This window comes from Schistocerca gregaria, chromosome 2 (genome assembly GCF_023897955.1).
Source record: "Schistocerca gregaria isolate iqSchGreg1 chromosome 2, iqSchGreg1.2, whole genome shotgun sequence".
NCBI lineage: Eukaryota > Metazoa > Arthropoda > Insecta > Orthoptera > Acrididae > Schistocerca > Schistocerca gregaria.
The window spans coordinates 1,010,281,659-1,010,353,747 of record NC_064921.1 but is presented as its reverse complement, the minus strand read 5'-3'; positions in this window follow the sequence as shown (position 1 = coordinate 1,010,353,747).

The following is a 72,089-nucleotide window of genomic DNA, read 5'->3' as shown; positions in this document are numbered from 1 at the left end:
ACCAGATCGGACAGTGGGGAGAGTCACATGGGGCACACAACAGCTGCCATCAGTCAATGTAAATCCGCGGCCACCTGCAGGGATATCACTCACGAATTATTACTGCGACAAATGAAGCAAATAAAGGAGTGAGCTCCTTGCCGCCGTTGATAAGTAGCTGCAGCAGCAAGTCGTATACTCCCAGCTCACTCATTTGTTACATATTTTAATTCTTAATTTCGTTGCGTGTTTTTGGTACTTGTATTGTTTGATTCATAAATTTCTGGCGTATTATAATTTTTGCGAGTTGTAGCATCGAGTTTTAGTACCTGAATAGTGTAAAATCGCGTAGTCTCCTTCCGCCGCCGAACAATGTCAGCAGTGAGCAAGTAGCTGCATTACTGCATTTACTATGCAATCTTGTATTTTAATAACCGTTTAAATTTTGTGTTGACCTGTTTGCGCTCTCCATAAATAGCTCAGACGTTCTTTGCACAACAGTTTTTAGCATGGATAGGGACTGCAACTGCTGTGTTCGGATGCAGGCTGAATTGGCATCCCTTCGCTCCCAGCTTCAGGCTGTGTTGGCTTCAGTCACACAGCTTGAGGCTGTTGCCAATGGGCACCACTGTGGGGGTCCGGATGGGGGTTTGTCGGGGACGGCCAGCTTGTCCCACGCATTCCCCGATCGGACTAAGACTGTGGTTGCCCGGGATACTGCCCACATTGAGGCTGATCCCTCACCTGTGGTAGAGTGGGAGGTCGTCTCAAGGTGTGGCAGGGGGCGAAAGACATTCCGGTGGGCTGAACGGAAGGCCTGTCTAGTTCGTCTGACGAACCGGTTTCAGGCTCTGTCTCAGGCTGATACTGATCTTCGGCCTGACATGGCTGCTTGTCCTATTCCAGAGGTTGCTCCTCAGTCTGCAAGATCTGGGCGGTCGCAGAGGGTGGGCTTACTGGTAGTTGGGAGCTCCAACGTCAGGCGCATAATGGGGCCCCTTAGGGATATGGCAGCAAGAGGGGTGAAGAAAACCAATGTGCTCTCCGTGTGCATACCGGGTGGAGTCATTCCAGTTGTGGAAAGGGTCCTTCTGGATGTCATGAAGGGTACAGGGTGCACCCATCTGCAGGTGGTCTATCACGTCGGCGCCAATGATGTTTGTCGCTATGGATCGGAGGAAATCCTCTCTGGCTTCCAGCGGCTATCTCATTTGGTGAAGACTGCCAGTCTCGCTAGCGGGATAAAAACAGAGCTTACCATCTGCAGCATCGTCGAAAGGACTGACTGCGGACCTTTGGTACAGAGCCGAGTGGAGGGTCTGAATCAGAGGCTGAGACGGTTCTGCGACCATGTGGGCTGCAGATTCCTCGACTTGCGCCATAGGGTGGTGGCGTTTCGGGTTCCGCTGGATGGGTCAGGAGTCCACTACACGCAACAGGCGGCTATACGGGTAGCAGGAGTTGTGTGGCGTGGACTGGGCGGTTTTTTAGGTTAGATGGCCTTGGACAAGTACAGAAAGGGCAACAGCCTCAACGGGTGCGGGGCAAAGTCAGGACATGCGGGGACCAAGCAGCAATCCGTATTGTAATTGTAAACTGTCGAACCTGCGTTGGTAAAGTACCGGAACTTCAAGCGCTGATAGAAAGCACCGAAGCTGAAATCGTTATAGGTACAGAAAGCTGGCTGAAGCCAGAGATAAATTCTGCCGAAATTTTTTACAAAGGTACAGACGGTGTTTAGAAAGGATAGATTTCATGCAACCTGTGGTGGAGTGTTCGTCGCTGTTAATAGTAGTTTATCCTGTAGTGAAGTAGAAGTGGATAGTTCCTGTGAATTATTATGGGTGGAGGTTACACTCAACAACCGAACTAGATTAATAATTGGCTCCTTTTAGCGACCTCCTGACTCAGCAGCATTAGTGGCAGAACAGCTGCGAGAAAATTTGGAATACATTTCACAGAAATTTTCTCAGCATGTTATAGTCTTAGGTGGAGATTTCAATTTACCAGATATAGACTGGGACACCCAGATGTTTAGGACAGGTGGTAGGGACAGAGCATCGAGTGACATTATACTGAGTGCACTATGCGGAAATTACCTCGAGCAATTAAACAGAGAACCGACTCGTGGAGATAACATCTTGGACCTACTGATAACAAACAGACCCGAACTTTTCGACTCTGTATGTGCAGAACAGGGAACCAGTGATCATAAGGCCGTTGCAGCATCCCTGAATATGGAAGTTAATAGGAATATAAATAAAGGGAGGAAGGTTTATCTGTTTAGCAAGAGTAATAGAAGGCAGATTTCAGACTACCGAACAGATCAAAACGAAAATTTCTGTTCCGACACTGACAATGTTGAGTGTTTATGGAAAAAGTTCAAGGCAATCGTAAAATGCGTTTTAGACAGGTACGTGCCGAGTAAAACTGTGAGGGACGGGAAAAACCCACATTGGTACAACAACAAAGTTAGGAAAGTACTGCAAAAGCAAAGAGAGCTTCACTCCAAGTTTAAACGCAGCAAAAACCTCTCAGACAAACAGAAGCTAAACGATGTCAAAGTTAGCGTAAGGATGGCTATGCGTGAAGCGTTCACTGAATTCGAAAGTAAAATTCTATGTACCGACTTGACAAAAAAACCTAGGAAGCTCTGGTCTTACGTTAAATCAGTAATTGGCACGAAACAGCATATCCAGACACTCCGGGATGATGATGGCATTGAAACAGAGGATGTCACGCGTAAAGCTGAAATACTTAACTTCTTTTTCCAAAGCTGTTTCACAGAGGCAGACCGCACTGCAGTTCCTTCTCTAAATCCTCGCACAAACGAAAAAATAGCTGACATCGAAATAAGTGTCCATGAAATAGAAAAGCAACTGGAATACTCAACAGAGGAAAGTTCACTGGACCTGAAGCGATACCAATTCGATTCTACAAAGAGTACGCGAAAGAACTTGCCCCCTTCTAACAGCGGTGTGCCGCAAGTCTCTAGAGGAACGGAAGGTTCCAAATGATTGGAAAAGAGCACAGGTAGTTCCAGTCTTCAAGAAGGGTCGTCGAGCAGATGCACAAAACTATAGACCTATATCTCTGACGTCGATCTGTTGTAGAATTTTAGAACATGTTTTTTTGCACGAGTATCATGTCGTTTTTGGAAATCCAGAATCTGCTCTGTAGGAATCAACATGGATTCCGGAAACAGCGATCGTGTGAGACCCAACTCGCTTTATTTGTTCATGAGACCCAGAAAATATTAGATACAGGCTCCCAGGTAGATGCTATTTTCCTAGACTTCCGGAAGGCGTTCGATACAGTTCCGCACTGTCGCCTGATAAACAAAGTAAGGGCCTACGGAATATCAGACCAGATGTGTGGCTGGATTGAAGAGTTTTTGGCAAACAGAACACAGCTTGTTGTTATCAATTTAGAGACGTCTACAGACGTTAAAGTAACCTCTGGTGTGCCACAGGGAAGTGTTATGGCACCATTGCTTTTCACAATATATATAATTGACCTAGTAGATAGTGTCGGAAGTTCCACACGGCTTTTCTCGGATGATGCTGTAGTATACAGAGAAGTTGCATCATTAGAAAATTGTAGTGAAATGCAGGAAGATCTGCAGCGGATAAGCACTTGGTGCAGGGAGTGGCAACTGACCCTTAACATAGGCAAATGTAATGTATTGCGAATACATAGAAAGAAGGATCCTTTGTTGTATGATTATATGATAGCGGAAGAAACACTGGTAGCAATTACTTCTGTAAAATATCTGGGAGTATGCGTGCGGAACGATTTGAAGTGGAATAATCATATAAAATTACTTGTTGGTAAGGCGGGTACCAGGTTGAGTTTCGTTGGGAGAGTCCTTAGAAAATGTAGTCTATCAACAAAGGAGGTGGCTTACAAAACACTCGTTCGACCTATACTTGAGTATTGCTCATCAGTGTGGGATCCATATCAGATCGGGTTGACGGGGGAGATAGAGAAGATCCAAAGAAGAGCGGCGCGTTTCGTCACAGGGTTATTTGGTAACCGTGATAGCGTTACAGAGATGTTTAGCAAACTCAAGTGGCAAACTCTGTACGAGAGGCGCTCTGCATCGCGGTGTAGCTTGCTGCCCAGGTTTCGAGAGGGTGCGTTTCTGGATGAGGTATCGAAAATATTGCTACCCCCTCCTTTACCTCCCGAGGACATCACGAATGTAAAATTAGAGAGATTAGAGCGCGCACGGAGGCTTTCAGACAGTCGTTCTTCCCGCGAACCATACGAGACTGGAACAGGAAAGAGAGGTAATGACAGTGGCACGTAAAGTGTCCTGCGCCACACACCGTTGGGTGGCTTGCGGAGTATAAATGTAGATGTAGATGTAGAATGTACACGTACCACATAATTTTACAAGCTTAGTGTATGCCTCTACATTCGTATTAATTTGTGATCTGTTACACAATAAAAGGTGTCTCTGAAGTGTGGGATTCTCGGTTATCTTGTACTTTTTGCCCTTTACAATTGCGTCTATGCTCGGAGTAATTGTTCTTGTGAATTGTAGGCGCAGCGTGCAGTTTAAATTTCGATCAGACAATGCGTTTCTCTGGCGTGTCTTGTTACATTTCATTGCAGAGAACAGTTGTTCACGAACATACGTGGAATCGAACACTGATGTTATTGTAGCCGCCAGTTTGTGCAAACGAGGAAATCTATCCTGAGGGTAGTGTCTGTAGAATTCTAAAATGTTTTTCGTGTTCTGAAATTTGTCTCTGTATTCTGTCACACTGCAGGTCAATAATTTCTAGTTGCAGCTCAGGAGGAATGTCTTCCCCATTCGCTGAATATGGAGAGGAGAACAGATCCAAATCACTGTCTAGTGCTGTCAGATATTGAAAGCGTTGATCAAATTCTTCGTTAAGGGCAACTAAACTATGTGAATAACGTTCGCAGTCTTTGTGAACATCTTGCATGGATGATAATTTAGGAAAATAAGGTAGATTTCCTGTTTTCAGCTGACTCACCCAAACTGTCAATTTCATTTTAAAAGCTCGTATTCGATCTATGAAGTGAGTAATTAGCAGATCTTTACCTTGTAGTGAAATGTTCAAAGCATTCAGATGGCTAGTTAAATCTGCTAAGAACCCGAGTACACACTTCCATGAAGGCTCTTTCAGTTCAGGAACACACATGTTATTTATTTCTATGAACATATTTATCTCATCTAATAGGCAAAAAAAATCTATTTAATAATTCGCCACGACTAAGCTAGCAGACCTCGCTTTAATAAGGCAGGCTACCATACTGGCTTTCTACATCCTCAAGAAACCTTTTAAATTGCCTGTGTTGTAGCCTATGCTTCCTTATATAATTGGTTGTACGAACAACAACACTCATCACATTTTTAGAGTTTTCCTGGTGGATCCCACAGTGAACGCCCCTTATTTCATTCGGCACCGTCAGTTTTTGCATTTTCTCTTTCAACAGAGCAACGAAACCTGATTTTTTCCCTGTCATCGCTGGCGCACCGCCTGTAGACACTGAAACTAAAGAATTCCGCGACAATCCTATATTTTCAACACTTTCTTCAACACTACTTAAAATATCACCTCTGGTTGTAGTGTTCTTCATGGCTACTACATCGAGGAGCTCCTCCCTCACCTGAAGATCCCTATTAACATCTCTAATAAATATGGCAAGCTGCGCTGTCCCGGTGATATGAACACTTTCGTCCAGAACTAGAGAATACGCCATAAAATCTTTACAGATATTAGCAAGCTGGCTCTGGACGTCGTCTGCCATGTCCTGTATGCGACGCATAATGGTCATGTTAGATAATGGCTCAATCCGAAAATGTTAAACTTGAAATGGACACAAATGTTCCGCTGCAACTACCAAACATTCTTTTATTAAATCGCCATCACTGAAGGGACACAGGGATTTTGCTAAAAGCAAAGCAATTTTGTAACTCACTGTGAGAGCTGCCTCAGTTGATTTTTCTTCGTCGTCGAGATCTTCTTCGGATAGCTTCCTTTTAAGTTTAATAACTTCCTGTGCACGATCTGGTCCATCACATTTTCCACTTGCGTAGTCTTTCGCGTGGTACGACATATAATGTAGCTGCAAATTAAATTTCCTAAAAGAATTCAACGTTTTGTGACATACTAAACATTGAGCAACACCAACTTTTTCTGTAAACAGATACAATTCCTCCCAATGGGGGTTGAACTGCTAAATCATGGTTGGGGTTACACAACGGCGACTTGACATGATTCTTAAGCAGCGAAGTGACTGTTAGAGCTGATCGTAGTAATTTAAACGTTACACAGTCGGCGCGAGTTCAATAGACATGACCGAGCGAGGTGGCCCAGTGGTTAGCACACTGGACTCGCATTCGGGAGGACCGCGGTTCAATCCCACGTCCGGCCATCCTGATTTAGGTTTTCCGTGATTTTCCTACATCACTTCAGGCAAATGCCGAGATGGTTCCTTTGAAATGGCACGGCCGATTTCCTTCCCCATCCTTCCCTAATCCGAGCTTGTGCTCCGTCTCTAATGACCACGTTGTCGACGGGACGTTTAACACTAATTTCCTCCTCCTCAATAGGCACGCTGCGGCGCTATTCAAAGGTGCGCGCGCATTTCCCCTCCCTCCCTACTCCGCGACCTTGTACGCACGTGCGCTCAAAACTGGCCAGTTGTTAAGCCCTGCTATATACCCTAACGAAAACGCACGTACTGTGTCTATAACACGCAGGTATTCAAAAACATATCTACCGAAGCACTCAGGTGAAACTAAATAATTTGCCACTGATAAGGAACTTTTAATATGTCACAAAATCGGTTTACTTTTCGACACAAACGAAAACGCGACAACTGTGGCTATTAAATATTAAATTTACACGCAGAAACACAAGAAACTGAACTATTAAAGCACACAGATGATATAATAAAATTCGCTCCTCGTTAGGAACTCGTAAATGAAAAATTCGGTTACTTCCCTGTTGCCGGCCGCTGGTGGACGAGCGGTTCTGGCGCTTCAGTCTGGAGCCGCGCGACCGCTACGGTCGCAGATTCGAATCCTGCTTCTGGCATGGATGTGTGTGATGTCCTTAGGTTAGTTAGGTTTAAGTATTTCTACGTTCTAGGGGCCTGATGACCTCAGATGTTAAGTCCCATAGTGTTCAGAGCCATTTTTTGTACTTCCCTGTTGCTGCTTCTGTCTCGGTCGGATACTAATGCCTGAAAAGTTTCATTTTTATAACATGCAAAAGAAACATCAGTTCTCAGTTCTTGAATAATTGAATTCTTTGTAGAGCACTTGCCTGCGAAAGGCAAAAGGGTCCCAAGTTCGAGTCTCCGTCGGGCACACAGTTTTAATTTGTCAGGAAGTTCCATATCAGTGCACACTTCGCTGCAGAGGGAAAATTTTACGCCATGTGGAGTGGCCGTGAGGTTTGAGGCGTCATGTCCGGACTGCGCGGCCCCTCCCGCCGGAGGTTCGAGTCCTCACTCGGGCATGGGTGTGTGTCGTTCTTAGCATAAGTTAGTTTAAGTTAGTTGAAGTAGTGTGTAAGTCTAGAGACCGATGACCTAAGCAGTTCGGACACTTAGGAATTCCCACACATTTGAACATTTTGAAAATTTCACTCTGGAAACTAGGTCTGCAAGGTTCGCTGGAGAGCTTCTGTGAAGTTTGGAAGGTAGGAGACAACGTACAGGTGGAATGAAAGCTGTGAGGTGGGGTTATGAGTCGCACTTGGGTAGCTCAGTTGGTAGAGCACTTACCAGCGAAAGGAAAATAGTTCCGCGTTCGAGTCTCGGTCCGGCAAACAGTTTTGATCTGCCGGTAAGTTTCATATCAGAGCACACACTGCTGCAGAGCGAAAATTTGATTGTGTTAAGTGAATACTACTACATAGTATAGGAGAGGCTAGCATCTCTCAGTTTACAGCATTTACAGCACGGCGAAGTTAAAAATACCGTACGATCCTATAGCCAGTTTCAGAAAACTATGTATTAGCTACCTATGAGTCTCCATTATACACGCCTTAAGTACAAGGTCCGAATTCTAGTCACAATGTGAACGCAACCTAGTTATGCCAATCTAACCTCGCCTAAATAAACAAGCTTAGCTTCTCACGACAGCAAGTAAACATAAAAGATTTGTTATCACGGCGCAAATACAGCCCTTGACATTCGAAGTATCGGTTACTGTAAAATCTTGCCTTTAGCCAAAGTGAGACTATTTAAGAATAGCTTCGATATCCAACACAGTATAGTGATTTTCCGAAGATCTTATTCTTATTTTATGCTCTAGTAAAGATGTCCCATCATGCTCTATTCAGTGTAGTGTTTTTTATGCAGCTACTCACTTGCAAGGAGGCCCTCGTGGCTTTAGTAAGGCAAGTGCAAAATAGAAAGTCTAAAAAAAAACAACTGATAAGTACTCCAGAAAAGTAGGTAGCGGTTTGTACAAACCTGATGTTCCAATACTTTCGAAATAGTTTCAAATGCAGAACTTTAAATTCAGTTGTATGAAATCACCTGGAAAGGAGAGATTCACTTTCTGACTACCTTTCTAAAAATAAAAAATAAAACCTCTCTGAGAACTAAGTAATAGTAAGCTATTAACTCTCGGCGAATAATGAAGCATTCAAAGCTATGAATACATTCGAGACGACTGAATTAACTACCAACATCGTACACTGGAAATTAATGATAATGGAAATTTAGTATAAAAGGAATTTTATACATGATCACAGACCATATGGAAGACAGAGAAATTGTTTTAGATACAAAATTAACTTTAAAAATTGTTATGTATATAGTTCGGCAACCCATCAAAAAAATGTATGTAACATATTTACCTTCCTGTTATTACTAAATGCACCTTTGGTCTTCACTTACTGGACTGCAGTGTTCTGCATTTTGAAGGTTGTAAATATTCATTTGGGACATTTCATTATCCATCAGTGAATTATTTATGTATCTCAAAAATTAATTTGGTTTTAGTAGTGGAAATGTGCTGCAAAATGGAAAACGTGAACGTCACAGGTTGTGTGCTATTGGTTCCTTCACAATTCATCATACATCAGAATATGCGTGTATACACAGCGAAGTGTGTTTGTTTTCGATGAGATATAGTGTGACAAACATTATGGAATGGTATTCAAATTACTGGCAGACTGGAATCGAGGTTCCACCAAACGTGCAAATAAAATTAAATGCAGTTTCAAAGGATAGGAAAGTACACTATCTTTAGTGTACAGCACATACTAACAAATGAATTACAGAAAAACTACCAAATTTATGTACTAGTAATACGTTTATTACCAAACGTGAAATTTTAATTGAGAATAAACGAATGTAATTGTTAGAGTGTTGATGCAAAATCTTCTCCTCCTGTAACAGATGCAGCTCCGCACAAATGCTAAAAGGAGTCAGAGATATTACCGCTGGTATATAAAAAGTCTGTGAATTTATCATAAAAGGTTACAGTTAGCGACAAATAAAACTACGTCTGTTGCCATCGCTGGCAGATTTTTTATGCAAAAGCCTGAAATAATTTATCACACCGCAGTGTTGAATGTTTCACCACCTCAACACTTCTGCAGTGCATGAATATTTATCCGTAACGGCCTCTCTGTAGGTTGTTTACGTTTATGTACCATCTTTCCATGGTGAAGCTTTAATACAGCTCTAAATTAATATGTAAGTATATTCTTTACATCTCGCTGACAACCCCACGGATATCTACGGCGCCGTAAAAAAGGAAGCGCAGTTCGGCTGGAGATATTCTCTTATGAATGTTTGCAATAGAACTTTATTCTAATAGGCTATATATGTTAATAATTTCTACTCACTGGAATTGGAATTTCAGATATATATTGTTAACATTGCCGTCATACTTTCTGTACACTTAGTGACAACGCTGCACTTTTAGTCTCAGAGTTCGTTGTATTGAAAAGTAGCAAACTATTGTTTGCGTTAATGACGCTGTTCACAGATATTTAATTTTGTATTCCATTAACTGTCTACAGTTTATACAAGTTACATGTGCAACCCAATAGCTCTCTCACTATGCTATGTTTCTGAAATATCATAGCAATTAGGTTTGTAAAGTAATCCCGATAATCTTGTAAGGAAACCGACTGGTATTGTTGTTACTTTGGTTGCGCCGACACCATAGTTGATAACAGCGCAATGTCTCGTTCACATGCTAATGGATAGTGGTTCGCGTACTCTTCAAGGACAGAAATTTAATCTCTCTGAAGTGCCACGATAGATTACAGGGTGGTCCATTGATCGTGATTGGGCCAAATATCTCACGAAATAAGCGTAAAACGAAAAAACTACAAAGAACGAGACTTGTATAGCTTGAAGGGGGAAACCAGACGGCACTGCCATAGGTCAAACGGATATCAACTGCGTATTTTTTTTTTTTTTTTTAAATTGGAACCCCAGTTTTTATTACATATTCATGTAGTACGTATAGAAATATGAATATTTTAGTTGGTCGACTTTTTTCGCTTTGTGATAGATGGTTCTGTAATAGTCACAAACTATTAAGTACACTCCTGGAAATGGAAAAAAGAACACATTGACACCGGTGTGTCAGACCCACCATGCTTGCTCCGGACACTGCGAGAGGGCTGTACAAGCAATGATCACACGCACGGCACAGCGGACACACCAGGAACCGCGGTGTTGGCCGTCGAATGGCGCTAGCTGCGCAGCATTTTGTTGTAACCGCAGAAAAGCCAAGTCTAAATGCAGTTGTTCTCAGACGATACACCAGAAATCATACGGGGAGATAGAGTTAACAGGGGACGCCAGGCGTGTCAGAGGGGTCACAAAAGATAACGACGCAGCCAGATAGCTGAGGCGGCGGTCCAAGCGGCCAGGCAGCTGCGCGTGATAAGCAAGGAAGCAGACTCAGCTATTAAGATCAACAGGGCGCTCTGGGCAGGTCCCTTAATAAACAATAACTTGCAGTATCAACACTCTTGGCTAGAGGGAGAAGTCTGGGAGCGGAGAGAGAAAGAAAGAGGGCCCTAGGTGGGGACCGCACTACGTCATGAGGAGCCAATGAAGGGCTCAGGACGCAGTGCGTGACCATATAGGGAGAGGCCCCTCTACCCCTCCACCCAGCTTCTGAAGAAAAGTACTGAAGTTAATACTAAAACAATCCCTAATAAGGAAAAGTTGCACTCGACGCTACGTCATGCCAAGCGCTGGCGGGGTCGAAGGGGAAGAGCTAACAAAACTCGGAGGCACGCCGCTCCGGGGATCTCTCTCTCTCGGGTTTAGGCAGCGACGGTAGTCAGCGTGAGTAGCAGCCGACTTGGGCTGAGGGCGGGCTGCAGGCAGACAGTTGGAGATAGTCGCCGATGAGCGTTTAGGCAGCGACCGCGGGACTCTGACGTAGGGTGCTAGTGTGGGCAGCAAAGTGCTGGAAAGTTCTATCAGGCAGCCAGAACGGTGGAAGTCAGTCACCGTCTCTGTAATGGGCTTGGCTATTCTGTAGGTACAATCACTACGCAGTTAGGGTGATCTGTATTCTTTATGAATAAATTAGAACTTTTATAACGTCCATACGAGTTTACTTCAACCAACATCCTAGCCTTGTACCTTCACACCAGGGAATTTAACATCTTAGCCAGATCAAAAGTCTCCCTCTCAATTAGGTCAACCGGCTAATTCCCGTCTACGAACCGTGTCGCTCAATCCCTCGCAAAACCCACGCTTGGGATGCGACATGATTAAAAGTTTTGGTGTCAGATGTGAGGTACCACAAAGGCATATAGGCAAAAAGGAGATAGGAGCCAGTAGATTTTGCTACAGCGACTGTGGCAATTAGCAGGAAGTTGTGGCGACTCGCAACTTTCAGCATTAGTAGCCCCACTACGACAGAGTCCAGAGAAGTAGTCCTCGCGGGTGCAGGGCAACGCAGGATAGCGGCAGCACGACGCGGAGCGACGAGGCACAGAGGTGCCTAAGCAGCCAGCGTTCGAGACCGGGGGTCCGGGCCGAGCAGCGGCAGCAGCCGTAGCAGCGGCAGCCGAGGCGAGCGACGGGGTCGGCACAGCCCAGCAGAGCGGCAGCCGACGCATCGCGGCAGCGCGGAACAGCGCGGGCATAGAGAGCGCAGAGACAGCGCGGAGCAGCGCGGCACAACGCGGGACAACGCGGATCAGCGGAACAGACGGCGCACCACAAGAGAAGCGGTACATATAAAATTATATTAAGAATTTTGTATCTTGTATTGTAAAGTGCTAACATAGTTAAGTTGGTAAGATGGCCCAAACTAACGAAGTTCCGTCATCCTCCAGTAGCGGTAAGATATCAGTGAAAGAAGCCTTGTGTATAGTTCCAAAAGTGTTCGAAGGAAATAAGAGAGATCTTAGGGAGTTTATTGAAAATGTAGACGCTGCATTTGAACTTGTGAAACCGGAGGAACACGAAACGTTACTGAAGTTTGTTAAAGCCAAAATAACCGGAGAGGCCAGATCGAGGCTGCAAGTAAGGAAACGCACGGGGACATGGCAGGAAGTAAAACATGTTCTAGAGGAAAATTATGCGAGTAAGCGTACCATTGACTACTACGCGTGCAAGATATTTCAATCGAGACAGGGACAAGGAGAGCCAATTGCGACATGGGCAAGCCGAATAGATGAAATGCAAAGGGATTTCAGGGAAGCAGTAAGCAGAGTTACGGCTAGGGAGAACTTAAAGGGCGCAATCGAACTGGTTGATTTACTAGGAAGAGCATGCTTTATACAAGGGTTAAGCAATGATAGAATACAGACGATAGTAAGAAGTAGAGGCGATGAAATCACGCTAGCAGCGGCCGTGGAACTAGCATTGCAAGAAGAAAGTACAATACTGTCAATGAAAGAGCGGGGACTAGCCCCAAGAGTAACTTTCAACCGGGGAAAGGAAACGGTGAAGAATACCAGAGATATTAGAGATTTGAAATGTTTCAATTGTGGATTGAGAGGGCACATGGCAAGCAAGTGTAGAAAGAATAGGCCAGAGGGAAGAGTGCGGATAATGACGGGCAAAGAGTTTACGAATTTTTGTTACGGGTGCGACAAGCCAGGACATACAGACGCGGAATGCCGGGTAAGATTAAGAAAAATTCAGCCGATAGATACAAGAGACTTTAGAGGAAATCATAGGGAAGCTGATGGAGGGTTACGAGAGTGGAGGTGCCCACAATGTAATCTACCAGGGAACTGTGGAGTTCCGTGTACGAGGGTAAAAGACGTTGCTTGTTTCAAGTGTAAGCGGCCGGGACATTACGCGAAAGATTGTCACGCAGGGCCCTGGCACGCATGGAGAAAAGGCAGGGTGCCAGTATCGAGCAAAGACGGTAAAGTGGTGCAGGGAAACTAAGAGGCGGCAAGGCCGCACAGTCGGGCCTTGTTGCGATAGGTAAACCCTCAGTTAGGGTAATCGACTGTGCAACAGAAAATGACGTTTTGGTTTTATACTGCATAGAATTAAAAAGATATTTGAAGTTGCTAATAGACACTGGAGCACAGTTGTGTCTGCTCAAGAGAACGAGTATTCCGATAAATAGTACACTTGCAATTAATGAAGCGGAAAGGCTTCGGCTAAAAGGTGTAATCAGTGAGGCCGTCAGCACAATAGGTACGGTACAGGTACACTTAAGTGTGGACGGTTCTGAGCAAGTAGGGCAAAAATTTCACGTGTACGGGAGAGGATTAGATATTCCGTACGACGGACTGATAGGCAGAAATTTCTTGACAGAGCATAGAGTTAAGTTAGACTATGCAGGTAAAATAGTGAGACTAAAAGGGCGAGATATACCCTTAGTAGTAGAGAAAGAGCCAAAGGGACATGAGAACGAACAAGATTCAGAAGTAGGCGAGGAAATAGGGCCCCGAGAGGAAAAAATAATGTTATTAAAGGTGGAAGGAAATGTAAAAAGGGGAATCGAAAAGGAAATGATTATTCCTAGGCAGGAGATTGCACAAGGGGTACATGTACCTGAAGCGTTAGTAAAAGTGCGAAATGGGAAATGCATAGTAAGTGCATTAAACTTGTCAGGAGACAGAGTGCAGTTAGGAAACGTCAGGTTAATGACGGATGAATTAGAAAAATTAGGGAAAATACGCGAAGTAAAATGTTGTACTAATGTCATAGGAAAGACAGAAAGTCGTACTAGTGTGTTGCGAAGGCAATTAAGAATGGATCATTTGAACGCTGAAGAGAAAAGCGCTCTAGCAGAGGTTTGCGCGGAATACGGAGATGTATTTCATCTACCAGGGGACAACCTGTCCTATACTTCCGCAGTGAAGCACACAATACCGATTGCACCGGAACACCCGGGAAAGGTAGTAAACGCTAGACCGTACAGGATCCCGGAAGCGCAAAAGGAAGTGCTAAGGGAGCAAATAGAGCAGATGCTAAGAGATGACATAATTGTCGAGAGTAAGAGCGCTTGGAACGCACCGTTACTGTTAGTTCCAAAGAAGCTAGACGCTAGTGGCAAACAGAAATGGAGAATCGTAGTGGACTACAGACGATTAAATGATATCACTGTAGGCGATGCATTTCCACTACCGAATATCTCCGAGATACTGGATCAGTTAGGGCAAGCTAAGTACTTCTCGACGCTTGACCTCGCAAGCGGGTACCATCAAATATTGACGGACGAGAAGGACAGAGAGAAAACGGCATTTAGCTCAAACTATCAGCATTACGAATACAAACGAATGCCGATGGGACTGAAGGGAGCCCCAGGATGTTTTCAGAGACTGATGAATACAGTCTTGGCAGGTTTACAAGGAGTGAAATGCTTTCTATATCTAGACGACATAGTATGCTATGGGAAAAACCTGCAGGAGCATAACGAAAAGCTCCGGGAAATATTTGACAGGTTGCGAGAGCACAATTTGAAGCTGCAACCAGACAAGTGTGAATTCCTGAGGAAGGAAGTAATCTTCCTAGGTCATTGCATCACTGACAAAGGAATATCACCAGATATGGCGAAGGTGGAGAAGGTGAAGTTCTTCCCACAGCCAAAGACAACTAAGGAACTAAAAGGGTTTTTCGGATTGATAGGTTACTACCGCCGTTTCATTGCTAACTTCAGCAAGATTGCGAAACCTCTCCATGAGCTCTTAAAAAAGGGAGTGGAGTACCGATGGAGCGAACGTCAGAACAATGCGTTCGAAGAACTAAAAGAGAAATTAATAAACCCTCCGTTACTTCAGTACCCTGACTTTACGAAACCGTTCATCATTACAACGGATGCGAGTAACGCAGCCTTGGGTGCAGTGTTATCGCAAGGTAAGAAGATTGGCGAAGACTTGCCCATCGCATATGCATCCAGAGCATTGAACAAAGCCGAACTAAATTATAGCACAACGGAAAAAGAGTTGTTGGCTATAGTATACGCAGTAAAACAGTTCAGACCATATGTATATGGCAGAAAGTTCACTGTAGTGACAGACCATAAGCCACTAACGTGGATATTTAGTGTCAAAGATCCGAGTTCGAGACTCCTGAAGTGGAGACCGAAACTCGAGGAGTATGATTATGAAGTAATATACAAGCCAGGAAAGTTAAATAGTAATGCGGATGCGCTGAGTAGAATAAGGCATGAAGGGAAGGAAGAGATAGATGTGAAGCAGAAGGTGGAGACAGAGATCTCGGCAGCAAAAGCAAATGGGGAAGAAAGTTCCGTAAACGTGCGGCAAGCACAAGTGTCGAGTGAAATAGAACAGGAAACGGATAGTGGTGAGGAAATTAGTCCCGAAGAAAAAGAAAATATACTAAAGGAAATGCATGACAATCCCTTGGGAGGTCACCAAGGAATGCACAGGACACTCGAAAGAATTAAAGCATACAAGCAGTGGCGCGGAATGAAGCGTGACATTGAAAATTACATTAGGAAATGCCCATCGTGTCAAAAGAATAAAAACACGCAAATGAAAACTAGGATGCCCTTAGAAATTACAGACACAGCAGAAACAGTATTCGGAAAGTGTGCGATGGATATAGTGGGTCCACTAGATGTATCTAATACAGGAAAAAGGTACATGTTAACATTCCAAGACGATCTGAGTAAATTTACCTTAGCAATCCCAATTGACAAACAAGATGCCGAAACAGTAGCTGAGGCATTTGTGGAAAACGTAGTATTAAGGTATGGAATCCCATCAGTATTATTAACAGATCAAGGGTCTAACTTTCTGAGTGATGTATTTAAAAGTGTATGTAAATTGTTGAAGGTAAAGCGTATAAATACTACAGCGTACCACCCTGAATCAAATGGTGCACTAGAAAGAAGTCATAGAACTATTGTAGAGTATCTCAGACACTTTGTAACAGGAGATCAAAGTTCTTGGGACAAATGGGTACCGTATGCAATTTTTGTGTTCAACACTACACCACACAGCAGCACAGGATACACACCATTTGAATTACTATACGGAAGAAAGGTTAACATACCAGGAGTACTGCAGCAAGAAACACAGCAGGTAAGTTACAATTATGAAATGTATGTAAATAAACTAAGAGCGAGAATGCAGGAAGCCCACAGAGTGGCCAGAGACTCGATTATAAGAAGTAAGAAAATCAGTAAGGAACAGTATGACATGAAACAAAATCCAAAAAACTTCAAGGTAGGAGATAAAGTATTACTGCACGATGAGTCGGTGAGACGGGGTAGATCTCGGAAATTAGATTCACAATGGAGAGGTCCATTTGAAGTAGTAAAAGTGGAAGGTCCTAACGTAGTAATAAAAGTTAAAAGAAATAAGGAAACAAAAGTACATGCCAACAGGCTGAAACAATTCTTTTAAATTTCAGGTATGGCACTCAAGTGGCAGGTCGTGAAATTCGTCATAGTGATAACAGCATACTACATCACTGCATCAGAGCATGCAACAAATGAGTACCAAGTGACGCCATTTCCGAGTTCATCAGGACTATATTACGATAATAGAGGACAGGTAGAAATATACAGTACCACATGGAGAATAGTCACATACGTAAATCTAGATATAATAACAGAAAGGTTTCAGAATGCAGAGAGGTATGGTAGGGCAGCGGTACAAAGGTGCCGAGAAACACTAACACAATTAAATGTAGGATTAATAGAATGCAGGGTACTAGACCAACAAGTAACCCATCATGTGGAAAAAATCACAGGATTGCAACTTTTAGTACAGCAGCTAACGAAACACGAGACCAGAAGGAAGAGAGGAGTATTCAACTTCGTCGGGCAGGTAAGTAAAATACTGTTCGGAACGTTGGACGAAGCAGATGCAGCATACTATAAGGAAAGAATAGACGCTATGGAGAAAAACTCAGAAGGGTTGTTGAGGCTAACAAAGGAACAGGTGGCAGTGGTAAGAGCCACATTGGCGGGAGTAAACAGGACGGTATATACACTAGAGTCAAATGAGCACGTTCTGAAGACAGGTATGCAAAGACTAGAACGATTCATGAAGGAATACGTGAAGGAAACCGATATAGGGTTTAAACGTGTAGCGTCCTTCGCCACAGTAACAGAGCAAGTATTACAACTATCGGCAGTGTTTGGTCAGATCGAAGAGGAATACGAACAAATGATAAATGCCATTGTAAATGCTCAGAAGGGAATACTACAGCCTCATATAATTAATCCAGTCCAAATTGTAAAATACCTAAGTTTAATACGGGAAGAACTAAAAGATGTAAAGTTTCCTGTTCCTCTTACGGAGTCCTCAGGTTATCTATTGTTAAGAATAATTGATTTAGATGTTTTCATCTCGGGTAGCATACTAGGATATGTAATTAATATTCCATTAATAAATAATAACAATTTCAATTTGTATAGAGTACTCCCACTACCAAAAGAAATTCCAAACATGAAAGGTAAATATGTGTACATACAGCCAGAGAAAGAATTCTTACTAATAGATGAATCCAAAAGGCAGTACGCGAAACTTTCTGCGGAGGAACTAAAATGCAAGGAGCTAAGTAAAAATAGGAGACTGTGCAAACAAGCATTCGCCTTGCTGTCAACATTCGACCACGAAGAGTGCGAAGCCAAATTGTTGCAACCGGTAAGAGAAATTCCGGAAGATTGTGTGCGAAAAATAGTCGCACTGAATCAGAGCCTTTGGATTCATCTAAACAGTAACGAATGGCTATATGTAGCACCGAAGGAAGAAGGCTTAACAGTATTATGTGGAAGGGAACAACCAAAGGACCTAGTAATAAAAGGGGTAGGAAAAATTAGTTTTTACAGTAAATGTGAGGGGTATGGCACTAGAGTGTTCATACAAACAGATAGAGTGATTCAGAGTAATGTGACGAAGAAAGACATAGTTCCGCAGATCAATCTAGAATTCGATTGTTGCGTGGTAAACAAGGAAAAAAGGAATGTCTCAACGTTAACATTAGATTTGCCATTGGACCAGGTAATAACACAGTTAGACGACTTGAAAGTCGCAGGAAAAAGACTGGATGATGTCCAGAAGATGGTAGAGAGACAAGAGGAGGAAATGAAGTACTCCAGGTACTTCACACATTACTCCATAACTACGTATGTAGCCATATCAATAGTTATTCTAATCATAACAACATGCTGTTGTAAAAACTGTAAATGTTGTAAAGACTGTTTTAAAAGTATATGGAAATATTTTGAAGACAGTGATTGTTGTGGAAAAGTATGTATAAGAAATACCATAGTGAACCAATACCCAGAGACTAGTTCAGCTAGAAGACACAGTAATAAAGAAACTGAAGAGATAGTAATTTATGAAAGATGTGGAAAAGACCAAGGTGATACGGTCGCTTTCAGAAAAAGGCGTTAAATAACTGTATTTGAAATGTGTAATTGAAATGTAACTGTATTTGAAATGTGTAATTGAAATGTAACTGTATTTGAAATATGTAATTGAAATGTAACTGTATTTGAAATGTAATTCTAATTGAAATGTGAATGTATGTATCAATGAAAGTGTCTTTTGATTTTAATGCAAATGCTTTTGACATAACTGAATGTTAGGCATGTATAATGTAATTGTATTATTGTGTGTTTAATGAATTTGACTTTACTAAATGAAAATGAAAAATATAACATATCAGATGCTAATGTAATAAACAAATCTGTAAAGCATGTAATGGAAAAAAAAAATAAAAGAGTCACAATTGACGCTACTCTGAGGAGTAACGCCAATTTCCCTGGCGGGGGAGGTGTTGTAACCGCAGAAAAGCCAAGTCTAAATGCAGTTGTTCTCAGACGATACACCAGAAATCATACGGGGAGATAGAGTTAACAGGGGACGCCAGGCGTGTCAGAGGGGTCACAAAAGATAACGACGCAGCCAGATAGCTGAGGCGGCGGTCCAAGCGGCCAGGCAGCTGCGCGTGATAAGCAAGGAAGCAGACTCAGCTATTAAGATCAACAGGGCGCTCTGGGCAGGTCCCTTAATAAACAATAACTTGCAGTATCAACACTCTTGGCTAGAGGGAGAAGTCTGGGAGCGGAGAGAGAAAGAAAGAGGGCCCTAGGTGGGGACCGCACTACGTCATGAGGAGCCAATGAAGGGCTCAGGACGCAGTGCGTGACCATATAGGGAGAGGCCCCTATACCCCTCCACCCAGCTTCTGAAGAAAAGTACTGAAGTTAATACTAAAACAATCCCTAATAAGGAAAAGTTGCACTCGACGCTACGTCATGCCAAGCGCTGGCGGGGTCGAAGGGGAAGAGCTAACAAAACTCGGAGGCACGCCGCTCCGGGGATCTCTCTCTCTCGGGTTTAGGCAGCGACGGTAGTCAGCGTGAGTAGCAGCCGACTTGGGCTGAGGGCGGGCTGCAGGCAGACAGTTGGAGATAGTCGCCGATGAGCGTTTAGGCAGCGACCGCGGGACTCTGACGTAGGGTGCTAGTGTGGGCAGCAAAGTGCTGGAAAGTTCTATCAGGCAGCCAGAACGGTGGAAGTCAGTCACCGTCTCTGTAATGGGCTTGGCTATTCTGTAGGTACAATCACTACGCAGTTAGGGTGATCTGTATTCTTTATGAATAAATTAGAACTTTTATAACGTCCATACGAGTTTACTTCAACCAACATCCTAGCCTTGTACCTTCACACCAGGGAATTTAACATCTTAGCCAGATCAAAAGTCTCCCTCTCAATTAGGTCAACCGGCTAATTCCCGTCTACGAACCGTGTCGCTCAATCCCTCGCAAAACCCACGCTTGGGACGCGACAATTTGTGCACCGCCGCCGTCAGTGTCAGCCAGTTTTCCGTGGCATACGGAGCTCCATCGCAGTCTTTAACACTGGTAGCATGCCGCGACAGCGTGGACGTGAACCGTATGTGCAGTTGACGGACTTTGAGCGAGGGCGTATAGTGGGCATGCGGGAGGCCGGATGGACGTACCGCCGAATTGGGGCGTGACGTCTCCACAGTACATCGATGTTGTCGCCAGTGGTCGGCGGAAGGTGCACGTGCCCGTCGACCTGGGACCGAACCGCAGCGAACGCACGGATGCACGCCAAGACCGTAGGATCCTACGCAGTGCCGTAGGGGACGGCACCGCCACTTCCCAGCAAATTAGGGACACTGTTGCTCCTGGGGTATCGGCGAGGACCATTCGCAACCGTCTCCATGAAGCTGGGCTACGGTCCCGCACACCGTTAGGCCGTCTTCCGCTCACGCCCCAACATCGTGCAGCCCGCCGCCAGTGGTGTCGCGACAGGCGTGAATGGAGGGACGAATGGAGGCGTGTCGTCTTCAGCGATGAGAGTCGCTTCTGCCTTGGTGCGAATGATGGTCGTATGCGTGTTTGGCACCGTGCAGGTGAGCGCCACAATCAGGACTGCATACGACCGAGGCACACAGGGCCAACACCCGGCATCATGGTGTGGGGAGCGATCTCCTACACTGGCCGTACACCTCTGGTGATCGTCGAGGGGACACTGAATAGTGCACGGTAGATCCAAACCGGCATCGAACCCATCGTTCTACCATTCCTAGACCGGCAAGGGAACTTGCTGTTCCAACAGGACAATGCACGTCCGCATGTATCCCGTGCCACCCAACGTGCTCTAGAAGGTGTAAGTCAACTACCCTGGTCAGCAAGATCTCCGGATCTGTCCCCCATTGAGCATGTTTGGGACTGGATGAAGCGTCGTCTCACGCGGTCTGCACGTCCAGCACGAACGCTGGTCCAACTGAGGCGCCAGGTGGAAATGGCATGGCAAGCCGTTCCACAGGACTACATCCAGCATCCCTAAGATCGTCTCCATGGGAGAATAGCAGCGTGCATTGCTGCGAAAGGTGGATATACACTGTACTAGTGCCGACATTGTGCATGCTCTGTTGCCTGTGTCTATGTGCCTGTGGTTCTGTCAGTGTGATCATGTGATGTATCTGACCCCAGGAATGTGTCAGTAAAGTTTCCCCTTCCTGGGACAATGAATTCACGGTGTTCTTATTTCAATTTCCAGGAGTGTATATGGTATCACGTAACATTCCGCCAGTGCGGACGGTATTTGCTTCGTGATACATTACCCGTGTTTAAATGGACCGTTCACCAATTGCGGAAAATGTCGATATCATGTTGATGTATGGATATTGTGATCAAATGCCCAACGGGCGTGTGCTACGTATGCTGCTTGGTGTCCTGGACTACATCATCCAAGTGTCCGGACCTTTGCCGGATAGTTACGTTATTTCAGGAAACAGGAAGTGTTTGGCCACATATGATACGTCGACCACGACCTGCAACAAATGATGGTGCCCAAGCAGGTGTTTTAGCTGCTGTCGCGGCTAATCCGCATAGCAGTAGCAGACAAATTGCGCGAGAAACTGGAATCTCGAAAACGTCGGTATTAAGAATGCTACATCAACATCAATTGTAACTGCACCCATACCATATTTCTATGCACCAGGAATTGCATATCGACGACTCTGAAGGTCGTGTACAGTTCTGCCACTGGGCACAAGAGATGTTACGAGACGATGACAGATTTTTTGCACGAATTGTGGAAAGGGGCCAAAATTAGTTCCTGTCATTGCACTCCACCTACAAACTTTATGTATCAACACTCAATATTAGAACAAAGATGCAAAACACTCAAAACTTAAATCGACCTCCTTCGATTAACTTTAGATCGGCTGAAGGCCACATTCAAAATCCAAGGCACAATTCTTAAGCAAAAACTGAAATACAGGGTTCTCGTGGAAGTTTCACCAAAGAATATTTTCTAAATCTTCAATCTAATTGGCTGAAGGCCTTAGCAATTAAATTTTGATGTAACCAGGTTGGATGTCGCATATTCAGCAATAAGAGGAGTTTCAATCAAAAGGCAGAAGGCCTCATCTAAACATGTCATTCAAATTGGGCTGAAGGCCCCATTCAAAAGCATAACAATAATATGCCTTAAGGGCAACAGAAGAAGATTAATTTAAGAGATATTAAATTTCGGCTGAAGGCCGCTCAGTAACAAATGATTTAACGGCTTAAGCCCTAGGAGAAGAGTTTCAATTTTAAAGGGCAGAAGGCCGTATCTTAAAACATTTCATATATAATAAAGAATATCAATCACATGCCTTAAGGGCAAGATTAGGACATTAATTTAAGGGATATTAATACTCGTCTGGAGGCCATATATCAACAAAATATGTTTAACGGCTTAAGGCCTAGAAAGAGTTTCACTCTAAAAGGCAGAAGGCCTTAACTTAAAACCTCTCCAGTAAAATTTGTCTGAATGCCCCATATAAAAATATAACAGTCTCATGCCTTAAGGGCAAGATAAGAACATTAATTTAAGAGATACTGGTACACATCACCCAAATAACTAAAATCTAAATAGGGAAATTACTACGTAACACCCATGAACAGCTTGCAGAAGTTTCCAAGGTTCGGCCTGGGATTGTCGCTCTAACACCTATATAGGTGAGACAGGCAGCCTGTCCAACAACTTCTTAATCTGGAGGCAAACCAACCAACAGACAGCTGACTGACCAATCAAATAAATCAGTTCCACTCCACGCAACCAGCAAAACGAACACAAGATTTCAATACACGACACGCAGAAAATTGGCACCCACAACGACCCAACAACACCTCGGCTGTCGAACTACACGCTGCACTGGACAGCAGCAACACGACGAGGAAAATACACTGCCTAAAATTACGTCAACGACCAGGGCAGCTAACCGGAACGTCAACAGCCACAAGGCAGAAGATACCGCTGGTAAACTTCCATAACGGGAAATAAATTAGGTTAAATTTCATGGGAAGAATGCTGGAATGTTAGCTGACTTAAATATACACACATTGTTGCTCCCAGGAATGTCCCAAACGCGACAACCAGGATCAAACGAAGAAATGTAAACAGTTGAGGCTCGATAGTAAGTTGAGGACTCAACTTTCATGTCCAGTATCGGTGGGCGACGAACTTCGCAGCAGTCGCAAACAGCACCTCACCCCAACCGCGGGTGCACACCGCCAGCGGCTCCAGCCCGGCTCCGCGCGACGGGGGCTTGCTTGCTGCTCCACGCCAACCGACCGACTGGACTGCTGGAGCATCCGCGACTGCTGCTCCGTCGCGACTGCACTGCTGTCTTATCTCCTACCCAACACACGACGACCCAGAAATACTATCGGCCGCTCCAGAGATGGTACGACAGTGCGCTCATCGATACCCGCTGCTGCTACCACTCACGGGCAAGTAAGGAAGGATGTTAGTGACGGCAGTAAATGGAAAAGAAAACGAGGGGCCACTAACGTAATAGAAGATGAAAAACAATTAATGGGATTAACACGAGCCGTGCTCAGCGCAGGTACGTTTAATATCAGTGACAGTGACAGAAGTTCAGTGCTACTTTCCATCATTGTTTAGTGCCAGTTATTATAATCTTGAAAGTTATTGCAAAATAATCTGCAACATTTGATCACGGTATTTGTTGGCATAGTGATTTTAAGCACAAAGGCACTCATATAAACGTCTTCATTTGGGGTCTGGTTATTTAGCATTTCGCAAATGGCAAATAATGGATAATGATTTACGTTACGTAGTTTATCCGTTTATTAGATGATTATGATCTGAGGAAAGATTATGTTATGTACTGAGGTACAACGTTTTTAGGGTATCATACAAATAACGGCGAATTGAACAATGCTGTTGGACTGATGATCATAGATGTTAAGTCCCACAGTGCTCAGATCCATTTGAACAATGCTGTTACAAGGAATATGCGACAACGAAACCATGCTGGCATAGTTCTCCACCTTTCAACTGAGCGTCATTAAAACGATAATCCAGACTCATTCGTTATCGCTGTTATATCCGATTCTCATGCTAAAAATCTCTTGTGATGCTTATAACTCATAAAATCATCTATAAACAGTTGCCATTCACACTGCTTTGAGCCAGGAGTTAGGCTGGTGGGGGAAAAGTTGGCATCATGCACCGACTGATATTTCTGATATTTTTACGACTCCAGTTACATTCCATCTTTGCACACAGATGCGTTTAGAGGCCAAATACACTACTGGCCATTAAAATTGCTACACCAAGAAGAAATGCAGATGATAACCGGGTATTAAATGGCCTCATATATTATACTAGAACTGACATATGATTACATTTTCACGCAATTTGGGAGCATAGATCCTGAGAAATCAGTACCCAAGTACCAAAAACAACCACCTCCGGCCGTAAAAACTCCCTTGATACACCTGGGCATTGAATCAAACATAGCTTGGATGGTGTCTACAGGTATAGATGCCCATGCAGATTCAGCACGATACCGCAGTTCATCAAGAGTAGTGACTGGCGTGTTGTGACGACCCAGTTGCTCCGCCACCATTGACCAGACGTTTTCAATTGCAGAGACATCTGGAGAATGTGCTAGCCAAGACACTTTCTGTATCCAGGAAGGCCCGTACATGACCTGCAATATGCGGTCGTGCATTATCCTGCAGAAATGTAGGGTTTCGCAGGGATCTAATAAAGGGTAGAGCCACGGGTCGTAACACATCTGAAATGTAACGTCCAGTGTTCAAAGTGCCGTCAATGCCAAAAGAGGTGACCGAGACGTGTAACCAGTGGCACCCCATACCATCACGCCGGGTGATAAGCCAGTGAGGCGACGACGAATACACGCTTCCAATGTGCGTTCACCGTGACGTCGCCAAACACGCATGCGACCATCATGATGCTGTAAACAGAACCTGGATTCATCCGAAAAAATGACATTTTGCCATTCGTGCAGGCAGGTTCGTCGTTGAGTACACTATCGCAGGCGCTCCTGTCTGTGATGCAGAGTCAAGGGTAACCGCAGCCATGGTCTCCTAGGTAAATGAAATGTCGTGTGACGAGGGCCTCCCGTCGGGTAGACCGTTAGCCTGGCGCAAGTCTTTCGATTTGATGCCACTTCGGCGACTTGCGCGTCGATGGGGATGAAATGATGATGATGATTAGGACAACACAACACCCAGTCCCTGAGCGGAGAAAATCTCCGACCCAGTCGGGAATCGAACCCGGGCCCTTTGGACTGACAGTCTGTCGCGCTGACAACTCAGCTACCGGGGGCGGACATCTCCTAGGTGATAGTCTATACCATCTTGTAGATGGTTGTGGTCTTGCAAACGTCGCCATCTGTTGACTCAGGGATAGAGACGTGGCTGCACGATCCGTTACAGCCATGCGGATAAGATGCCTGTCATCTCGACTGCTAGAGATAGGAGGCCGTTGGGACCCAGCACGGCGTTCCGTATTACCATCCTGATCCCACCGATTCTATTTTCTGCTGACAGTCATTGGATTTCGACCAACGCAAGCAGCAATGTCGCGATACAATAAACCGCAATCGCAATAGGCTACAATCCGACCTTTATCAAAGTCGGAAACGTGATGGTACGCATTTCTCCTCCTTACACGAGGCATCACAACAACGAACACCAGCCAACGCCAGTCAGCTACTGTTTGTGTATGAGAAATCGGTTGGAAACTTTCCTCATGTCAGCACGTTGTAGGTGTTGCCACCAGCGCCAAGCTTGTGTGAATGCTCTGAAAAGCTAATCATTTGCACATCGCAGCATCTTCTTCCTGTCGGTTAAATTTCGCGTTTGTAGCACGTCATCTTCGTGGCGTAGCACTTTTAATGGCCAATAGTGTAAAAAGAGTAAAGACAGTTTTCCCATTTCCTGGAATTTTTTTGTTTCAAACTACAGGCTCACTGGCTCTATGCTATTGATACTGGGGGGGGGGGGGGGAGGAGGGTGCGCGAAACAGACTTATTTGGCAGGGCAGATATTGTGGATTATCGAAGCATGGTGCACTGAATCTGCGAGATCTGGAAGACATACATTTTTCACACTCCACAATGCATTGTTATAGCGTATGAACCTTGAACCCCAGAAACCGAATTGATGTGAAAGGTATCTGTCTTAGCAATACATTCGTGACATAGAGCACTGCCAACTTTGGTCTTTCATTAATCTATTTTAACACTGGATAGATGTGACACACCTCAATAAATCACTTGTCGATTTAACGTTGGACAGCAGGAAAATTTTAGCTGTCATATCACTAAGAAATAATTTAATTATGCACTATTTAAGCCACTACCCACACATGCTACCTCACACTCGGAAGGCACAGATATTACCATGGGGCCAGAACATTAGCACTGCATGTTCGAAGGATTGGGAAAAACCGGATGGACTGTGTGTCTGTACATTTTGTTACACGTCATTGCCGTGGTGCGAGTGCATAGATCACATGAGGTGGAGAATACAGAGTTCCAAAAGACAGCATCCGTCTGGGTGGTGCACGTATGTTCATGATGAGGATACTTACGTGGGCTAAAATAGAGCCTCTGGCAACTCTAAATGACACAATAACTTAGACCATATGCATCTGAAACTTTCTGGCAGATTAAAATTGTGTGCCGGACCGAGACTCGAACTCGATACTGATGAAAGCAATGCTGTGGGGACGGGTTGTGAGTCATACATGGGTAGTTCAGTTGGTAGAGCACTTGCACGCGAAAGGCAAAGGTTGTTGTTGTTGTTGTTGTTGTTGTGGTCTTCAGTCCTGAGACTGGTTTGATGCAGCTCTCCATGCTACTCTATCCTGTGCAAGCTTCTTCATCTCCCAGAACCCACTGCAACTCACATCCTTCTGAATCTGCTTAGTGTAGTCATCTCTTGGTCTCCCTCTATGATTTTTACCCTCTACGCTGCCCTCCAACACTAAATTGGTGATCCCTTGATGCCTCAGAACATGCCCTACCAACCGATCCCTTCTTCTGGTCAAGTTGTGCCACAAACTTCTCTTCTCCCCAATCCTATTCAATACTTCCTCATTCGTTATGTGATCTACCCATCTAATCTTCAGCATTCTTCTGTAGCACCACATTGCGAAAGCTTCTATTCTCTTCTTGTTCAAACTATTTATTGTCCATGTTTCACTTCCATACATGGCTACGCTCCATACAAATACTTTCAGAAACGACTTCCTGACACTTAAATCTATACTCGATGTTAGCAAATTTCTCTTCTTCAGAAGCGCTTTCCTTGCCATTGACAGTCTACATTTTATATCCTCTCTACTTCGACCATCATCAGTTATTTTGCTCCCCAAATAGCAAAACTCGTTTGCTACTTTAAGTGTGTCATTTCCTAATCTAATTCGACTACATTCCATTATCCTCGTTTTGCTTTTGTTGATGTTAATCTTATATCCTCCTTTCAAGACACTACCCATTCCGTTCAACTGCTCTTCCAAGACCTTTGCTTTCTGTGACGGAATTACGATGTCATCGACGAACCTCAAAGTTTTTATTTCTTCTCCATGGATTTTAATACCTACTGCGAATTTTTCTTTTCTTTCTTTTACTGCTTTCTCAATATACAGATTGAATAACATCGGGGAGAGACTACAACCCTGTCTCACTCCCTTCCCAACCACTGCTTCCCTTTCATGTCCCTCGATTCTTATAACTGCCATCTGGTTTCTGTACAAACTGTAAATAGCCTTTCGCTACCTATATTTTACCCCTGCCACCTTCAGGGGCAGGTACCGAGTTCGAGTCTCGGTGCGGCACACAGTTTGAATCTGTCACGAAGTTTCATATCAGCGCACTCTCCGCAGCAGAGTGAAAATCCCATTCTGGCATATGCATCTGTTTATGCACTTTCCGTACCGTGTAAGGAACCAGAACTATCTACCGGGACACGCAATGCAGTATGAGGATGTGTTGTCCTCTGTTTCAAATATAATCTCGTTCGCTGTAATAAATAAGTTTCGGATACAGTGAAGGATCTGGATAGTGTTGGTAGTCCGCGGGAGACATCACCATAATCTACCTCTGCAGAAGCTTAACAACGACTGTTAGTGCAAGTGATGATCAGGAGAGTGGAAAAATGAAAATAATAGGATGGCTGCGGCAGTTTTAATCGTTCCCACTACCACTATATCGTACTCGTATTGTAAATGAATAATTTCATTTTAAACTTTAAAAATTCATGGGCCTCACGTTCATCAAGTGGTTCTCTTTGTAGCTGAACTAGAACAGCTTCAGTGCCTTGGGCCTAAAACCCTGTTGATTCCCATCAGTTATAAATCATAGTTGAAAACTGAAACCATCTACAGTTTCAGTATCACATTCTTGTCCCAGCTCAGATGAACTACTGCTCTGGATAACCATTGATATTACTCATCAAACTGGAATTAACATTTCAGATCAGTCTAGTTCTCGGACTGCTTGCACGATGCCATGTCTGTAAATGTAACGCTGACAGATGATTGTTTAGTTTCAAAACTCACAGTATTCATTGATGTACATCAATCAATGGAACGTGCAAGTATCAAGCTAACGAAAACAGATGTGCTAAAGTGCATTATACTGTACGGTGTGATTTTTTAAAACTCAGCAATTAACCTGCGATCGTTACATACACGGACGTGGCCTTCTCTCCACTGTGGTTAGCACACTGGACTCTCATTCGGGAGGAAGGCGGTTCAAATCCTGATTTAGGTTTTTCGTGATTTCCCTAAATCCCTCCAGGCAAATGCTGGGATGGTTCCTCTGAAAGCGCACGGCCGACTTCCTTCCCCGTCCTTCCCTAATCCAACGAGACCGATGACCTCGCTGTCTGGTCTCCTCCCCCAATCCAACCTCTTGTGTCCAAGGTGCTTTTTGATTGCAAATGATTTGCTTCTGACAAATCTTTGATAATATGCTAAATATTATCCACTAATATGACATACTGGCGTGATGTGCCACCTCACAATGAACACGTTCCCAACAAAAATTTTTAAAGATCCTCAGAAGACCAAAATTTTGCTCAATCAAATGTCAAAAGTAAAGAAGTTTTTATGCGATTTTGGCTATAGAAATTTTCTTACAAAGTCAAACTAATATCTCCTCCTCATTTTTCAACATGAGAAAACTTAGTGATAATGCTGCAAGCTCACTTTACGTCAAAAACAATGCATCGTTTCAAAACTACAAGAATATGGAAATTAAGATAAAGTGTCCCATCTTATACATTGACTTATGGTATTTGTTTTAAGGGACACAGATTGCCAAGTTTTCTGAGATTAGGACATAACAGATGAAGGTAGATTTGGGAAAAGCTTTCTATAACATCTACTGTGAAACTGTTTCTTCATTTTGTACTCCCGGACGTTCATATGTGCGCAGACCGTACAACTTCATGCTGAGTATTTACAAACACTCCTAACTAGAAGACTTCTTGGAACGGTGAATAAATATCATACATTTCTACAGCAAGTAACTGCACGCAGCTGTATTCTCTTCGGAAGCCTAACGTAGTGAGTAATGAAGACCAGCAATAACAATTACAGATTTATATTGGACGTTGATCGAAAGTTACTAAATTTATTTTGCTTGCTGTATAACTTCCCTTTATTACATTCTTGACTCATCAGACATGAGAATCTTCTGAAATTTGGTAACTAACGGCCACTAAATTTCTGAAGACGTTCGCATCTGGCGAGCAAAACATGTAATAAAAAAAAAGTTGTTGCGACTTGTAGCTACACAACCATTTCATTTCTAACGGTCGCTTTTACAACTTCAGGCGATGCCTGCAATCGCTGCATTGTATCCTTTTAACTACTGTGACTCATAATGGCTTCCCATAATTTAATTTTTGCTGTTGATGGCAAAATAGGAACTTTACTACATAGGCAACAATAAAAGTTCTTATGTTGCCTTCAGGCGAAGTGACAGACTGCCAGCAGCTAATGGTGTCATATAAAAACGACTCTTTATATTTTTACGAGTTGTAGGCCATGGACTGCACAGAAAAAAAGTCCGAATGGTTTATGAAAGCGATGGAATACTGTATTTTCTTGCTTTATTTGTGGGTCACCTGCGGGTCGCAGTAGGTGAACAAAAAATAAAAGATAAAATAAAAATGGTTCAAATGGTTCTGAGCACTATGGGACTTATCATCTGAGGTCATCAGTCCCTTAGACTTGGAACTACTTAAACCTATCTAACAAAAGGACATCACACACATCCATGGCTGAGGCAGAATTCGAACCTGCGACCGAAGCAGCAGCGCGGTTCGGGACTGAAGCGCCTAAAGCCGCTCGGCCGCAGCGGCCGGCTATTATTCTACAACTGGAAAGATGGCGGTTTAACGACTTCAGGCAGGATTTCTCGGCGAATGGTGTCATACAGTCACTTCATTCAAAGTAGGGAAAAGCCCATCACGAAAATAACAGCAACATATGGGCGAAAGCGAAGCAGTTATGGTAGCCATTTGGTTGTTACTTAGTAGCCCATTCGGTAAAAGCATCGCCCACGGAAGGCAAGGTTCCCGGTTCGAGTCGTGGTCTAGCACACTGTTTTAATTGGCCACGTTGCTGAATATTTGGCTTGGTCTCGCTGTATTTGTTTATATTAGGTATCGTCTGTCGTTGTCATGCAACAGTGACCTCAGTCCAGAGTGAAAGATTCTTTCTGCAAACTGCGGTATCGAATGCAGTCTGGTCGAACACACTTTAAAATTTACGCGCTGCCAGTTACGCAAACGGATTTGCTACAGCCACCTACGCTCATTAAGGGTGCTGCCACAAACGATTACGCCGCTGCCAATGTGATGCAAGCATCCCCTCTCCGGAGCTCCAGCGGCTGGTTTACATAAGTTCGAACATTCATTCACTGACCCCATTTTTGTTGTTTTTCCAGCTAAATAACATTCACGGACTTTCTTAGAGTTAAGGGCTAAATATTCATAGTTATGTAAGACTGTGAGCTGTAAATCAGTTGTATATATATTTCATCATTCATGTAAATTGTTATAACTGATGCTGCACTACAGCAACAATGTTAAGTATTAATTTTAGTGTTCGTTATTAGATTTAGAATAAATTGACATCTTAATACTCTGTTCCCGTAGCGCATCTGTTCCACGCTTCTGTATCCACTGAAGAACCCCAGGCCGTCATGGCTCTGTCGAACCCATTTCTCTGCATTATCGTTCGCTCCAGGAGCCCCGCTAGGAAATCAGGAGGAAATTCATGAAATTTACAAGGACGTTCTGGCTGGTTGTCAGAAGTGTCTGGATACTTCATTCGGCAACAACATTTCCCGCTAAAAGAAAAGTCCCGGGTTCGATTCCCCTTCCGACACAAATTTATTTATTTATTATTTTTTTTTTTTGGACTTCATCTGTGCTTGCAAAATCTACTTTATTCGTACCCTGTAATGCGAATGGGACGTATGTCTTCGTTTGATTTCCGCCGTACTCTTTGAAATGTCTGGGCTAGCAGGCCAGAGCGGGTTAGGTTGCGGAAAGGGGCCAAAATAGGTTGCTGTCACTTGCACTCAACATTTATTTGTCCGCACACCATATTACACAAGAATGCAAAACACTCAAAACCTTAATCGACCTCTTTTAACTAACTTTAGATGAAAGACGCAAGGCCTAAGCAAAAAAGTTTAAATACAAGGTTCTTCTGGAGGTTTGACCCAAATTATTTTGTAAATCTTTAATCTAAACAGGCTGAAGGCCTTAGCACTTTAATTTAAACGGTACTCGGATGGGGGCCGCATGTTAAGAAATAAGAAGTGTTTCAATCAAACTGCAGGAGGCCTTATCTTAAAACAAAAACAAAAATGGCTGTGAGCACTATGGGACTTAATATCTGAGGTTATCAGTCCCCTAGAACTTAGAACTACTTAGACCTAACTAACCTAAGGAACTCACGCATTCGAACCTGCGACCGTAGCGGTCGCACGGTTCCAGACTTAAGCTCCTAGACCTGCCTGTCTTAAAACATTTCAAGCAAATTCGGCTGAAGGCCCTATAGCAAAGCATCGCAATCATAGGAACAGCAGTTTAATAGATATTAAACTCGGCTGTAGGCCACACATCAACATGATAATATAACAGCTTGAAGCCTTAAAAGATTTCATGTAAAATTCGGAAAAAGCCCGATATAAAAAATAACAATCTTATGCCTTAACGGCAAGACAAGAACATTAATTCCGTATATATTAAAACTCGGCTGTGGCCACACATTAACCAAAAAACTAAAACTGAAACAGGGAAGTTACTATGTAACAGACACGGAACTGTGCTCAGAAGTAGGCAAGGGTTGGCCTGGAGTTGTAACACTAACGCCCGTTTAGGCGAGACAGGCAGCCTGACCAACAATCTCTTAATCTGAAGGCAACCCAACTGACAGACAGCCGACGAGCCAACCAACTACCTGATTTCGGTCACCAGACCAACAGCACTACAACCAAAATGCCATCGAGGCCAAGAGACCAGTAACTCTCGTCTTCAAATATTGGTGTGTTAGTAAGCCAAGACACAATAACTACTGACATACATGAATATCACAACGGTTGTGGAACTAACTACACGCCGTGGCGGACAGCATCAACACGGTAAGAAAACACTCACTATCAGCTCTGTCGCAACCCACCAACTGGCTGCTGCAGTACGCAGACTGCATTAGAGCATTTAAATCATTGCTCAGTCGAAATGACACAGGGTACACAGTGTTGCTCGAAACACTGCCACAAGAAACTCGTAAAACGAATCACTGATGAAAAACTAGAACAAATCACCGGCGGACACACGCACACAAAACCGCAAGACGGTTGGTGACAAAACACACGTCTGCTCACCAGACGACCGACCAACAACCAACCAAGGTCATTGCCAATGAAATGTTCAAATGTGTGTGAAATCTTATGGGACTTAACTGCTAAGGTCATCAGTCCCTAAGCTTACATTATCCTAAGGACAAAAACAAACACACACACACACACACACACACACACACACACACACACACACACACACACACATTCCCGAGGGAGGACTCGAACCTCCGCCGGGACGAGCCGCAGTTGCCACTCAAACGATGTGTGTCAGCAACGGTCGGGCGAGTCATGAGTATCCAGAGCTCACTGCAGCTCCAACCCGACTCAACCCAATATCCGCCCAGAATTGGGAGACACGGCGATCTGGGCGCACTGGCTCAGAGCCAGTCAAGCAGTGGTAACTCTTGCTCATTGGCCACGACGTCTCCGCACAAGAAGGAACCGAGCTACGTCCAGCAAGATGGCCCAGTGACAGGGCCAAGAAACGGTCAAAAGACCAAAACCAAACACATGTCACCCAACGAGGCGACCAACTCAACGACAGACCCATGTCCGATCCCGCTGCCATCTTCGTCATCTGACAGTTCATCCTGTGTTGCGAGCGGTTGGCGAGTACTGGCTGTCCGCTCTTCCCTAACGCTCCGTCCCCGACTGCTGCTACGTCCCGACTGCACTTCTGACGCGTTCCAGCTCCATCCGCTCCAGTTCCGATCTCGCACTGTACTGACTGCCTTCGGACAGACGACGTCCTGGAGACACTGGGTCAGATCCAACCATGCAGACGGAACACAACGCACATCTCTGCACAGGAAGGAACCGACCCAAATAGACGTCGTCGATGAGACCACCGACCGAACGACAAACCAACTGCCGTCCCCGCTGGTACTGACTGTGCAGACCTCACTGGGGCTCCGTCTCCAACTGCACTACTGCTACGTCCCGACCGCCCTCAAGGTTCATCTACAACTGACTCCTTCTGTCGCGATCCAATTCCAACTACTGCAGGTCCGAACTCCCCCACGACACACCACGACAGGGAAGTAATAGCCATCCAGCAAAGCTAATACGGCAGGGCTAATATCGATACGTGCTTCTGCTACCACTCACGGGCAGGCAAGACAGCAATTCAGTGACACCAGTAATTGAAATTAAAATGACGAGGCGGTCGTACGGTGAAACCAAGATGTTAAATAATGGATGGCACGAACATGAGCCACGCACAGCTCACTCTTACTTTGCTTCCAACATCCACCGCTGTGTTTCGTGAAATCAGTGCAAGCAGTCTTCAACCATGAGTCGAACATTCAGTGACACTAGGACACTGGAATTGTATCCGGTGATGTGCGGTGCGGAGAGTTGCGCAGAGGTGCTCATGAGAGGTCACAGCTTTCGTCCTCCATAGACGTTCGGATGGTATAGCACCTCGTCAGTTGGTGTTATTGAACACAGATCTGGCTGAAATGCAAGAGGGACATATACTGGGGGTTTAAGAGCAGAAACACTGGCCATTCATTGTCAGATGTGACAATGTTACAAAAGCCTGAATAACCATCTTCGGCAGCGCTAGGCTTACAGGAAGAGAGAAAATGTGGTTCTGGGAGGTACCGACAGGGTTATGGAGCCCTGTTGACGCCAGTGTCTTTGCCAGCTGCGCTAAGTAGGTCGGTTGCGAACGAATGGCGCGAACCGTCATATTGAGGTTTTTCCACTGATTCTCCATTGGGTTTAAATCAGAGGAGTTTGGAAGCCAGTGGCTTACGATGAACTCATCGTGCTGCTCTTCGAACCAAGCACGTAGGTTGCGAGCTGTGTGACACGTTGCATTGTCCTGCTGGTAGTAGCCATCGTGGCGAGGAGAAGCAAACATTTTGTAGAGGTCGTCTTGGTCCCCAAGTATAGATGCATACGTGTGTTGACCTAATGTGTCATCCAGTGTGACGAAGCTACTCAGGGAACACAATGGAAACACTCCTCAGCCTCTAACGCTCCCTCCTGGTTGAAAGCTTTTTTACGTTCATACGTTTCACGCCGTACACGCCAACAGCCTTCTGTCTGATTGAGCATGACACGTTATTCTCCCGGAAAGGCCACCTCTCAGTACTCAGTGAATATTCAGTTGTAGTACTGTCGGCATGAGTGCATGAAACAGGCACCTGGAGCGGAAGCCCATACGCAGCGACGTTTGCTGAACAGTCGTTGAGGAGACAATGTTGATAACCCCTTGGTTCATCTCGGCAATACGTTGCTCAACAGTTACGCGTTTCTTCATCGGCACACATCTCAAAATGGTTCAAATGGCACTGACCACTATGGGACTTAACATCTGAGGTCATCAGTCCCCTGCAACGTAGAACTACTTAAACCTAACTAACCTAAGGACATCATACACATCGATGTCCGAGGCCGGATTCGAACCTGTGACCGTAGTGGTCACGCGGTTCCAGACTGAAGCGGCTAGAACCACTCGGCCACACAGGCCGGCGCACACATCACCGCAGGCGCCATTCAACCTGTCATCTATGTTGCGTGGTGGAACACGGTTGCCCTAGCGCCTGTATTGGATCGCACCATTTTTCTATACACGGTATACTTTAAGCACGACGGCACGCGAACGATTTACAGACTAAAGCGTTTCGGAAACTTTTACACCCATGGTCATGCCCTTTGAGAAGCGAGTTAGATCGCCACGACAACGACTGCACTGTTTCGTGCGTCGGCCTCCACACGCTTTTCATAGCCTCGACTGGAAGTACGAACACCTCCCGATGGTGAGCGGTCGCATCAACACTAGTACACGCTCTACTGTACTGGAGATCGCTGCTGCACTCAACGATATTATCTGCACATTATATACAAACACATCAAGCGCTCCAACGACACCAAACTAAATTTACAAAAACGACGATTAATGCACCTAGTGTACAATAAGCATCTGGCCTCGGTGACTAACTCCTTGAGCGCTTTAAACTAACGCTGGAAGGTTATCGCAACACTCGGCAAATTCTTTTGCAACATGTAAGCAGTTGAGGCAAACAGTATAAAAGGGAAATATGAAATATACAATAAGAGGCTTCCAGGGTTGCTGGCAGTACGGGTAATGTAACTGATAGTGGTAACCAGAAGGCCGGAATTCAAAACCTAGCTTTCAAAAACTCGTTTACGGTAGAGGACTGCAGCACCATTTCAGTCATCGAACAAACGCAAGGATGGCTGACAAAGTGTTTAGTGTATCTGGGATTGTAAAACATTTACGATACTTAGGCCCCAGGAAGGCATGTGGACCATACGGTATCACCGTAAGATTATAGTTTGGCTATGCTACAAATATAGCACAATTCTTATCCATCATCAGTCAGAGAACATTGGAACAACGGAAAGTTCGACGGGACCGGAAGAAGGCCCAGGTCATAGTAATCTATAAAAAGGGTAGAAAATCGGAAGCACATAATTACCGGCCAATTTCACTGACATCGATTTGTTGTAGGATCATGGAACATATTTTATGTTCAGACATAATGACCTTTCCAGATTCTAAGAAGCTCACCTGCAGAAACCAGCACGGTTTTAGGAAACAGCGGTCATACTCGACACAGGTGGTCCTTTTTGTACATGCTATACAACAGGCTCTAGATAGCGGCTCCCAGGTTGATGATATATTTCTCGACTTTCGAAAGGCGTTCGACACAGTTCCGCACTGTCGCTTGCTACAAAAAGTGTGCGTTTACGGTCTATCCGATGACATATGCAGTTGGATAGAGAGTTTTCTAAGAGACAGGGAGCAGTATGTCGTCCTGAACGGGGTGACTTCAACAGAAACAAGCGTAACTTCAGGTGTGCCCCAGGGCAGCGTAATGGGTGCTCTGCTTTTTACGACTTACATAAAGGATCTGGTTGATCGTATTATCATCGGCCTTAAACTGTTTGGCAATGATGCTGTAGTCTACAGGAAAGTAGTATCACACTAAAGTTGTGAACAAATCAATGAGGATTTGCAGGAAATTAATATGTGCTGTAGTGACTGGCAGTTATCTCTCAATATTAGTAAGTGTAACGTACTGCGTATAACAAGGTGAAAATCCCCGTTAATATACGAGTTCAAAATAAATGCCCAGTCTTTGGAAGCGGTAACATCCGTCAGGTATCTGGGTGTGACTATTCGAAATGATGTCAAATGGAATGATCAGATTACACAAGTATCGAGCAAGGCGAACTCTACATTGCTGTTTATTGGTAGAATCCTAAAGCGATGCAGTTCTTCGACAAAGGAAATAGGTTACAATACGATAATTCGTCCAGTCTTAGAGTATTGTTCGTCTGTATGGGACCCTTGCCAGTTGGGCCTGATTCAAGAGATTGAGAAGGTCGAAAGAAGATTGGCAAGATTCTTGACTGGTAGATTTAACCACCGTTACAGATCACATAGAAAGTTTGAAGTGGGACACACTTGCAGATACAGGACGTGTTAAACGGAAGGGGCTGGTTACTAAATTCCATAATCCAATATTCACCGAGGATGTAGAGCATATATTATTACCGCCAACTTTAAAATCGCGCGATGATCACCATTCAATGACGAGGGAAATTAGAGCTAGACCTGAGGCGTTCAGACAGTCGTTTTACCCTCGCCCGATCTGCGAGTGGAACAGAGGGGGGGGATATGACTTTGGCTTGAACTGTGCCCTCCGCCACACACCGCTTACTGGAAAAAGCAATTTAGGACTAGCCAACTGCTGCTCAGGTTGCTGCTGCAGATGCTGTACGATGGGCCAGAGCCACATGCCGGTTATGATGGTCTTACCTTTGGGCAGTGCCTCGTGGCCTTCCGGAGCGCTCTTCTTGGGAACGTACATTCTCGTCATCGCCGCTAGCACCTAACGGCCCGGGTTCGATTACCGGCTGTGTCGGAGGTTTTATCCGCTCTGGAACTGGTTGTTGTGTTGTCCTTATCATCATAATTTCATCCCCATCGACACACAAGTCGCCGATGTGGAGTCAACTCGAAAGACTTGCACCAGGCGGCCCTACCCACACACGGCATCGCCGCTACCAGTAACTATGTGCAGTGGCTACATTCTGCCAAGTCATTCTGCACCAGGGACATCCAGCTTCTCGTCTCGTAACCCATTAAGCAACCTCGTTCATTATCAGTGAAGTGTTGATAATGGCGTTTTTGTTACCTGAAAGGCATTGTTATTAATTTCAACTCACTACGTTGAGTCCCAAAGTAACTAACGATCACGAGCGTTACAGCGTCTGTTTACAGCAAACCAAATTTGCATTCTCATGGTGGCGCTACTAGCTTCACTCTAATGCAATTGACTCGAAATTTGAATAGATACGATTCACATGTGCAGATACGCACAACACCTTCTTGATGTTGAGTTTTCTTTACGTCACTCTATTAATTCACGGTTCCCAAACTTTCACTAAATGTCAAACTACTTGCAGCAGAATGTCTTTTATCGCGACCTATCGGTGATCAGCGATTTAAGTATCGTCGTCAAGAAGACGAAAATACGAAGCACTAGCCCATCGAAGTCTTACTTCCGGAACGAAACAAGTTGCGGAGCTGTGTAGCCGTCTCTAACAACAAAGGACGGCGACACATCAGCTGCTGGAATTCTTTGCCGGCACTGGGTCCGGCCTCAGTGCAACACATCAAGATAGAATATTAGAATAGTATCGTAGCTTCCCTTGAGCTCTTGTAAGGATTAGCTGAAAATATCTACGTCAGCCAGCAGTCGACGGACGTAAAACAGTAGTCTTCCTCCCTCACTTTCTAAATCAGGCCCGCTGTTCTCTGTCGAGAGCGCCAATACATATTCCCGTCGAAGGTCCCCCAGCAAAGCTTTTTCTCGAAGACCCAGGAAGCGCCTCTATTACTACCCACCGTTAAATAACGAGCAGTTACTGTTTTCTGCATCTACTTAGAGATCTTAAAAAAGTTCATTTAATCACCTCGCCACATTCCCTTCTCTTCAACTCTTAGAAGGGTGACTGTAAAATAATATTAGTGTGTAAGACGACAGGGTCATTAGCGTACTCCAGCCAGAAATACAGTCAAGTAGCTATATAGGCTCTCAATGATTTCATTCATACATAGTCCTCTGACGCATATTCAGAGCGCACAGTACATCATGAAATAAATTACATAAACAGAACTATTCAATAAATATTCGTAGGCGGTATTATCGGCAATATGGAAATAGGGGAAATTGAGCGTTAACTTCAACTCACAAGGGAAATTTGCAAGTGTAAATAAACGATTACTATGAAACTTATCGCATGTGTAGAGGGGGTGAAATAAGGCGTTAAATATTTGTTTGTTGGTGTTCAAATGTGTGTGAAATCTTATGGGACTTCACTGCTAAGGTCATCAGTCCCTAAGCTTACACGCTACTTAACCTAAATTATCCTAAGGATAAACACACACATCCATGCCTAAGGGAGGACTCGAACCTCCGCCCGGATCAACCACACAGTTCATTACTGGACTCGAACCTCCGCCCGGATCAACCACACAGTTCATTACTGCAGTGCCCTAGACCCCTAGGCTAATCCCGCGCAGCTGTTCGTTTGTGCCCAGTTTTATTTTTGGGAGGTAATACAAACCCAGAAAGGTAATTTGGTACATCAGGTTTAGAGGAAATATCTTCGGGTCGATGAGAGGTAAAAATGTTTTGTAAAAACATGAAATTTTGAAAAAAAATCACACAATCATTAATTAATTTAAAAAATGTTAATGTTTTCGCAACATAAATTAAAGAAGCTTTCAAACCACTTACAACCATGTCTAATGAAGGTGATACCAAAATTCTAGTCATTGCAGAATAATCAGTACACAATGTGCTGTTGAAGTATTTACGTCATATCTAGCTTAAATATCCAAATATTCTTTATTATTATGATTAGTTATTTTACTTATAGGCCGAGTTGTTTTATGTTTGGAATTGTTATTTTACGTTTTACACTATTTATTTCACAGTCTCACATACGCGCATTTTCGTATTTGAAAATAATAAGGAACTCAAGCAGAAGATAACATTCTCAATGAAACAACCGAATTCAAAAACTCAAAATTCTTCAACAGTCTTAAGCCAATTCTAAGTCAATAGATTCAAGAAATGTGAATGTAAATAATTGACTAGAACCAAGAATATCGATACAAAACCTCGATAATCGATACAGACTCACATGCTACAGTCCACCATCTTGCGTTGTGTGTATGACATCGAAACAATGTGTGCAGTGAATTACGTTAGCAATCAGTTACAAAATATAATGTGCAATTGTGTAGTGTCAATGAAAAGCTCCGCCATTACACCAGCGATGCAAGTGAAAGCGCAATATGATGAAATTGTAGGTGATCAACTGTCATATAAAAGCCTTTCACACTATTTTCGTGACACATAACTGATGCAAATCTATCTGCATCCGATACAGGCTGTGATATATATAAACAACAATAAAGAAGAAAACCAGCAGAAGACATCACTGATTTCGATTTCTTGATATACACTGTCCCCCTCCTTCCCCCCAAATGCCACACCAGCAGCTACAGTAAAAAAACTATGGACAAAGTGTTGCCGCCCGGTGTGGCCGAGCGGCTGTAGGCGCTTCAATCTGGAACCGCGCGTCCGCTACGGAGCCAGGTTCGAATCCTGCCTCGGGCATGGATGTGTGTGATGTCCTTAGGTTAGTTAGGTTTACGTAGTTCTAAGTTCTAGGGGACTGATGACCTCAGATGTTAAGTGCCATAGTGCTGAGAGCCATTTCAACCATTTTCGACAAAGTGTTCTAGATCAATCTAATTTAAGGCTGTTTATTTATAAGTAATATTTCTCTATGTATGTATGTATGTATAAACGCTTGAAGATGAAAAGAACATGTTCAAAACGCGTTGCATTATGTTAGAGTAAGCATAAAATAAAAAGTGACTGGTAGTAGAAATTTGAAATAAACAATTAACGAAATCCTTAATATGATACAGGATCATTACGATAACGACAATCTGTAAAGAAATGCTTAAAAATTAACAATCTTTTTACGCTATGCTTAAAAAGAAGAAATAAATTTCATCGTGTAATACAAGCGACGGAGATCACAATATAAGACAATATTCAGCATAATTTCAAAACTTCATGGGTGATCTTCTAAAAATTCTGATTTGTATCAGGCATGTTTCAGTGAATTGGTAAGTCTTGGCGACGACAATTTTTTTACGTACTAGAGACTGCGGCATGACTACATTGTTTCTCAAGTGGATATTGAAATAGTCATTCAGCAGCAGAACTAGATCTGAAAACCTTGCCAGAGGGTTCCCTGCACCGGTACTGGTCATTTCCCTTTCCGCTCCACTCGCAAACAGATCGAGGGGAAAACGCCTCTCTATGTGCCTCTGTATGAGCCATAATTTCTTGCACCTTATCTTCATAGTCCTGACGTTGGCGGCAGTAGAATCTTTTGCCAGTCAGCTTCAAATGCCAGTTTCGTAAATTTTCTCAGTAGTGTTCCTCGAGAAGAAAGCCACCTTCCCTCAAGGTATTCCCATTTCACTGCCCGAATATCTCCGTGTGAGGTAGCGGGCGAGTTGTGGCGCCCTGGAAATATTCTAAGTTCGGAGTTGGCGTGGCCGCGTGGGGGCCTCTCGCCGGCCACGTGGTGCCTAACGTTAGCAGGGCTCCAGGGAGCGAGTGGTTGGGAATTCCATGGTGACGCTGTGTCGATGAAAGAGACTTGTATGCCGAGAGTGCCAAAGATGACGGACTTCGTAAAACCATCATGGCAGACGTTTCACCGTTCGTATAGAAATTAAACATGTACATTAGCATTATTTGCACGACGATTCTGATGGTGTAATTAGATTTTCAATATTTTTATTAGTTTAAAGTTTAGTATCTGACGATAAACTATACAAGTAACACGGAGTAACCTAAACGGTTCATCTGATTTCGTCGATCGACGTGTCTTTAGAAAGCTATTAGTGTAAAACTAAATTGGGATAAATTACAGGCATGTAACTTGAATAGTACATTAGTTATTGGAGGTCAAAGTGTTCTGATCCTTTGATATATGTTTATGTGATTTGTATATGTACTTCTGTGTTAGAGCGTGTTTATGGTCCAGCCATTTGAATATTTAGTTTCAAGTTATTTAAATGTAAATCCAGCATTTCGAATGTGTTTCATTGTGTTTGTGTGGGTTCGTTGGCTTGTAGATATGGCGCAACGCTCTAGCCAATCACAGTGCTCGTGAATGGGGAGATTGGATGGAAGCAGGAGAATAGTTTGGATGGTACGGCACACGACACGGGAGATGTTTGACTTGACGGCGCGATGGACGTACGGCCGTAGGAAAGACTTGGAGAGTGTGGAGCGGATTGCGTGTGATCGTGGGAGATAGAAATATTTCGAAGTGCCGACTTGTGCTCTTGAGTGATTTTCGTGGCTTCTGCAGTGAAGATGTAGTATGCGTTTAGAAGTGAATATCTCGCGAGCTATGTGGTTGTTCATAAGCAATTACGTGAAGTAGTACTCTATTGTTTCGCTGTTATTCAAATTGTATTTTATTTAATTTCTGGACCATTGACACCAGTAACTGTTTTGCAGAAATATACCACACTCTCAGAAGTACTTCTACTATCGAACTCATCATTTAAAGACGTAAAAAATTGTACCTGCAGATTTTATTTAATATCAGTCTTTTATTTATAAATTTCTACGTTACATTCGCAGTTGCTGAGTGATAGGAACCTTTGACCAATCGATTCATGTGTATTCGTATTGTATACTGTAGACTCAGCGGTATTTGGCTTGTAATGCGGCAACTACGTATCCCAGCCCCTAGACAACGAGACCAGAAAAATGTTTAATATTTCAACTTTGAGTGTGAGGGTACGTAGTTGAGGGCCACCACACTATCACATTTCGTTTTGAATGCCCGCATCCGTAACACTTGTGTGTTGTTGAAATCTTCCGGTAACAAATCTAGGAGCCTGCCTCTGAATTGCTTCCACGTCTTCCTTCAATCCCAAACACTCTAGCAAACTTAAGAACAGGTCGCTCTAGCGTCCTATATGCGGTCTCCTTTACAGGTGAACCACTTTTTCTTAAAATTCTCCCAGTACAGCGAAGTCGATTATTCACCTTCCCTGCCATAGTCCTAACATGCTCGTCCCATTTCATTTCGCTCTGCAACGTAACGCTCAGATATTTAAACGACTTGACTGTGTCAAATAGAACACCAGTAATACTGTATCCGAATATTAAAGTATTATAGTGCCGGAAGACCAAGGCAGTCAATTCAGGATGCCGTACAGAACGTGGGATGCATGCTACAAATTCCTCTGCGGTCATGAAATCAGCGGTGGTACATCAACAGTGACGCAGTGCCCTAACGCGGGAACCGTTTTCCAGTAAGGCTGCGTCAGCTGGAGCGACGTACCAGAAGTGCTAGCCGCTGGTGATAGGGGTCCACAACAGCGTAGACGGCATACTGTGCTGAAACCTGTAGCTCAGCGCAGGATGTAGCGTAAGAGGCGTGTGGGCGCTAAGTCAGCGGTATCAGAGCCAGTATACGCCGCACAGGCGTACTCACGGATGCACTCACCTAAAACGTTCAGGTTACTCTTTTATTACTGCTCTCACATTCTGCGTGGTGTCTGTTTGTTCTAAGTCATGTCTCCCTACCACTTTCGCGCAACGACGCTCTGAGCGTGTTTTTTTAGGGAATTGACTAGCTTGAACCTGGGACATGTTGCTCGTAAGGAGACGCCAGACCACACATGACATGTAGTGTTCAGAAGAGGTCAATGAGACTAGCGATGATATAGTCAAATATTTAATGATTTCAGCGTCAGCTCCACTGCACTCCCTGTAAAAGAATCTTAATACTAACTAAATTTAGTGGAAGGGGTTCAAGGCTTTCCTATTTTTTGTTAGCTGGTAAAATAACGTCGAAAAAGCAGCTACGTTTACCATTGGAAATTTTATTCTACTCACTAAACATTGTTTATAAATTTCACTATTGATAAAAGGAAATATTTTAATACAGGATGATAAAAACCAACTGCGTTCACCAAAAATGTGAATGAATATTCCCTGAACGGGTTTCCAAGTTTTCCAGGTTCTATAATGGATAGAAGGATGACCTATAGCATATCACATCTTTAATCTATGTTTAAATTAAGTTTCAGAAAAGAGAAAACTATCAAAATGGTCTACATTGACCCTCAATTATCTTTAATTACTTATTTAACTTGTCGTAAATTACAATGGCTGATGTGGCTTCTCGAAAAGTATTACGCAAAAAGGGAGTGTATCGGATGAGACTTCTGCAGTTCTGAGTGAAGCTTTATGTGCTGTTGTGCGGCATCGCGTGCTTTCATTACCTTGTCGTTGGTTAGGCAGTGTCTGGGGACAGCAGGCAGCGCAGCTCCATACAGCTCGCCGTCTCGGAAGCAACTCCCTCTAACTTCTCCTTACTACAATTTACCCAAGTTAGTTTTAAGAGAAAGGTATCTGGCTGTGTTTTCAACTGACCAATCCGGGTCTCAATGTTAACCTTAAGCTCCGCCTACAAAAATTCTGTCTATCCAATTGGAAACGTTATACTCTTCGTGGTTTTTTAATGTTTACAACGTAACAGAGAAGCGAAAAAGTCTCACGCTAAAACTTGCAGCTGGTGTTGCCCTTTTAGTGTTATCGTAAGATCTATACTGTCGGCGGTCGGCAGGAGACGTGGGTGTCTGTCCCTTATCGTAGGGCCTCCTAGCCTACAAGATTCTGCTCTCGGCTTCTCTTCTCGTTTCTCCCCTCAGAACTGCGTTTGTTTCACGATGGGGAGGTATGACATGCATTTAGGCGTTCTTGTGTTAGTCTGTGGTATTCCATTTGCTCACTCGTTGATCGTATTACTTTGGTTAGTTAAATGTCAGTATTTATTCTGAGCTGTGTGACATACTGCCGGATTTGCTTATCATGTCAGGGTTTTCATGGAAGGTGTTGGATTTGCCTGACACCTTACACGTTAAGGTTACTCTTTTATTACTGCGGCCTTTAACTAACAGGCAACAACGCTTACACTTCATGTTATTATAATTTATAAGTGGGACATTACTTTATCGACACACTGTACACTGCTATCCATACTCTATATAGAGTAGAGCATCGCAGTGTAAGAGGCTGTACCTAATAATTCAACCCAACCTATCCAAGTAACTTTGTTACTCAAATAAAGCTTGCAAGCAGCCACACGACCACCACAATATATCAGCCCACCTATGTAGAAGTACGTAAATCGTCAATATCATAGGGGAAGAAGACAGAACTGAATTCATAAAGGCTGACAAAATTGTACACCATTTTAAGACTGGAGAATTTTCCATACTATCTGTGTGACAGTTTTGTTGCACTCCACCAAGTTGGTATCTTTCGGTAGCCATACACAAGAAAAACGAAAATTTTTGTGTGTACCACTTGAAACAATATTATAATATGTGGACGTATCTGAATATCAAAGCGGAAAATCGATTTTAAATTTTTTGTTACATTGAGGTGTTGCGTTCAGTTTAATTTAGTGTTTATGCTTTTAAGCTTGTTAACAAGGCAAAACTAAGAAAATGATTGTAGTATTAGTACTGCCTTTGTGTCGCCAGTCGGCTGGTAAATTCTGCTACACCATTTAAACAAGCAGAGATGGTATTTATGTACTGGTTTTGTAATGAAAATGCTGTTGCTTTTTATATAGAACGCAGAAGACGATTTCCTAGGAGAATACGTGGTTCAGGAGTCTCTACTCAAACATAAATTCTGCCTTGCACACTAGCAGAACTGGCACGCGCCACGTTAGTGACTCAGATTTTGTAGTGAGCCGTGGTGTCTGTGGAGCGCATTATTGCGTTGTCTAAGTGTATTCAAGACGTGAGTGCGCTTTGGTAGACCCGGGAAACTTCACCTACTAAACATCCAACCTACCCCACTCCACATTAGGGCTCCTCTCTCCTTTTCCCTCTCCATCCTCTTTTGCTTCATCACTCTCCATACTTCACCCCATCCTCTGTCTTTCCCACCATCTGCATTACCACTATGCACTTCATCTTCTATCTGCCATCTCCATAGTTTTCCCAACTAAGAGATCCAAATCTCTTTACTCACACCCCTATTCCCCAACCTCTAAGGATCGTAATATCTTCTTCCGCAATATTTCTCCCCCAGTGCAGGTCCCTCAGTTATTAAGTGAAAGTGCAATGCTCCATTGCTTTTTCATGGAAGAAAATCACACATTGCATTTGTATTTTTAAATTGTGTATATTTTACGTCCTTTTAGTTTTTCCTCATCAATCTTCTTGATTTAAAACTACAGAGGTTCACAAATTCCTTTTTTTCTCATCTTCGTCACACCTTTCAGAATGCTCGTGACTGAAGAGTGGGGTATTGTACCGCCCCACCCACACGCCCATATGGAGAGACGAGGACAAAATAATTTTAAAAAAAGAAGTTTGACATAAATCTTGTTGTTCCAAGAAAATGGTTCAAATGGCTCTAAGCACTATGGGACATAATCTCTGAGGACATCAGTGCCCTAATCTTAGAACTACTTGAACCTAACTAATCTAAGGACATCACACACATCCATGCCCGAGGCAGGATTCGAACCTGCGACTGTAGCAGCAGCGCGGTTTCGGAATGAAGCGCACAGAACCGCTCGGACACAGAGGCCGGCACCGAAGCCGGTAGAGAATAGTGATTTGTTTGTACAGCTGATGGTAAAAATGCAGTTCTTTAAGTATCAACACCAAATGGTAATGCTATACTACGTGGCGATTCCTTCATGAAGTTTTATGTTCAAGCTTTTCTCCTTCGTCTACGCCCGTGGCCTAGTGGTAAACTGCGCATCATCTGAAAACAATGCCTGGTGATTGAAACCGCTCGTTTCTTAAAACATTTTTGCGCATTTCCATTGAATGCTGAAGTCACGAGTGTAATGCTAGCACACCTACAATATATTTTACTTTCTGACACGGTGGCAATAACAGTTCCATCTAATAACAGTGCTGCGTAAGATTTCTTGGCGAACTATTGCGTTTAAACGCTGTGTGAGCCACATCTCTCTGGGACCCATTTTCTGGCATCCCGTAGTGATTACCACAGCTGATTCGCCCTGTGTCGAAAGCGTCTGAATAATGTAAAGTGATTTACTGTTGATGAGTGACCCCTATACAAAAACATATATGACGAGTGTTGTATTACATTAATATGTAAGACATGAGTATCGCCCAAAATTGATTTTATAAGCTGTGATCCAATCCGAATACCGCACTAGGTTGTTTAAGCTTATTAGTAATCTATTACGTGTCGTTCCTTTGCCTTTTAGAAGCGATTCACCATTCAATTTTTTCCTTCAGGAATTACTTTTTTTTCAATCCAGAGTAATTGTAGTGTACGGTGTTTTACTGTCGTTGTTTGAATTCTTATGGTAAAACTATGCGATAAACTGTGTGAACGCGTAGTAGTTCAAATTCTAGAGCCAAGCAAGCACACTGTACATTTTGAGGCGCACATACACTGAAGAGCCAAGACATTGTGACCACTGTCCACCGTGAAGTTGGATGCCGCCTGTTGGCGATGCCGGCACTTGATGGGTAACAAATGTTAGACATTTAAGCTGCATGGGAGATTAATTGGGAAAAACTCAGTATCAGGGGTGGGCATAAAATGATAAATGGAAATATATTGGAGCTAACGACAACAGGTAGACCTGACCTCTTTGAGAATGTCCATAACGCGGCTGTGGCAACAATGATTACCAAAGTACAAAGAACAAAGACTGTTATGTTCAGTAAAACAAATAAAAAATCAGAGGTGTCATATCTTAAAGAGGAACGTGAAACTTTCAGCACAGGGCAGGAGCATGTAGAGGAACGCTGACTAAAGTTTAAAAGAGTTGTTGACTGTGAAGTGAATAGATATGTACCCAGTAGAACAGATCATAAGAGGAGGGAACCTCCATGGTATACAACCACTGTATAGAAACTTCTAAAGGAAAAGAGATTACTTCATAATAGGTGTAAAACGAAGCGTACTGCTATAGACAGAGAGAGATGCTGACTGAAACTAGTTTGGCAGTCAAAAGAGGAATGCGTGATGCATTCGATGATGGTAGCAGAATATTGTCAATTGATCTTTCACAGAACCCAAAGAAATTCTGGTCGTATGTAAAAGTTGTTATTGGCACCATAGTTAGTGTCCAGTCCCTGGCGAATGAGACATGAACTGAAACTGAAGGTGGCAAAGCAAAAGTTGAAATGCTTTATTCCGTTTAAAAATGTTCCTTCAGAATGGAAACACTAATGAAATAAGTGATAGTGTCAGTGGTGTTGAAAAACAGCTGAAATGGCTAGAATTGGTCAAAGCTCCAGGTCATAATGGAATCTCTGTCAGATTCTATACTGAATTTGCGGCTGAGTTGGTCCCTCTTCGAACTATGATCTGTCGTAGATCTCTCGAGCAAAAAAACCGTACCCAGTTCTGGGGAAAGGCACAGGTGACACCCATCTACAAGACGGGTGGTACAGGGAAGGGTAGTAGGAGTGATCCACAAAACTACCATGTCCTTGACATCTATTTATCGTAGGATCTTAGAATATATTCTGGGCTCAAACCGAATTAGGTGCCTTGAACAGAATGACCTCCTCAGTGCCAAGCTGCAGGGATTTCGATAACATGGATCTTCTGAAACCCTACTCACCATTTCCTCACATAAAATTCTGAAAGCCTTGGATCAAGGCAAACAGCTAGATACAATTTTTCTCGATTTCCGATAAACATTTAACTCAGTACCATATCTACTGTTATTGTCAAAAGTACAATGATATGGACTATGAACTGAAATTTGTGTCTGAATTTAGGTCTTTTTGGTTGGTTCAAATGGTTCAAATGGCTCTGAGCACTATGGAACTAAACATCTGAAGTCATCAGTCCCCTAGAACTTAGAACTACTTAAACCTAACTAACCTAAGGACATCACACACATCCATGCCCAAGGCAGGATTCGAACCTGCGACCGTAGCAGTCACGCGGTTCCGGACTGGGCGTCTTAACCGAGAGACCACCGCGGCCGGCTTTTTGGTTGCGAGGACACAGCATGTTATCTTGGATGGAGATGTAGAAGTAACTTCGGGTGTTCCCCCAGGGAAGTGTGTTGGGATCTTGCTGTTCATGTTGTATATTAATGACCTTGCAGACAATACTAGTAGTAAAATCAGGCTATTTGCTGATGATGCAGTTATGTATAACGAAGTACAGTGTGAGAGGAGCTGCATAAATATTCAGTAAAATCTTGGTAAGATGTCAACATTGCGTAGAGACTGAACACTTCCTCTAAATGTCCAAAAATGTAAAATTTTGCGCTTCAAAAAATGAAAAAAACGTATTGTTAATTTACTATGACCATAAGTTCAGTGAGTCACAGTTGGAACTGGAACTTATGACCTCGCCGTTTAGTCCCAAAGCCCCATAAATCAATCATTCTATCAGTCACTGTTGGAATCGGTCAAATCAAACAAATATTTCGGTGTAACACGTCGTAGTGATATGAAATGTAATGATCACATAGCTTCAGTCGTTGGTAAGGCAGGTGACAAACTTTGGTATATTTGTGGAATACTGGGGAAGTACAATGAGTCTACAAAGGAGATTGCTTAGAAATTGCTCAAGTGCATGGGACCCGTGCCACATAGGGCTAGCAGGGGATATTGAAAGCATACAGACTAGGGCAGCACGAATGGTCACAGGTTTGTTTAATCCATGCGAGAGTGTCACGGAGATACTGAAGGAACTGAACTGGAAGACTCTTGAAGATAGGCGTATACTATTAACAAAGTTTCAAGAACCAGCTTTAAATGATGGCTCTAGGAATACACTACAGTCCAATAGCTATAACTCACGTAAGGATGTTGAGAATAAGATTAGAATAATTAATGCACGCACAGAGGCAGCAAACAATTTTCCCGGGCTTCATACGCGAATGGAGCAGGAAGAGTATACACGTAGATGTATATGCGATTAGAAGTGACAGCCCACGCTGCCCGTGCATCGCAGTACATCCACGGGACCACTGAGGGTGTAAGGTCGTGACGGTAGCAGCTCCCTCTCATCGCGATGTTGGTCGCTGAGCCTCATAACTGAATGTTAAGGATTAGAACATTTGTTGCTCATGTGAAGCCAGCATTCCTGGAGTCCAAAATACAATTTTCTTCTCAGTGTCTCTTCTTACATGCATTCATCGAAGTTGGAAAGACCTACCAAGTGAATATAGCGGGAAAATTCAGGACCACAAGCGGAAGTAAGTGCAGTCTCACACGCCCCACAAATACTTGCAGTTAAATGTTACCAGTTCTCAGATGTGCTGTGGTCAGCCGTGTAGCGTAATGCCTGACATTCTCGTCTTGTACGGGCTCTCAGAATGGAGGCAGTGTTATCTCCTGACCCGTCCTAACGCCGACTTTCAGGCTGCCTATATCTAACGTATTCTATTAAATTTAATCTAGAAATACTCATTTTTAAGCTTTCTGGCGTGGAAGTGGATGGTTAACGGCGCAGTCTTAGCTCAGGGATAGGAAAGCAAGTGATGTCAGTTTCCACTCATGCACATACGACATGTGAAATATTGAGGTATATAATTTTCCTTCACGATTATAATTTCCCCAAAAGTGAAACGAAAAAACCCTTACTTTGATGGTCTGCAACAAAAACTTATTTCAAAGGAACAAACCTTAAGCCACACATTAAGAAACAGTAAGGCACCAAAGACTTTGCACCCATAAATCGACACGTCTGTGTGGAGCTTTGTCTCGTAAAAACAAAATTTTACGGTACTACGAGAATACAAAACTAAGTTGCTGGGAATGGAAGCAACAAAAATGTACTTAACTATTTATCTGATGCCACGCAGTAATCATTTCATTTTAGGATTCAGGAGCAAAGAGACTAAAATTTATGTTTATATACAAATACATTAAACTACAGGTATGAGAAGTTTGTAATTCTGATCCTTCGTACATCGTGAGACCATTACGTGTAACGCATACTAACTAGCCTGTTCATTGCTTTTCTAATGTTCCTCTCTCTTTTTTTCCCTAAAGATGAAACTAATCCAAATCCGTGTCACTGAAGATTCCTTTGAAATTTTCCAACGGTTTTTTTGTGTGGCGTTGCTTGTTCGTAAGGGAGACCTCTGTACCTTGTCCCACAAGGTATTGGGTCGATGTTGCCAGATGGCTTACCAATATACTCGAATTAGAATGTCACATGTGAGCCACGCACTTGATTACACAGAATTTCCACGTTAGTTTACGTAACTGTAGTTTCTATATTTCATTGCTAATTGGTTACACATATAATTTGCATCCTCCCCGTCTTGTGCTATATCTACTTGATCATCAGCAAATAGTTGGTGATGTAAAAAAACTCCATCTTTAATTTCTAGACCCAACCCATTGCATTTACGAGACCGTTTCTTAAGATTGATATCCATATAGATTTTAAATAATGTTGGTGACATGTGACCCTTACTTGTTCTTAACTTCTGTGTAAGTGTTCTGTCAATATTCATTTGTCATATGTTATCTTTATACATTTACTGTATTATTTTAATGAAATGACCCTTTATGTCTGACAAAAGAACTGCTGTCCAAAGTAGATTTCTCGGGATAGTGTCATATGCTTTTTCTAAATCTATAAAATTAATACTATGTTTTTTATTTTTTCCCTATGCTTCTCTAAGATACGTCGTAATGTAAAAATGTTGTTTACGCCTGATCTATCAGCTGTAAAGCCACGCTGTTCTTCCTGGGTTTTACATTTACTTCAAGCTTATTTCTAATTATTTTCCCAAAAATTCTTATCCGTGTGTTTATAACACAAATAACTCGGTAGTTCGAGCAGCTTTTCCGGTCCCGTTTCTTAAAAATGCTCTTAATATAGCCCATCTTCATTTCCATGGGTACTGAATCTCCATGTAACATTTTATTGAATAATCGTGTTATTAGCTTCACACTTTTGTCACCACCATATTTTAAGAGGTCCAGACTGATATTGCCTGGTCCATGTGATTTACCATTGTTTCCTGTTCGTAATACCTTACTCACCTCGCTCTCTAAAACTTGGATCTAGTCCCCTTCCCGCTCCCTTTCTTCCACTGCTCCTTGCTCCAGATAATCTTCTCTATCCTCATTTGATAATTTCCGGAAATATTATTCCAGTTCTTTTGGTGTTATCAGTTGTGCATTTGTTTTGGCTTTCATCTCTTTTCGAAGTCCTTTTAATAATGACCACGTTTCTTTCGCTCTCCCAAATGCTAGTTTGCTATTTACATTGGCACATGTCCTTTCCCATGATTTATTTTTTGCTATGCTTGTTTTTTTTATTGCTTCATTCTCCTTTTCGTTGTAGAGCGTTCTTGTTACTTCCGATTTATGATTCAGCCACCGGTTGAATGCGTCCCTCTCTTCTTTAACTGACGCTTTTATTTCATCCGACCACTATTCTGCTGCACAGCTATGCTTGTCTCCTCTTATGTCCAACACCTCTGTTTCTATACGTACAACGTTGGATTTTATGAAATCATACATTTCCTCTGTACTTCCTTCAAATTATTCTTCCAGTGTTTCTTCCATTCTGTCACAAAGAATGTATTCTTTCTTCTTGTAGGCTGTCAATATTGTAGTATATAGTTTGTGCTTTTTCTGCACAATTAGTTTTTATGTTGTTAGAATCATTCTTCGCTTTCTTCCATAGCCATAAACTCTTCATTTTTATAAAATAATGGTCTGGCACATTGGCTTCTACATCTACATCTACATCTACATCCATACTCCGCAAGCCACCTGACGGTGTGTGGCGGAGGGCACCCTGAGTACCTCTATCGGTTCTCCCTTCTATTCCAGTCTGGTATTGTTCGTGGAAAGAAGGATTGTCGGTATGCTTCTGCGTGGGCTCAGTCTCTCTGATTTTACCCTCGTGGTCTCTTCGCGAGATATACGTAGGAGGGAGCAATATACTGCTTGACTCTTCGGTGAAGGTATGTTCTCGAAACCTTAACAAAAGCCCGTACCGAGCTACTGAGCGTCTCTAATGCAGAGTCTTCCACTGGAGTTTATCTATCATCTCCGTAACGCTTTCGCGATTACTAAATGATCCTGTAACGAAGCGCGCTGCTCTCCGTTGGATCTTCTCTATCTCTTCTATCAACGCTATCTGGTACGTACCCGACACTGCTGAGCAGTATTCAAGCAGTGTTCGAACAAGCGTACTGTAACCTACTTCCTTTGGTCTCGCGGTTCTAGGCGCGCAGTCCGGAACCGTGTGACTGCTACGGTCACAGGTTCGAATCCTGCCTCGGGCATGGATGTGTGTGATGTCCTTAGGTTATTTAGATTTAAGCAGTTCTAAGTCCTAGGGGACTAATGACCACAGTAGTTGAGTCCCATAGTGCTCAGAGCCATTTGAACCATTTTGAACTTCCTTTGTTTCGGAATGCATTTCCTTAGGATTCTTCCAATGAATCTCAGTCTGGCATCTGCTTTACCGACGATCAACTTTCTATTATATTCCATTTTAAATCACTCCTAATGCCTGCTCCCAGATAATTTATGGAATTAACTGCTTCCAGTTTCTGACCTGCTATTTTGTAGCTAAATGATAAGGGATCTATCTTTCTATGTATTCGCAGCACATTACACTTGACCTCTATGACATCTAGCATCTGCTACGTTGAACCTGCTTGTGTGTCTAATGTTGTAGAACGAAGTTCTCTGGTATTCTGTTACCCAGTATATTTATGAATATTCTTGTAAAATGCTTTTCTATTTCAGCCTTTGATCACAATATGAATTCTTTAGACGATGACCGGTTTCAGTCTGTAATGACCATCCTCAGATCCTTTTTACACCATGTCCTAAAGTGATACGGCCATAATGGCATCGTCAAAACATATAATCAGCATGTATGTTTTGACGATGCCATTATGGCCGTATCACTTTAGGACATGGTGTAAAAAAGATCTGAGGGTGGTCATTACAGACTGAAACCGGTCATCGTCTAAAGAATTAATCTTGGGATCAGAGACTGAATTAAAAAAGCATTTTACAGTATTGGATCACTGTTTGTATTTGCGATAATGTCGCAGTTGGTGAGAATATCCTTGTGTTTAAAAATGTTTTTGCCGATTTTCAGATAAAACTGTTAGCAAATTTCAATCAGTTGTTCTCCATTGTCATTATATTTTCTCTCTTCATGTTTTCCCACTATTGGACATTATTCTAGTGAGGTAACGAACATTGCATCTGATTTAAATATATGGCCGAAATAGTCAGCCTACAGTAATTGTGGAACGAACCCTGTCGTCCAGGACCGCGTGCCACAAAGGGCGCAGATTCACCATTAAATGGGGAACCTCACAGGCGTCTATTGTCTTCAAATGGTTCAAAGGGCTCTAAGCACTATGGGACTTAACATCTATGGTCATCAGTCCCCTAGGACTTAGAACTACTTAAACCTAACTAACCTAAGGACATCACACAACACCCAGTCATCACGAGACAGAGTAATCCCTGACCCCGCCGGGAACTGAACCCGGGAACCCGGGCGCGGGAAGCGAGAACGCTACCGCACAGCTACGAGCTGCGGACGTCTATTGTCTATTGAGGCCTTAGCGCTGTAGTGTGCGAGTGAGACAGACGAGTACCTACGTCATAGGGAAACCCAGTAGCACCCATGTGTGGACAAGGGGACATAGCAGTGTGGCATATGGCGGAACTAAGATTGTCCAAAAAGGGAAACATTTATGAAAACTATTTAATTCTGTAGTAATGCAGAGTGTCCAGCGACAGTAATTTTAATTTGCAGTCATCCATAAATTTTCATGACAATCCCAATAAAAGTTGAATATTGTTCACATCTATAATAGTTTAGGTTTTACTGTTAAAGTTAAATTAACAAATTTTGTAACAAAGACCTAATGCTAAAATCTGAACGGTTTGGTCGATCCTAACGATCGACATTTCATGTAGAAGCGCATCACGAAAACGACAAACTTCGTGAATATCAATTCTGTGACCTTATTTATTTAAAAGATATAGTAAATTAAAATTAACAGTATTCTCAGTTAAGCATAAGATCATCATTTCTTCCATACAAAACACATTGAACGATGACAGCATAACACCTTGAATCTTTAAGTAACACAATATTTGTTGTAAAATTTAGTACATAGTAGTTACTTTTGTTCTGTATTTCTTTATCAGAAAGCACATTTGTGCAAGGCTACTGGCCGTGACATTCAACGCTAAGAAACAAAATTGTAATGGTTTTATGTGAAAGAATTTAATGCTTAATGTGTTGTTGTTGTTGTTGTTGTTGTCTTCAGTCCTGAGACTGGTTCGATGCAGCTCTCCATGCTACTCTATACTGTGCAAGCTGCTTCATCTCCCAGTACCTACTGCAACCTACATCCTTCTGAATCTGCTTAGTGTACTCATCTCTCGGTCTCCCTCTACGATTTTTACCCTCCACGCTGCCCTCCAACGCTAAATTTGTGATTCCTTGATGCCTCAAAACATGTCCTACCAACCGATCCCTTCTCGTAGTCAAGTTGTGCCACAAACTTCTCTTCTCCCCAATCCCATTCAATACCTCCTCATTAGTTACGTGATCTATCCACCTTATCTTCAGTATTCTTCTGTAGCAACACATTTCGAAAGCTTCTATTCTCTTCTTGTCCAAACTAGTTATCGTCCATGTTTCACTTCCATACATGGCTACACTCCAAACAAATACTTTCAGAAATGACTTCCTGATACATAAATCTATATTCGATGTTAACAAATTTCTCTTCTTCAGAAACGCTTTCCTTCCCATTGCCAGTCTACATTTTATATCCTCTCTACTTCGACCATCATCAGTTATTTTACTTCCTAAATAGCAAAACTCCTTTACTACTTGAAGTGTCTCATTTTGTAATCTAATTCCCTCAGCATTTCCCGATTTAATTTCACTACATTCCATTATCCTCGTTTTGCTTTTGTTGATGTTCATCTTATATCCTCCTTTCAAGACACTGTCCATTCCATTCAACTGCTCTTCCAAGTCCTTTTCCGTCTCTGACAGAATTGCAATGTCATCGGCGAACCTCAAAGCTATTACTTCGTCTCCATGAATTTTAATACCTACTCCAAATTTTTCTTTTGTTTCCTTTACTGCTTGCTCAATATACAGATTGAATACCATCGGGGAGAGGCTACAACCCTGTCTCACTCCTTTCCCAACCACTGCTTCACTTTCATGCTCCTCGACTCTTATGACTGCCATCTGGTTTCTGTACAAATTGTAAATAGCCTTTCGCTCCCTGTATTTTACCCCTGCCACCTTTAGAATTTGAAAAAGAGTATTCCAGTCAACATTGTCAAAAGCTTTCTCTAAGTCTACAAATGCTAGAAACGAAGGTTTGCCTTTTCTTAATCTTTCTTCTAAGATAAATCGTAAGGTCAGTATTGCCTCACGTGTTCCAACATTTCGACGGAATCCAAACTGATCCTCCCCGAGGTCCGCATCTACCAGTTTTTCCATTCGTCTGTAAATAATTCGCGTTAGTATTTTGCAGCTGTGACTTATTAAACTGATAGTTCGGTAATTTTCACATCTGTCAGCACCTGCTTTCTTTGGGATTGGAATTATTATATTCTTCTTGATGTCTGAGGGTATTTCGCCTGTCTCATACATCTTGCTCACCAGATGGTAGAGTTTTGTCATGACTGGCTCTCCCAAGGCCGTTAGTAGTTCCAATGGAATGTTGTCTACTCCGGGGGCCTTGTTTCGACTCAGGTCTTTCAGTGCTCTGTCAAACTCTTCACGCAGTATCGTATCTCCCATTTCGTCTTCATCTACATCCTCTTCCATTTCCATAATATTGTCCTCAAGTACATCACCCTTGTATAAACCTTCTATATACTCCTTCCACCTTTCTGCCTTCCCGTCTTTGCTTAGAACTGGGTTACCATCTGAGCTCTTGATATTCATACACGTAGTTCTCTTCTCTCCAAAGGTCTCTTTAATTTTCCTATAGGCAGTATCTATCTTACCCCTAGTGAAATAAGCTTCTACATCCTTACATTTGTCCTCTAGCCATCCCTGTTTAGCCATTTTGCACTTCCTGTCGATCTCATTTTTGAAACGTCCGTATTCCTTTTTGCCTGCTTCATTTACTGCATTTTTATATTTTCTCCTTTCATCAATTAAATTCAATATTTCTTCTGTTACCCAAGGATTTCTAGCAGCCCTCATCTTTTTACCTACTTCATCCTCTGCTGCCTTCACTACTTCATCCCTCAGAGCTACCCATTCTTCTTCTACTGTATTTCTTTCCCATATTCCTGTCAATTGTTCCCTTATGCTCTCCCTGAAACTCTGTACAACCTCTGGTTCTTTCAGTTTATCCAGGTCCCATCTCCTTAATTTCCCACATTTTTGCAGTTTCTTCAGTTTTAATCTATAGGTCATAACCAATAGATTGTGGTCCGAGTCCACATCTGCCCCTGGAAATGTCTTGCAACTTAAAACCTGGTTCCTAAATCTCTGTCTTACCATTATATAATCTATTTGATACCTTTTAGTATCTCCAGGGTTCTTCCACGTATACAACCTTCTTTCATGATTTTTAAACCAAGTGTTAGCTATGATTAAGTTGTGCTCTGTGCAAAATTCTACTAGGCGGCTTCCTCTTTCATTTCTTAGCCCCAATCCATATTCACCTACTATGTTTCCTTCTCTCCCTTTTCCTACACTCGAATTCCAGTCACCCATTACTATTAAATTTTCGTCTCCCTTCAGTATCTGAATAATTTCTTTTATTTCATCGTAGATTTCTTCAATTTCTTCATCATCTGCAGAGCTAGTTGGCATATAAACTTGTACTACTGTAGTAGGTGTGGGCTTCGTATCTATCTTGGCCACAATAATGCGTTCACTATGCTGTTTGTAGTAGCTTACCCGCATTCCTATTTTCCTATTCATTATTAAACCTACTCCTGCATTACCCCTATTTGATTTTGTGTTTATAACCCTGTAGTCACCTGACCAGAAGTCTTGTTCCTCCTGCCACCGAACTTCACTAATTCCCACTATATCTACCTTTTACCTATCCATTTCCATTCTTAAATTTTCTAACATTCTTGCCCGATTAACGGATCTGACATTCCACGCTCCGATCCGTAGAACGCCAGTTTTCTTCCTCCTGATAACGACATCCTCCTGAGTAGTCCCCGCCCGGAGATCCGAATGGGGGACTATTTTACCTCCGGAATATTTTACCCAAGAGGATGCCATCATCATTTAATCATACAGTAAAGCTGCATGTCCTCGGGAAAAATTACGGCTGTAATTTCCCCTTGCTTTCAGCCGTTCGCAGTACCAGCACAGCAAGGCCGTTTTGGTTAATGTTGCAAGGCCAGATCAGTCAATCATCCAGACTGTTGCCCCTGCAACTACTGAAAAGGCTGCTGCCCCTCTTCAGGAACCACACGTTTGTCTTGCCTCTCAACAGATACCCCTCCGTTGTGAGTGTGTAATGGATATTAATGTTACTTTATTTATAACGCGAAAGAGTTTAAGTATGTTAAATTGTAAAATGATGTAGAATAAGCTGTAGCCAATCAGATTGACGGCTTCAGGAAAGGGAACTGCCCTAGCCAATTGCTTGACGATGTTCGGCGCGCTTTAAAACGCTGCCTGAGACGGGCAGAGGGACATTTCTGGTCTAGACACCAAAAGGTATGGTGCTGGTGGACGCGCAAAGTGCTTGGTCGCTCTTTAGGTAGCTAGGAAGTGAAACGACTTAGAAAATTTCGCGTTGTGTGGTACCGCAGGACTTAGTCTCCGAGAGGTGAACAGCCACTGACCTGGTGTCAGTTCTGAGTTTTTGCGTAGTTAATTAGCTGGAGTATTGGATTTGTAATTCGAGATGAGTTTGTGAATGGTCGATCTGTGTCAAAAGGATATGCGCTCGAGTGTAATAGTACTTCTAAATACGACCACTTTCGCTTTTAGTTTGCTTTCTGAATAAACATTATTCCAAGCAAATCGCAACTGTGTGGCCTACATCATTTATGGGTCGTTAATTTAGTTCCCGATATTATTATTACTGTTATTATACATAATATTAACTTCGTATTTCGAAAACTTGCCATCAGTCAGACAATTTAACCAAAGGGTCACAAGTGTGTAATTTAGGGCATGTAATGCGACACGTGCGGCTCAACCCCTAGACGAGTTTGAGCCAAAAGATTTCGACGAAGAGGAACCGCATGTGAGCGCAAACATGTTTAGGATGTTAGCTCGCATTCTCTAATTCCTACTCTTCCGTTCATATCCCTCACGATAAACAGTTCCCTCCTCCTTGGGATTTTCTCTGTAGTCTCTCTGAGGATTGTCCAGAAACTATCTTTCTCCTGGTCTCTTGCATCATTCATGGGTGCGTAAACACCAATAATTACCACTTCTCTGGCAAACAGAGTCGTTTCTACCATGATAAGAAGTTCATTAATAAATTTCCAATGTGAGATTCTCTTATTCCACGCTTTCTTTTATCATGATGGAGACTCCTGCCTTGGCTCTTACCGCTTTAGCCATACACAAAATGTATTAGAGCCACAAGAGAATAATATGAGTGGAAAACCAAACACGAAGTGTCGGATTAGAAAGGGTGTAAGACAGAGACGTAGTCTTTCGCCGCTACTGTTCAATCCATTGATCGAAGAAAAACTTGAGAGTCGAATTGATATCAGTGATAGGATTCGCTTATGACAGTGCTGTCCTAAGTGAAAGTAAAAAACGTTTGCAGAATCTGTTGAATAGAATAAATAGTCTACGGAATATGGACTCAGAGTAAATCAAAGAAAGACGAAAGTAATGAAATGAAAGCAGCGAGAATCTTAACATAAGGACTGATAGTCACGAAGTACATGTAGTTAAGGTGTTATGGTACCTAGGCAGCAAAACAATCCAGGCCGGACGGAGGAAGGAGAACTTCAAAAGCAGGCTGGCACTAGCAAAAAGGCCATTCCTGGCCAAAAGAAAGCTACTAGTATCAAACATTGGCCTCAATCTGACGGAAAAAGTCCCGAGAATGTACGTTTGGAGCTCGGTACTGTATGGTAGAGAAACATGGGCTGTGGGTACACCTGAAAAGAAGTATCGAATCATTTGGGATGTCGTGTTAGAGAAGAAAGTTGAAAATTAGGTGGACTGATAAGGTAAAGAATAAGGAAGTTCTGCACAGAATCGGACAGGAAAGTAATATACGGAAAATACTGACAAGAAGGTGGAACAGGATGATAAGATATCTGTTAAGACATGAGGGACTGATTCCATGGTGCTACAGGGAGGCTGTAGAGGGTATAAACCGTAGATGAAGACGCAGATTGGAGTACATCCAACAAGCACTTGGGGACATATGTTGGAAGTGCTACCCTGTAATGAAGAAGTTGGCTGAAACCTTGCATACCACTTTTTACGATTCGTTGCTTCATTACTCTGAATGGTAGGTTGCACTTACACCAAATGTAAAACGAAACTTAATGTTCCCACGCTGCTTCGTTGATCCTCTCACGATCGAAATTCAAAACATAATCTCAAAGATTTGGTTATCAAGAGCAGTCTGTGATGTTAGCGCTGTTAAATTTTAAACAGAAAGTAGTCGAAAAACACGCAAATTAATTCATGCATTCGATCAGAGATGACAATAATAGATACACGAATATAAAATTAGTCTCCTGTCTGTGGGACGGGCTGTACAGTTGCGCCATAGTTTAGATTGAGAAACTTGGTTTCACACACCAACAGTACCGCACACTGCCCCGATTTCCTGGGCGGAAGTAAACAAATGATGTCCAGCGCGTACCAACGCAAATGGTAGCAGCAGTAACAGCATTGCGCCGCCTATCTTCCCACACAGTACAACTGCACCCTGTGTTATCTCTCCCTAGCCACAAGCCGCAGTCCGTAAACTGTTTCACGAAGCAACCATCCCGTTCCGGGACTCACAGCAGAATCGGCTACTGTCTTCCCTCCTCGGCTTCGCTGCAATAGAGGTCCCACTGCGTGGAGCCGAGGGTCGCAAAAACTCGCGACGACGAAAACTTCTAGCAAAGAGGCATAACGGGAGATTAAACTTTGAATTAAATATCGATGTTTATCTATATAGGTACTAAAAATAACAACAAAAAATCACTTTTAGACGTTCAGCATGTCTGTTGTTTCACGTCTGAAAATGTTTTTGGTCAAAAATGGTTCAAATTACTCTGAGTACTACGGGACTTAACGTCTGAGATCATCAGTCTCCTACAGTTAGAACTACTTAAACCTAACTAACCTAAGGACATCACACACATCCATGCCCGAGGCAGGATTCGAACCTGCGACCGTAGCAGCAGCGCAGTTCCGAACTGAAGCGCCTAGAATCGCTCGGCCATAATGACCGCCCGTTTTTGGACAAAATAATAGCCTATGGAACTCAAATTATTCTGATATCATGGTAAAATACGAGATCGGTATAAATGATTTCGGCATGTGAAATAATATGGAAATGGAACTCACGCATTTAGTTGGTTGTTGTTCATCTGAGAGTATTAATTATGAAACAAGTAGAAATAGGGAACGCAAAACAGAGCTGCTTCCTTCAACTTTAGTTTATTTATTTAGTGCGGAAGCTTAAATCCTGTATCTTGCACAAAGAAGCCGTCGTAATAAGGCGAAAACATGTAATCTACAACTTCTGAGGACTCACTCCCCAAAAACAACTAGAATATAGTTAATCCTACTTGCAATTTACCAAACGATAACGGAGCAAAATGAGAAACTTTCCAGCGAATTCGGAAAGTTACTGACGTACATGTTGTTCTGGTCTTCGAACCGAAGACTGATTTGGTAGCAGCTATCCACGCTATCCGGTGTAAGCCTCCGTATAGCTATTGCAACATACATCCATTTGAACCATGCTTTCTGTATTCAAGACTTAGTCTCCCTCTACACTTTTGACCCCTAAAACGTCCTTCCATTACCAAACTGACGATTCCTTGATGCTTCAAGACATGTGCTGTCATCCTATCTCTTCTCTTAATCAAGATGTGCCATCAGTTTCTTTTTTCCTCCTTAAGATTCAGTACCTCCTCATTAATTATTCGATTTACCAACCTAATTTTCATTATTTTTCTGTATCTGCACGTTAAGAAATCTTCAGCTCTTTCATTATCGTCCACGTTTCACGTTTCACTGAAATTGGAAAACTCATCGACTACTTCTGTGTCCCATTTTCTATTCTAATAATGTCACCATCACCTCTTTTCGTTCGACTACATTCCATTACCATTGTTTCATTCTTGTTCATATTTAGATTATAACCTCTTTGCACATGCTTCTCAAATTTCTTCAACTGCTCTTTTGTAAATCCTTTGCAATTTATGAGAAAATTACAGTCCAATCGTCAAACCGTCAAGTTTTTATACATTCTCCATGGTCTGATTTCTCCTGAATTTTCTTCACTGTTTACTCAAAGTACAGCTTGAATAACATTAAGGGGGAAGGGGGTGGGAAGGAGAGACACAACTTTGTATAACTTTCATTCATCTGCTGCTTTACTTTGAGACCCTTAGATTCTCATGATTGCAGACAGCTTTCAGTACAAATTGTAAGCAACTTTTTGCTCTGTGTATTTTACATCTGATACCTTAAGAACTTTCTATGACTGTATTTGAGTCAACATTGGACGTACGTACGATTCTTTTACGTGTCCCAGTTTTGTTTAGAAACGCGAACTGTGACACTTACGCAGAAGGTTGTGAAAATCTATTTTTGTAGTTTAGAAGTCAATTATCGAACACAGAAATATCGCAAATTTTAAGCTATCAACATAAGATTATCACCCCCACTGATGAAATAAATCTGAGGAAGCAGCAGCTTGTCTTTAAACTACGGCTTTCCTGCTAGTGTATGAACAGTATAATAACAGTTTACCGACAATGCACAACAGAGTTATGTTTCGAAGTTTTCTTATTTGATAACGTACCTTTAATATTTCCACATCCCTGAACTTTCGTGTTATGCAGGGTGTTAGTGGTACGGTATAAGAACAGATATTTTTATTGGTGACTGAACAACATTACGTTAGTATTACTTCATTTGCTGACTTTTAATTATAGCTATTAGGATAAATATGTTTCTTGAGTTGTTAGTACCTCTAAGTACATATGGCGAGAACAAGCCATTAATGGTTAATTCCCCCTGGGCAGTAGCTTAGGTGCTTAGTTTGGACTTGTGGACACAAAACGATTAATCTATGCTGATAAGCGTAGTCCACTGAAGTGCAGTTTCGACCGAGCAGAAAATGTCAGGTAGTAAGTTATGTAATGTGTTTGCAGGAAGAACGTTAGTCGCAGAGAAAAAAACGACTAATAGACAAGTGGATACATATTAAGGTTCCCCTGATGACGACTCTCAATTTATACTGCTAACACCCTGTATAATGGATAACTGACGAAACAACAGAGTAATGTCTCATTCCTATGTTCCCTTTTCTTGGTACTAATCAATAATACAAATACTGTCTTAAAATACCAAGTGATATTCTGCCTAGTTGATGCGATATCGCCTCCGTTAATGTAATTCGTATCCGAACATAAATGAGACTGTGAGAGAACCACTTTATTTCCAAAGCGCATAGAATGCCCGGAGTAACAGGTTATGGGCGGCTCATGTTTCATTGTTGTGATCTACCTTTACTGCAGCATCGATCGTACGTGTCCACTGTTAAAAGTCCCATAAAAAAACTCAGATGCTTTTCATTCAGTTTATGACACGGTGAAGGAACTTCATTTGATAGCCTCTCGTCGGTTTACAATGGCAGAGTCAGCAATCGATCCCTTGATTGCGGCTTCTAAATGGATTTGGATCATCCCACTATGTAGCCTCTGACGCAAACCTCTGAAATTGGCACAAAAACGAAAATACGGTTGTGCTTTCATTTAGGTGCGCCCTCACGAATTCCACCTCCACTTCCAATTCAACACTTTGCAGTTCCAGGAATTCAGTATTCTTCATTACTGAAAGAGAACTGCCCGAGTTTTTATACACTGCATCTGAGTGTCTGCTGAAGTGGACCTTTTTGACATACTGAAACAGTCTGTTGGTTCGGGACTCCAAACTCTCTTCAACTGTGCAAACGTCAGTCAGTCATATATAACTTGCTGAAACAGCACCACTGGGTGAATATACATGATGAAATTATTCCGGAATTAATTTTTCTGTTCGCAGTGTAGAGTACACTCAAATGTGCAAAATCTTGCGTGGTATCCGGTATCGTATCTAACGAAACCAGTTTTCTGTATTGTTAAAAACTGGCTTAAAGATCGCACCTGATTGTTAAAGTTGTTGTGAAGCAAAGTTATTGAAATGTTGTAAGAAAGCCAAATCGTATCATAAAACACTATTTTGCTCTTACTCTCCTACATCTAAATGGCTATTCTGATATTTACAATTAAATGGCTGGCAAAAGGTTCATCGAAGCACCTTCAAGCTATTTATCTACCGTTCTACTCTCGAACAGGGCGCGGGTTAAAACGTACACCTAAATCATCTCCTATGTGGGTGGGCTTCAATAAAATATCTTCTCTCACACAGGAGAAAGTTGATGGCTGAAATTTAATGAGAAGAACCTGCTACAATGAAAAACGTCTTTGTTTTAATGATTGATACCCAAATTCGCGAATCATATCCGTGTCACTGCGTCACCTGCTACACGATAATACGAAACATGCTGCCCTTCTCTGACTTTTTTCCACGTCTTCCGTCAATCTCGTCCGATGCCGATCACACTCGCACGACAGTACTCCAGAGGAGGGCGAACAAGCTTAATGTAAGCAATCTCTTGAGTACACCTGTTGCATTTTCCAAATCTCCTGCCAATAAATCGGAATCTTTGGTTAACTTTCTCCTCAACATTATTTAAGTGATCGTTCCAGTTTATGTTGTTCGTAACTGTAATCCTTAATATTTAGCTGAGTTTATTGCTTTTAGATGTGTGTTATTTATCGTTTAACAGAAATGTAGCCAATTCATTCTTGTGCTCATCTGGAAGACTTCGCACTTTTCATTATTCAGGGTCAACTGCCGCTCTCCGCACCATACACATAACTGCTCTAAATCAGTTTTTCAATTTTTTTGACTTTACGAGACGGTAAATCGCAGCGACATCTGCAAACAATCTAAGAGGGCCGTTCAGTATGTTTACTCAATCGTTTACGTAAATCAGGAACAGCAGAGGTACTGTATCACTTCCTTGGTGAACGCCAGATGCTACTTCTGTTTTACTCGATGACTTTCCCTCAATTACTAGGAACTGTGACCTTTCAGATCTATATGACTATTATGTGTCCTTTGCGAACGTCCGTATGTACGTTATACAAGTAGCACTGTAATTATCAGGAGGCTATGCGAGACTTCATGGTTCACCAAAAAAAAAAGCGCACTGAGAAACGATTCCATGACTGTTCACCTGCCTCTTTTGATATTTCGAGCCTGCTTTCATATTGCAAGCGTCTGATATCTCTAGATAGTAAGCACATAGGTCCAAAACTCAGTCATACCCCAGAAGAGATCTCACGCTAATGCCATGTCACTTCGTTTTCAGTCTTATTGGTCAGTTTAGTGATGTGAAGCGTCCAAGAGATCCGTACGGTATGCCACTTTCCGCAGAGTCTGCTCACTGATGTATCCCGTAGATGTACGTAAACTCAACTTTCCAAATACAGACATTATCTGTGGGTGCGAGAAACACCCGCAAAATGTCGTACCATCACGTTCGGCCGGAACTAAACCAGTCAGACTACCTGTTAAAAGCCTCCTCAGGCCACCGGTGCACTCGATATAAGGCATCATTTGAAAAGAAGCAAAATCGCTACTCATCTGATCACGCTACAAGCTTCCACTCAGCAACTGTCCAGTGTAGGTGTTGTCTGGTCTATTGAAGCCGTGGTGCTGCACATTATGTCCCTCTGTAAACAATAAGCTTTCGCTGGGTGCATGACGCCAAATTTCTAATGCACGTGGTTCACTCCGAAGTATATATTTAGGTGACAAAAATCATGAGATGTCCATATCCGCATGTAAATATGGCGGTAAAATCGCTACACAAGCTATAAGAGGTCACTGCATTAGCGGAGCTGTCATCGGTACTCACGTGAATCATGTGTGTTTCCGACATGGATATGGCCGCGCGAGGGGAATTAACATACACTGAACGCGGGATGATACTTGCAGCTATACACTTGGGACACTCCATTTGTAAACGCGTTGGGGAATTCAATATTCCGTGATTCACAGCGTAAATAGTGGGGCGAGAATACAAATTTTCATGCATTACCTCTCACTACGGACAAGACAGAGGCCATCACCATTCAATTAACGACCAAGAGTAATGGAGGGATGTCGGTGCTAACGGACAAGCAAACACTGCGTGAAATGACCGCAGAAATCAATGTGGGACATAGGAGGAACGTATCCGTTAGGAGAGTGCGGTGAAATTTGGCGTTAATGGGCTGCGGCAGCAGATCCCCGTCTCGAGTGTGTTTGCTAACAGCACGACATCGCCTGCACCGTCTTTCCTGAGCTCGTGACCATATCGACATTTGGAGAAACGTGGCCTGCTGAGACGAGTCCCGATGTCAGCTGTTAAGAGCTGATGGTAGGGTTCGTGTCTGGCGCAGACAGAACGAAGCCATGGACCCAACTTGTCAATAAGGCACTGTTCTAGCTCTTGGTGGCACAATAATTGTGTGGGCTGTGTTCACGTGGGATGCACTGGGGTTCTCTGGTCATTAACTGGAAATGGTTATATTCGGCTGCTTGGAAATAATTTGCAGCTATTCATAGACTTCATGTTCCAGAAGGGCGATGGAATTTTCGTGGATGACAATGCACCATATCATCGGGTCACAACTGTTCGTGATTGATTTGAAGAAAATTCTGGACAGTTCGAGAGAATGATTTGGCTACCAGTAGCACCCGACCTGAACCCCCTCAAAAATTTGTGGGACATAACCGAGATGTCAGTTCGTGTACAAAATCCTACAGCAGGAACACTTTCGCAATTGTGGACGGCTATAGTGATAGCATGGTTAAATGTTTCTCCAGGGGGGTTAAATGTTTCTCCAGGGGGACTCCCAACGACTTGTAGAGTCCATTACATTTTGAGTTGCTGCGCTACGGTGGGCAAAAGGAGGTCCGCCGCGATATTAGGAAGTATACCATTAGTTTGCGACCTCAGTGTATACTCTAAGAATAGGTGAGATGGACCTTCATTCACGGACAGCAGCTACCACCGTCGTGTTTTACACCTATTGTCACTGACAACACGTGACACTATCCTCTGGCTCCAAAGGGTTGTGATCTTCTTATGTACTGTTCTTACCGCATGGCACATAGCTGCGAGTGGTACACCGTTCCGTGACAAGTTAGGCAAGCCGCGTCGACCAGCCAACAAATCGGGAAACTCCATTAATGGTGTGGTCACGGGCACGTTCAAACACAATAGTCCCATTCTGCCATTCTATTTCTTCTCCATGCAGGACCACCTTATTGCGCTGATTCCACTCAATCTATTGGCTCATATATTTTCACTGTCCTAACTTTGAGACTACCGTGACAAGGTGGTACAAGTATTACAGGACCAGCGGAAAAATCCTCCTATCGGAGCACAAAAGATACGAATTTCTTTCTATGTATTTAAAAGACTCTGAAAAGTGGGGTGCCAGCTTTCTCATTCTGCCATCCATAGCCCGTTTGAAAATTTGCCAAAAACTTTTGGCGTGGGACCGTAATCACGCTTTATTTATTTTTTTAAATTTGGAACTCGAACTCCCACATGTTATCACACTCACTATTCCGTAGCTGTAAGTCGTTCCTACAGATCCACTCCCAGTTGCCTTTTCTCACTCTCTTATTCAGGCCAACTTATTGTCATAATCTCATTGTGTCTGTCTATCACTGTCTCCTGTGTCCCTGCTCCAGTCTCCTTCGTTCTGCCCTACTACTACTACTACTACAACTGTCTAACCTCGCTCTCACTGTCTGACATTTGCTCTCTCTTACTGCTAATCAATCTTCCGTTCCCACTGCTGCTGTCTCTTCCCACTGTCACTCTTTTCCTCGTTGTCACTGTAATAGACTCTTTCTCTCATTACCACTGGCTTTCAAAAAATGTTCGAATGTTTGTGAAATCTTAAAGGACTTAACTGCTAAGGTCATCAGTCTCTAAACTTACACACTACTTAACCTAAATTATCCTAAGGACAAACACACACACCCATGCCCGAGGGAGGACTCGAACCTCCGCCGCGACCAGCCGCACAGTCCATGACTGCAGCGCCCCTGACCACTCGGCTAATCCCGCGCGGCCACTGGCTTTCACCCACTTCCACTTCTCATTCTCTTTATTCCTCCCCCACTGCTGCTGTAACCTTCAATATTTTTCTAGCACTGTTCTGTCACTGTCAACTATACTCACTGCCAGTGCGTCGCTCTTTTTTTTCTCACACTGCAATTGTCTCCTTCGCTCATTCTACAACACAATCACTGTCTACTATCTTCTAGCATTTATTTCTTTTCCGTTTCCTTGTTACTGCCACTGCCGTCTTCTCTCACAGCATAAAAGAGATGAATATAATCGCCTGCCAAAATTTGTAGGAAAAGTTTTAAAGTTGCTGAGGAAGGTAGAATGAGGTAGGTGGTACACCAAATTTCAGTCAGAGCCTTTTAAGTAAACAGGGACATATTCGCATTTTTAAACTATTATAGGAACATTTTTTCGCTGGTTCCCTTCTTTTCGCTGCTGCAGCACGGCATTTAAACCATTTAAATAGAAATGTATTGGTAAGTGAAGTTAGATATCTAACTTATGTGAAAGTGAAGCAACGTAAAACTATGGAACACACGACGCGGCGCGGACCGATTAGGGAGCGCCCAGCACGCAACAGAAGTGGAAACCGTAGTAACAGTCATGAGATAGAGTACCCAACATCTCAGATCGGGTCTGACACACCCCAAATGACAACCACAACCGTTGAGGCCGGCCAAAACGGGCGCTGACGGCAGTCGGAACATCCGCGACTGGAGGGGTCCGTTGAAGCCGAGTCTGGCGGGCGCGGACCACAGATGGAACACTCGACACGGCGCGGACCGATTAGGGAAGGCCCGCTCCTCCCAGGCATAAATACTGGACTCGATCGACCCAAGGACCAGTCTGAGGTAGCACCTGAAGAAGACAGCGAGGTACGCTGTTGAAATATCGTGCGAGTACGACGCGAACATCCGGCTGGATTCCCGAATATCCAAGATGTCAACGTAAAACTAATTTTATACCTTAGACCGGAATTTACATGCAAAAACATTTTGACGTACCCAAGAAAGGAATATTCGAACCTCTGTATCCCGGAATGGATGAAGATGAACAAAGAATATTTTCAAGTTTGTTCCATATCGAGATTTTAGGAATACATAGTAAAACATAAGTCATTTACTTTGCAAAACCCTCTTGGAATCCTCGTTTGGTTTTCGGTCCACAGGCGACAGCGAAAATTCAATAAGAAGACCACTTTTTGTGATGATTTCCGAGGGACCGCCGTATGGTGGATGCATACGGCTCATCAAGCCCATCGCAGACCACATCAGATGCATAATAGACCAACAGATTTGCTTCATTTGCATAAGCAGGAGTAAGTGTGTAATTGTTGGATGTGAGGTCCGCCAGTTATGCAAAACACCGTTTTTCTCAGTACCTAAACATGTTTCGCCACCACTTCCCATCATCAGTGGGCTTTCGTTTTTATTTATTCTGCAATGTGAACATTTTTGTTAAATGATTATAAATTCTGTGCATTTTTAGTTCAAACTACAGATCGTTTCTTTTTGTAAATACCTTTACATTTGGTGAGTATATCGTTATCACTGATGTCCCATTAGCGCCATAAAGCCAAGTAACAACATAAAAAGTATGGTTGTCTGTTCGGATGAAAATATCTAGGCAAACCTCAGTTAAGAGATTTTCTGCATATCGTCATCTAAAACGAGATGCAGATGGCTCTGTGCATCTTGTAAACATATATGTAGCGAACACCTGACGAATAAGTGCAGCCTCCTATATTGTACTGGTAAGCTCACAAAAATTTGAAGCAAAAGCATTACCGTGTGAGTACCAGTGAAATAGAAACAAAAAGCACATTTGAAAATCATAACTTTCTGTCAGTCCTGTACTGTTAAGAAAATATTGTATTTATCAACGCTTTCTGAAATTATGCTGATGATTAGCTTTATTCTACCACGTAAGTGGATGGGCTAAAGAACAGGTATACGTAATGTTTTGAAAAACATTCTTCAATGCACCAATGTCAAAACCAAAGGGAAAGAGCAATCTACAGATGATGGAGAATTGCTAGTCTTAGTCAGAACTGACCTTGATACACTGGACAGTTTTACAGCAGATCAAAATATTCAAGATTACTATGGGTACAAAAATTCTCTAACTCCGAAATGTATTCACTTATAATGATAAACGTAGCGAAAAGCTAAAAAACAAATGTGACCTTACTGTAGTGTTTACTTAAAGAGAATGCATACAATAGTGCACGTTACAGAGGCACGTCTGGTGAATATTTTACTCTCGTGAAGAAAATTAGGGAGACAAATGTACCGCGCTACTAACGCTCTGTTTCTTCCGTTACACAACTTTACTTGTCCTAAAGACGACCGTAGTTGACGTGAGTTACGTCTGCTTCTTAAACGGCTCAGTATTTTCAGATCGCTCCTTTCCTTCGCAACCTCAAGAAAACCGATTATGTTAACAGCCCAGATGGCAGCCATGCAATGAAGGATATGATTTAGGCCTACTCGTTTCCATGCGTATTAAATGTTGAGTGTACATTATTTTCGACTAATCCCCTCCGCCTACTAGCATTTTAAGACGCCCTCTCGTCAGAGGAACTGTTTATTCGTTCTTGTGACGAAGTGTATAACGACTTTATTTTGTGTGACTTACAAAAATCCTGAAGACTTCTTAACATGTAGAACTGGATTTATTTATTCCCGTATTACTCTTTGGTCACAATGGCTCTCTTGTTTGCTTGAGAAAATGTGATTATGTTTCACTCGTCTTTCATAAGATTAGTATTGCAAATCACTGAACATTCTCAACCAAAGAGGTGCGTAGAATAGGTTCGTCCCGCCTTTTTTTTATATTGGTGACTGACCATTGACGCTTTATAAGGTACTATTTATCTCGCTCTGACAACTAAATGAATACCAAGTCCTCATGTATTAAATTACAAAATTTAATGTGTGTGTACTGACGATGTCCAAGCAGAATTCCTAATTTGTTTGTCTCAAAAATTCTAAATTCTGTTGCTTCGTAGCTGTAAATTTTAAACCCTAACGGTGCTTAAAAACCTGAAAAGTGTGCACTGTGGTGTGTGACAAGTGTAGTGTAGTATTATTTTGCTACAACATAATCGGGTCGGTTTGTGGATGATGATTTCGAGAGGGCGCACAAATGTGAATGTTTAAAAGTTATTTTTACGTTTGTCTGCAATTTTTCATGAAGCAGTACACGGCAGCTGTTGACTCTATTTCACTCTGCTGAGAAACACTATTTTTGCTTGACAGCATTCAGTAGCTGAAAGGAAATTCGGTCTTCTGTGATTCACAATAGGGAGAACCGATCTCACCTTGTCAAGTGCGTCTGAGTGACTGCGTCGAACTTGCGCTGCACAAGACGTAACTTTCGACGAGAAGGGATACCAGCTACCTTCAACACAAGAACGTAAATTACCGGGCAGGAAAGTTACTGACAAGAGGGAAACTTGGGAACCCACAAGAAACTTTCTG